This window comes from Telmatherina bonti (genome assembly GCF_933228915.1).
Source record: "Telmatherina bonti genome assembly, chromosome: 7".
Taxonomy (NCBI): domain Eukaryota; kingdom Metazoa; phylum Chordata; class Actinopteri; order Atheriniformes; family Telmatherinidae; genus Telmatherina; species Telmatherina bonti.
Genome location: NC_136625.1, coordinates 36,223,065 through 36,277,969, shown reverse-complemented (window position 1 = coordinate 36,277,969; position 54,905 = coordinate 36,223,065). Strand labels below are relative to the sequence as shown.

At 41.7% G+C, this 54,905-nt stretch overlaps 3 protein-coding genes across 3 annotated transcripts; 1 reads left to right on the top strand and 2 right to left on the bottom strand.

The window, feature by feature from the left end:
• Positions 1-4,243: 4,243 nt before the first annotated feature.
• Positions 4,244-18,989, bottom strand: mtf2 (metal response element binding transcription factor 2; the record flags this gene model as incomplete). The annotated part of the gene is made up of 15 exons (XM_079243897.1): positions 4,244-4,619; positions 4,842-4,943; positions 5,820-5,878; positions 6,047-6,164; positions 8,299-8,469; positions 8,595-8,662; positions 9,941-10,064; positions 11,811-11,879; positions 11,999-12,094; positions 12,176-12,351; positions 12,438-12,538; positions 13,976-14,086; positions 17,005-17,082; positions 17,270-17,475; positions 18,961-18,989. The coding sequence occupies 15 exons, from the start codon at positions 18,987-18,989 to the stop codon at positions 4,244-4,246; spliced, it is 1,884 nt and encodes a 627-aa protein (XP_079100023.1).
• Positions 18,990-23,251: 4,262 nt separating this feature from the next.
• dipk1aa (divergent protein kinase domain 1Aa) lies at positions 23,252-36,246 on the top strand (the record flags this gene model as incomplete). The annotated part of the gene is made up of 6 exons (XM_079243082.1): positions 23,252-23,305; positions 29,196-29,330; positions 32,800-32,907; positions 32,981-33,157; positions 35,360-35,491; positions 35,566-36,246. 6 exons carry the CDS (start codon positions 23,252-23,254, stop codon positions 36,244-36,246), a joined length of 1,287 nt encoding a protein of 428 aa, XP_079099208.1.
• Positions 36,247-46,258: 10,012 nt separating this feature from the next.
• rpl5a (ribosomal protein L5a) lies at positions 46,259-52,551 on the bottom strand. The gene is made up of 8 exons (XM_079244227.1): positions 52,473-52,551; positions 52,108-52,177; positions 51,160-51,275; positions 50,946-51,080; positions 50,671-50,873; positions 48,680-48,857; positions 46,523-46,611; positions 46,259-46,404 (listed from the first exon to the last, which is right to left on the bottom strand). The coding sequence occupies exons 1-8, from the start codon at positions 52,473-52,475 to the stop codon at positions 46,302-46,304; spliced, it is 897 nt and encodes a 298-aa protein (XP_079100353.1). The 5' UTR covers positions 52,476-52,551; the 3' UTR covers positions 46,259-46,301.
• Positions 52,552-54,905: the final 2,354 nt, after the last annotated feature.

Genomic DNA, 54,905 nt, shown 5'->3' with positions numbered 1-54,905 from the left:
GTCCTACTCCTATCACATTTAAAAATATCCTAAAAAAACCATATAATACAAGCATACAGGACAGAATTTGTTTTATGTATAATGTATGTACAGCTGTGCTCATATGTCTTCATCCCCTTTCATTACAGAAAAGCTGAATTTACAACAGTCACTCAAATAACTGGAGACTTAAAAAAGGAATAATAACTAAAAATGTGTAAAAATGTAATCTAGTAATATAAGACACTGTTTTTTCATTTAATTGAGTTGAAGAAAGAAAAAACAAACAAACAAACAAACAAATATGTCCTGGACAAATGAGAGACTTTTCTGTTGAACAGTGGGACAAAATACCTGTCAACAGGTGCAGAAGTCTGAAAACACCTGACTGGAGCGGAAACATTAAAGGATTCTTCAACTAAATATTAGTTTATGACTGATGGAATATGTAATAAATTATCTTATTTGTTTGCTTTAAATAAATATTTCTATTGAACCAGAATTAGAAAATAATGTCATGATTTTCATCAAATTTTTATTCATTATGACTTTAGTCAATTTCAGCTTATTTTGCAGGCAGCTGTTTTTTCCTTCTTTAATGAATAAATATGAGCACAACTGCATGTGCACGTGCCTGTCGATCTGTATATGTGCATTCTTCATGTGTGCACAATTATACATGTACATATGTTTATACATCTATGTACATGTAAATGTGACTGTACATAACTATAAATATGAGAAATTTAACTTAATTTGTGGAAATTATCACAAAAAGTTAAAGTGGGAAATTATCCATCTATAAAGTCAACAACGTAAGACATATGGCATGCTATGCTATGACAATGTTTTTTTTTTCCTCTTTTCATTGAGTATCATGGAGAAAATCAAACAACCATTTATTAGTGTGTTATGTTTCTTTTTTTTTTTAAATAAAAGGAGAAGATATTACAAGAAATGTTCTTTTTCCTGCTCCTTTCCGAGCACGGTGCTCTGTTTGTTTTGTTTTTGGACTGAAAAGTCTTGTTTTGTATGACCATGAAATATACTGATTAACCCTGCATGTGTTTGGAGGAAACAGACCTCCACGCATGCAGAGACAACATGCAAACTGCACAGAAAGGTGGTCACTGTTCAAGCCCCCCCCGAGCCAAGGCTCAGAGGCCGCGGTGGTACCCGCCATGCCACTGTGCAGCTGATGTTTCCCCAGGTTGGTCCTGGAATGATGAGAGGAAAAGTACAATGGAGCTTCAGGAATGCAGGACCTGCAGCATTGTAGTTCCTCTCTGAAAAGGACTGTCTGCTGAGAACGGCTCAGTGTGGAGGAAAAAACCTGCACCGTGCATCATCCTGCTGGAAGTTTCCATCAGAAGATGCTCCACTGTGCTTAGAAAGGGATGGACATGGTCAGCAGCAGGACTCAGGTAGGCTGTGGAGGTTAAACCATGTCACCCCACCAGCAGCAGCCTGAAGCGTTGATCCTGACGGCAGGATGGATCCATGTCTTCATGATGTTTCCAGCAGATTCTGATCCTACCATGTGGATGTGGAGCTGAACTGGAGACTCATCAGACCAGCAACGTTTCTCCATCTTCTATTGTCCAGTTCTGGTGAGTCTGTGGGAATTGTAGCCTCAGTTTCCTGTTCTTACTGACAGGAGGGAACCCGCTGTGGTCTTCTGCTGCTGGAGAACATCTGCTTCCAGGCTGGACGTGTTGTGTGTTCAGAGATGATGTTCTGCAGATCTTGGTTGGAACCAGTGCTGACTGGATTTCCTGTTGTCTTTCTATCATCTCGAACCAGTCTGTCCAGTCTCCTCTGACACCAACCAGACCTTCTGGTCCAGACAGCTGCTGCTCGCTGGATGTTTTCTCTTCTTCAGACCTTCTCTGGAAACACAGGAGATGTGACCAACATGTGTCTCCACTGATGCAGTTTGAACTTCAGCAAGTCGTCTTCACCGTGTCTACATGACTAGTAGGGCTGTGACGAGATGCTTTTGTCCCAATTCCATTCAGATTTTTTTGGGTGCCTATTCTGTTTAAATTGCAATTCTCACAATTCTTTGACATTGCTCCTTTTAGTTGCTTAAAAACAAAATAAATGTATAAAAACTTTTTTTTTGTACATCATTTTTCTTGATTTCGATTAGGAAAAAAACAACACAGCAGCCAGACCGTCATTCTGCTGCTATGATGCCCAAGAACACAAGTAAAAAGATCAACAAAAAACTATAAAAATGCAAAATTTTAAATTGGATTATTTTATTTGAAAATAAAAAATTGATTTAACAAAAAATTTGATTTTAAAATTGTGAAGCAAAAAAAAAAAAAAAAATCCAGATTTTGACTAGATGCATCAAGTCTCTGCCCTCATGTAAAATGTTGGAGCTGTTAAACGATCCGCTAGCTCTTTCACTGTTTTCTTTTTCCTGTCTGTAAAGCATCTTGAGGTGGCATTACTGTGATTTGACGCTATATGAATAAAGTTGAATTGAATTGTGTAAAATGTTGCAGCTGTTAAACAATCCGCTGTCTTGCTTTCATTTCTTCCACCTTAAAGTTCCTTGTATGTGCAGTGATCTGCAGACAGAAAACAAGTTTACCTCTGTGGTCATAAACCAACAAAACAGCTCCGATTTTCAGCTTTTATTCATATTTTAACAAAAACAGGTTCACAAGTAACACGTCAACCCATATAATGTATAAAAATGTATCAAGAAGAATCTCGAAGGACAAAGAAAACGTTCCATGTAAGTTCTTTGGCTACAGAGGTCAGATGGAGGCCAGTGGCAGCAACATGTTCAGTCCTCCTGCTCCAACATCCACATACTTTCAGGTGCTACCGTCTCCAACAGGCTTGAATCCCTGGTTAGCTGGATCATATGAAGCATTTTTAATTCAGGTGTTGCATCTGAAAGCTGCAGGATGGTAGATGCTGAGGACCGAGTCATCCTGATGCAGGCTGAGACACTGAGCAGGGAGGAGCTCCCTACAACGCAGGCCAGTCTGGATGAAAAACGTCTGTTCAGCCTGACAACGAGCACAAACATCTCCAAAAAGAGATAACCAAACCCAGGGAATGTGGACCTGTTGCCGTAACGTACAGCTTTATGTTTCTGGACCTTTCCAGTGGTTGTTTCTGACAAAGTGGAGAAATTTAGCTTCATACAAAACAAGGTGGTAGAAAATCATGGCAAATGGAGAACAGACATTCAAACACTGCACAACACAAACTGAACAAACTCGTCCCAGTCTACATGGCACACGACGCAGCGGAGGTTTATCCTGAGTAAGCCAAAAGGTGGACTTGCTGTAAAAACAAAAAAACCTTTTATTTGGTGCCCGTCGCCCAAAGTCAAGACGAACACAGAAGCGTCGCAACAATGCTTCTCATGTTTACACAAGCGAGTTGCACATGCAGCAGTAAACAATGACAGCCGGGCTTTAACATTCATCCTTTAACTAAGACGCAACTTTTCAAATCAGAATGTTTAAAAGAAACTAAATTCCTGGGAGGAAATAAAAGATTTACCAGGTTAGAAAGCCGTCTTGGCAAAAGCTTTAACAGGTTTAAAACGCAGGTGATGGCCGAATAAACAGCTCGATATGTGCAAGCAAATCCAAAATGAAACCACAGAATAGGGGAGGAAATAATAACTGTAGTTTGGTTTTATATAAAATAAGCATCTGCAGCAGCCTGATGCTCCCAGACGAGGCTGAAGCAGCGCTGAAGGCGACGCTGCCGAAGGCAACAAGAGGTACTCGTAGCGGGGATAAGAGAGAGGGGGGGACGTGGTGTAAAAGGACGTTTTTATTCATCACATTCTGTAAAAAAAGAGATTTGTTTGGGTTTTTTTCACTTCCCAGTTATTAAGAAACGTCCCCACTTTCTCTTATCCTGGAAGATTCACCGTTCATCACCGGACCCATCGTGTGCGGTCAGGGATAAAACAAACAAGTCTGGAAAGAAAAAAGCGCAACACCGGGTTAAAATAAAGCACATCACTGCTGAAAGCCTACAGGTTCAGTCAGCAGGGCAATTATTTACAGCTAGATAGGCCCAGGTTTCTGGGACACAGCGGCGGTTTGATGACGCCGCCTCCCCTCCATCCTTCGCTTCACTAATGAAACATGAGATAGTGGCGCGCGCTGAACCAGAAGGCTTCACAGAGAGCTGAACAGGCAGAAAGGGCTCGTCTAAACTACACAAGGCATGGAAATCAGTTAATGCTGTAAATACAGGTCACCAGCGCGGGACGGGCTTACGAGGCAGTGACTCCTTCCCACTCCACCAGGTACTGCACCTTGCCATCCAGGGTGACCCGTCGGGCCAGGACTTTGTATTTCTCGCCGCAGGCCAGACGCCCCGCGGCCCCGAAGTAATTGCTAATAGAGTTTTTGAGATGCGTGAGCTGACTGCTGGGGTCCATGCCGTGGACTATGTCTGCAGAGTGGAGTCCCGGGAGGGCGCTTAGCATCTCCGTGGCTGAGGGGGTCGTGTCTGGAAGGCTGGGGGGCGGGATCTCTGGGTTGGGGGGCTGCAGGGCCCGCCGTGGCCGCCCGCGTTTTCTTTTTAAAGGTGGAGCGGAAGCAGGCCTGTTGCAGGCGGATGTTTGCATCTTACTGGAACTACAGAGGCTGGCAGGAAGGAAAAAAAACAACAAAACAGTTCATTTTCTCAACATGAACAACTTTACAAAAATAAGAACTGATGATTAAAATAGTTTCTAACCAGTTCAAACACTCAGAGTTTATAAAAAAAAACATTCAAAGGCAGCAAACGTTTCTATCAGGTGTTGTAAAAACATGGAAACTTTCTCCCCGTTTCGCTGCATTCATGCCAACACGCTTCTGCTTCACCTGGACTGTCTTGAAATGCTAGTTGAGGTAGTTTCTGAGGTGCTGAGGGCGCCGATGGACTCCATGTCGGACGTTCGGGGGAACAGCAGAGATCTGTCACTTCTGGTGTGGAAAAGGGAAGAAAAGCGTCGCTTAGAGACCACAAAGCGTTACGGGAAGGAATGAGAAACAAGAATTAGTTGTAGCTGTTGTGTAAAACAGGACTGGCTGGGTTTTTCTGTAAAACGTTACGACCTGCAACATCCAGCTGTGACAAGACGATTTAAATATCTAACACAGAATAACTCAGGTTTATAGAGAGGAGCAGCCGTGTGGAAGACATGAACCACTTTATGGCTTCATAACAGGGAAACGGAGGAAAACACGGAGCTCTGGCGGCGATTCGTCTCAAACGTGTCAAAGAGAAGCAACAAAACCGATGTTAAAGCGTTTGGAGTGTCAGATCCTCCCTCCGCCGACCTTCATGGGGGAAAATGTCTCAAAATGACAGTTTTACTACATTTTCATCTCAAATCATAAAGTTTTAAAATGAAAATGTAATGTTAGGATTTTTATCAGGAGAAAACTGGTGACATTTAAGGTTTTTACTGGATTCATCCTAATTCAACTGGTTTCCAGTAGCGAGCGGATGCAGGAAACTTTTACTGATATTTGCAGATATTATATCATAAATGGGCAAAAGTCTGCAAAGCTTTAAAATGCAACAAAAACTTCAAATCAATTCTGAAAAATAGTGATTAATGGAAAAAAGCAGGAAAAATACTGTGGAACTATGATTTTATAGCTTCATTTTGTTGTACTGGGACATTTTTTGTACACAAATGATCCCCTGGAGGCGTTAAATTGAAGAAACAAGGATTAACTTACAATAAGCCTATTTTACTTCTTCAACACTCCATCCTGCCGCCGGTCAATAATCCAACATGTGGAAGCTGCCAGTGGAACACACATTAAAACATCCAGCAGCTGCTCACTTACTTGATGGAGGTGAAGTGATCCAGTGCATGGGGGTCCAGCGAGAGGGGCTTGGCTGTTTCCTGCCAGAGGAGGTTAAAATAATCCACATTTTAATGTTTAACTGTTACAGAAACATGACCACTCATGCGCATACTTGTTTCAAAACAAAGCGGTTACACCCAACTCACACCTGCTAAAGTAAACATACAAAGAAAGGACAACACACACACACACACACACACACGCACCTGGGACAAGAGCTCAGTGGAGCGTCGCGGTTTAGCCAGAGACTCCAGAGAACGCACTTCTTGTTTGCTCTTTTTCTTCTTCTTCTTCTTCTTTGCACCGTTGTTCAGAGAGCTGGAACTTACGGAGCAAAAGTAACATTTTACAACCGTTTCACACGAGATGATGAAGAATGAATCAGTTCAACAGGTACGTGTTACAAGATGAGAGAATGAAAACTGATTTTACTCGCTGCGTTTAGGTTTTACAACTTATGGAAATTAGTACAAATGATGAGCTGGTGGGAAGGGCGGGGGGGTGATGCCAGGTGGAATAACCATGATGGCAGGTGGAAACCGCCCAGCAACCTGCTTACATTTCTGGTTACTAAAAAGTGGAAAACCAGTCACTGTTCTTCCCAAATCATCTGGAAGCATGTTGCAATGTCTGAAACATGACAGCAGGTTGGAGATTTCCCCAAAAAATCCTTTTAGGATGCCAGATCCATCCTACCTCATGACTGATCTATCCTCATTTTGCTATATTCATCTCTCCTCGTGCCAAATCCATCCTTCTTTATGCCAGATCCATCCTACCTCATGCTATATCATCCTCATTATGCTATATCCATCCTACCTCATGCAATATCATCCTCATTATGCTATATCCATCCTACCTCATGCTACATCATCCAAATTTATGCCAGGTTAATCCTACTGCATGACAGGTCCATCCTCATTATGCTATATCCATCCTACCTCATACCATATCATCCTCTTAATATATTCATCGTACCTCATGCCAAATCAAATCAAAGACACTTTATTCATCCCCAAGAGGAAATTCAAGGTTCAAGGTCCATCCTCATTATGCTATATATATTCTACCTTGTGCCAAATTCATCCTTCTTTATGCCAGATCCACCCTACCTCAGGCTAGATTTATCCAAATTTATGCCAGGTTCATCCTACCGCATGCAACGTCACGCCAAATCATGCTATATCATCCTCATTATGTTAATCCATCCTACCTCATGCTATATCATCCATCCCACCTCATGCTATACCATCCTCATTATGCTATATCCATCCTACCTCATGCTATATCATCCATCCTACCTCATGCCATATCATCCTCATTATGCTATATCCATCCTACCTCATGCTATATCATCCTCATTATGCTATATCCATCCTACCTTATGCTATGCTATATCATCCATCCTACCTCATGCTATATCATCCTCATTATGCTATATCCATCCTACCTCATGCCATATCATCCTCATTATGCTATATCCATCCTACCTCATGCTATATCATCCATCCTACCTCATGCCATATCATCCTCATTATGCTATATCCATCCTACCTCATGCTATATCACCCATCCTACCTCATGCCATATCATCTTCATTATGCTATATCCATCCTACCTCATGCCATATCATCTTCATTATGCTATATCCATCCTACCTCATGCTTTATCATCTTCATTATGCTATATCCATCCTACTTCATGCCATATCATCCTCATTATGCTATATCCATCCTACCTCATGCCATATCATCTTCATTATGCTATATCCATCCTACCTCATGCCATATCATCCTCATTATGCTATATCCATCCTACCTCATGCTTTATCATCTTCATTATGCTATATCCATCCTACTTCATGCCATATCATCCTCATTATGCTATATCCATCCTACCTCATGCCATATCATCTTCATTATGCTATATCCATCCTACCTCATGCTATATCATCCTCATTATGCTATATCCATCCTACCTCATGCTTTATCATCCTCATTATGCTATATCCATCCTACCTCATGCCATATCATCCTCATTATGCTATATCCATCCTACCTCATGCCATATCATCTTCATTATGCTATATCCATCCTACCTCATGCCATATCATCCTCATTATGCTATATCCATCCTACCTCATGCCATATCATCTTCATTATGCTATATCCATCCTACCTCATGCCATATCATCCTCATTATGCTATATCCATCCTACCTCATGCGATATCATCCTCATTATGCTATATCCATCCTACCTCATGCCATATCATCCTCATTATGCTATATCCATCCTACCTCATGCCATATCATCTTCATTATGCTATATCCATCCTACCTCATGCCATATCATCCTCATTATGCTATATCCATCCTACCTCATGCCATATCATCCTCATTATGCTATATCCATCCTACCTCATGCCATATCATCCTCATTATGCTATATCCATCCTACCTCATGTCAGACATGGCTTTAGTGGACTTGCATCCCTTGATGGTGATTTTGTGCACCGTCTTCTCCACCGCTCTGCTGGCTGGCTCGTCACAGTTGGGGGCAGCAGGAGGAAAACGGATCCTCAAGCCGAACAAATGCTTCTTTTTCTTCACTTCCTTCCCAGACATGAACCTGGATGAGGCAAGAGAAGAAGAGAAGGTTACGAGTGAGTGAGAAAAGCAGAAAGAGAGTGTCCGAATGCTGGGAATGATGTCAGAACTGAGGTCAGGAGTATTAACAGTGAGAAAGGAACTTACAAACACTTGTTGTTGTTTAGGGCCTTTCGAACATGTTCATATCGCTCAGATACCGGCGTGTTGGCGAGCTGCAGACACAGGAACAGAGCTGATCAGTTGGAAAAGCAACATCACTCGACTGCAATATCTGTCTACAGAGAGCGATTTAAACAGCTATTAAAACTGCAGAAGAAGAAAGTGAGTTTGTCCTGGAAGTCACCGATTAACAACGTGGCATTTAACTCTTTCTCCGCCATTGACGAGATATTCCGTCATTCACGTTACAACGCTTCCCCGCCGATGAGATCTTTCCCGTGTTTTCGCGTTTAAAATGTGGGCGGGGCTGCGGCTGATTTAGTAAATAAACACAAATAACTGGTATCATATAGCAACACAGTAAACGACACTATCACACTTATGATTGACAATGCCGGCTCCACAGAAAACATACTCCGCTACAGAGGACCTCAAAATGATCATGGACTCCGGCAACTTGATCTTTGATTTGTCAGAGGAGACTGACAGTGACAGTGAAGATGAAGATGAGAGAGAGATTGGATGCCGTGATGAGGGAGAAATTGGACGCCGAAACGAGAAAGAAGTCTGGGTAGGTGAGAAACGACACAACGGGGGACACGGACATGGAAGATACAACGATCACAGCCAGACCGAAGTAACTTTTAGGGGACGTGACAGGAAAAGACGAGCGTCAGGTATGGGACAAGACGAAGCGCACCTACTCGTCGTCGTGACGACAGTGGCTGTTCAGGTGATGACACGGAGTGGAGGGCCTCAAGGCAGAGATCTCAATCTGGGCTGCCAAATGCCAGAGGCTCAAGAAGTAAGACATTGTTTTCTTTAGCATTTGAATAAATCAATGTATTCTATTATTTCTGCTGATTTTCTCCTTGATTTGAATTATGTGGCTGAAACAGTGATGCGTCTAATTTATATATTTTTAAGGAATTAGGGAGTCATTTTGTGCTTCATGCACACACCTTCATCATGAAAAACATATATGATCAAGACAGCCTTCAAGAGGCAATCAATAAATGTTTATGAAAAAAAGTTTTTTTCTGAGATTGTTTTTCAAAATGTTTTTTTTTTTTTTTACAAAAATGACCAATATTCAACAGTTGATAACTCAAGAATGAATAAAGATAGAAAAATAGTTTCTTCATTATTTGAAAGGTCAGATTCTCTTCTTTCTTTTGATAAATGCAGTGTTAACATACTTCAAAAACAACATTTTCAGCCGGCCTTCAAAGATTGCTGGATATTATCAAAATGCCTGGCGCTGGCTAGCAACTAATTCACAGTTGTCTGACAGGGAAAGAGTTACTGTTAAAGCAAGGGAAGGATCTCACCTCTCCAAGCTGCAGCAGCTCCCAGTTCTTATTGATGTAAGCCATTAAATCCATCTCCGAGTCAAAATACTTCTTGTTGTGAATCACAGTCAAGTTGTACAGGCTGAGGTGGGTGACGTCCTTCCTGAAATGTTTTCACAGAAAAACTATGCAAGTCTGCTTCCAGAAACAGTTTTCTACTCATGAACTTGGATGAAGTTGCAGCTCTCAACCCTAAAAGCTCCAGAGATCCAACTTCAAACCAATTCTTTATCCCAGACCATGCAGACTTTTATAACCGCAGCTGAAACAAAGTGCTGCGCAGCATTAAAAATATTACAAATTAGGGGTGGGAAAATCAAAAAATCAGGAATTTTTGTTTCAAAATTTTAATATATAGATTTTTTTTTTTGTTTAAAAAAAAAAATTCCAATGAAATAAAATAAATCTACAATAAATTTTTTTGTCATTTTTATTTATCTTTTTACTCGTCTTCTTTGGCATTATAGCAGCAGAATGATGGTCTGGCTTATTGTGTTGTTTTCTCCTAACTGAAATCAAGAAAAATTACGAACAAAATAACTTTTTTTTTTTTTTTTTTTAAATCTACGAAAATCAGCAATATCGAAGAATTTTGAGAATCGCAATTTAAATCAAATCCGCACCAAAAACAACAAAAAAAAAAAAAAAAAAAAAAAAACAGAATCGAATCGGGATAAAAGCATATTGTCACAGCCCTATTAAAAATATATGGATAATTATATGGATTAACATAAAAAAAATCCAACATAAACACCAATTAAATGAACTGTTACTGAAGGCTGAAAGCCTCAGCTGACCTCCTGAATGACATTACCGTGGCTGTTCACGTGCTCGTAGAATCATGGGGTTTGGTCTCCCCAATAAGCAGGAATCGATATCCTCACAGTTCACACAACTGTTCTGCTGAACCAATCGGTGTGTGTGTGTCACGTTATGGACAGAGAAAAGTCTGGTCCTGCAGCTCAGTGTTTAATCTTTAAACCTAATGACTAAGTTCATGAAACCCACTTTACGTGGTAAAGAAGTGGTGCTAAATAGTTACATCCATGTTGTTTAAGTTTCACTAAAATCTGTAGAAATCACAACATGAAAACAGGAGTCATATGTGATCAATGCTCTAAGCAGGTAAAACAGATCTGTGTTGTCTCTGCTTATTTTCCACCGTATGGCTGAAGCTTCAAAGCCACACTTCTACGTTTTTTTTTAACCAAATGAGTATTTTACCTTCATATAAACACATCCCACCCTGCATAATGCTGTGAGGCCATTTTACTGAGACTTAGTAAGTAATTAGTCTAATTAATTACCAACTTTGTATTTAATCTCAATTGCATTTTATTCACATATTTGCCCAAAAAAATTACTCTTTTTTTTTTTAAAATTTAAATGGACTTTAGTGCGTGACTTAATAACAGACACCAAATAATCGACACAGATATGAATATTCTAACTCAGGCTCTATTAATGTCTGGAATAATACTTTTTATTTGATTTCTAGTGTAAACAACAGAAAAAGGTGTCAAATAATCCTGGCCAAAACTGAGCAGACCTAAAATAAAAGAGTCATTTTAAGTTATTTAACTAACTAAATATAACTAATGTTATATAAACTAAGCGGCTGTTCTGTTCCCTCGCAGTCCCTCCACACGTCTGTTTATCACTAGAAACAAAGTTTCTGATAATATCCATATAGAAATAGTCTGATGGACGTGTGCAACGGTGTGTGTGTGTTTGACAGACAGTCCAACTACACGATCTGTAATCGTGCAGCGAATGCTTGTCTGCAACGTTCTGTCGGGCTCAAACGTGTATTGTGATCCAGGCATGAGGTGGTTTCAGACAGACTTACCAGCTGAGAGGCAGTCTGTCCAGGTACTCCGGTCCACCGTTGCAAACTGAACAGATAAACACATAAAACCTGAAGACAAAAAGGAAAAAGAAACACCTCATCAGCTGCTTTACTGAACCCTGCGTGAGAACAGAGGCCCCCCAGCAGCTCACGTCGGCCACCAGGCTGGAGAAGCAGCGTGTTTGTACCTATCTCCGTAGAGCATGGGCATCTGGAGGCAGTGGAGACAGGATTCATGGAACCACTGCTGGCACGTGTTGCACTGCATCATCTTCAGGTACCAGCTGCAGTGGAGGGATGGGAACCAGTTAGCTGCGTCAGGATGTTTGGCGGGACTTTTGGGACAAATGAACCTTTGCACTCACTCTCCAGGACCGCCACAGTAGCAGTAACACTGCTGGATGTTTGCTTTGTGACCCTGGTACCACACCAGCTCCTCCAGCGCGTACGGGAAGGACAGATGAAGACCCACATGCTCCTCCTGCTGCTCCTGCTTCAGAAAGCTTTTAGCAGACGTCCGCCGCTTGTACGTACTCCCCCTCTGTAAGCACCAAAGAAGCAGGCTTTCCTCAAACCAGGCTTCAATCTCCTGCAGAAGCTCAGTTAGCAGCAGAGCAAAAGCTGTACCTTACGTATGGAAGTGAGTTCGCATTCGGAGCACAGCCACTTGTCATCAGAGTCGATGACGGCAGCGTCGATGATGGGGGTGTGACACAGCTGGTGGTAACCTGAGGAAAAAGCAACACATTCACACGTAGACAGCAGATCTCAGACTTCTTAGGTCTAAGACGGTCTCAGGGTCTGACAGAAGCACCTCCATGATGGGCGTTAAAAGGTACGATGCGTGCGGAGAGGTGAAGGTGGGCTTATAGAGACGGAGGTACGGTCAGACGGCCCCACAGTGAGCGGACTGCTGTGGTCACGCGGTGCAGACACCGGTGTACGTCACCAGCTCTGCAGCTGCAGACGGATTTAGTTTTCTGTTAAACCTCCAGAAATGCAACCGATCGCTCAGATCGACGAATTATAAAATATGTAGAGAATGTTGTACTGGAATGTTTTGTCACAACATTAAAGTTCATTTTCTTTCTGTCTGGGACGGAAGGCTTAACGGTGACCCACGGCGACGTACAGCATCACCTCACACCAAGACTCACGTTTCTTTCTTAGTTTGGTTATTTGTCTCATCTTAATGATCATTTTTAGTAACAACATTTAAACTGGTCAAACCAATGAAATGGACTCTTCTCGTCCCCAATTAACAGGTTCGATTCTGGAATAAAACAGCTAAAGTTGCTTTTTCTTTTATTCCTAAAAACTCTCAGGTCTCACGAGTCTGTTGCTAACGTGGTTGCTATAGACGCCGGCATGCGCGTGACACGCTCATGTTTTAACCTGCGAGTGGACCCAGATGCAGGTATGACTGCACCGCAGGTAGCTGCCTCCACACAGAGTACATGCTAGGGGCGGGAAAATCGAATCGAAAAATTGAAAATCCGGATTTTTTTGCTTCACAATTTTAAAAATTATTTTGTTTAAAAAAAAAAAAAAAAAAAAAAAATCAATTCCCCCCCCCCCCCCCAAACAAATAAATATAATCCATTACAAAATTTTGGTCATTTTTATTTTTACTTGTCATCTTGGGCATTATAGCAGCAGAATGATGGTCTGGCTACGTTTTGTTTTTCCAAATTGAAATCAAGAAAAATGACGAGCAAAAGAAAAAGTTTTATACATTTTTTTTGCTTTTAATCTATAAAAAAATTATCAATATGGAAGAATTGTGAGAATCGCAATTTAAATCAAATCGGCACCCAAAAAAAAATCGGAATCGAATCGGGACAGAAGCGTATCGTCACAGCCCTACTACATGTGTACCGTTTTTGTTAACGTTTAACGGCGTTACTGTCCCAAACGGTGCTCTAGCACAGAGGATTCTCACGTCGTACAGAGATGTCCATTCAGAGACACCGCAGAGAAAAAAAAAACGGTGGCACAAATATAGCCGCTGCCATGACAACGAGATGCAAACGCCTCATTCTGACAGAATAAAACACCAGTTTAGTAAAGTGATTAAAAACCAATAGAAAGAGCTGGAATTGTGTGTTAGGATATGTGTTACACACGTTGACATGTTAATTAGGATTAATTACAGTAATTTCTACCTTGTCCACATTTATCACAAATAACAATTTCGTTTGGTTCCTCTGAAATTTCATCCTGGCAAATGGAGCACACGATGTCATCGTCCTCATCCTCCTCCTCGTCTTCACCTCCTGAAAAATGCAAGAATTCGGAGTGAAATCTCACCAGCCAATCGCAAAAAGTGATCGATCATGAGGCTAAAAATAATCAATAAATATGGCAACATAAAGAAAACAGGGTTTATTCCAGACGGAACTTTGCAGAAATCACACACAGTGATCACGCCGTTTGTCATCTGCACATCGCCGTCTCACGTCTCAGGAGATGAAATACCGGCTGCTCCTGATGGGACATCAACAGTAACTGCAGCTCTGATTGGCTGCCATTACTGAGAACGTGTTCGTTTAGGTGATGATGCTTGAATCGTTGAACATCGAGGGGAGTTTTAAGGATTTATATCGGATGCCTTAAATGTTTTATTTAAACCAGAAAATCTTTAAAAAGGACACGATGAAAACATGACGACCACCAGATAAAATGCAGAGTAATGATCGGATCCTTCTCCGTTACGTTTCATTTTTAACATGCAGATTTTCCTTTCTGAAGGTTTGGGGAGTGAATGAAGCCCTTTCGGGGCCCCTTTCCACTGCTTTTCCTTTGTGGGGCTGTGACGGTGCTGATACAGTGGACTGTTAACTGTCACTGACAAAAAGAGGAAGATAAGTCAAACAGACTAAAGAAGACCAGATTAATCCATGAACTGATGCAGAAATGACAGTTTGTCAGTACAGACGTCCAAAACTGCACAAGTATTCACCGTTCACTTTTTCAGGTCGCCAGTTCCACAACTTCTTAACACCTTATCAGCCAATCACATTGCAGCAACTCTGAACATCTAGTCCAGCAAACAAACCATACCATTTTTATTTCGAAAGCACTTTAAAAACAACAAACAGCCGACCAAAGTGCTGTAAAGTGAATAAAAAGAAAGTAATAAAATGGTAAAATAAAGAGATTAAAAAGTTAAAACTCCATGATAACGATGTGCTGAAGGTCAAACTCAGCAAAACGAAGAAGAAAGAAGATTTAAGTGACTCTGAACGTGTCACGTTGTTGCTCTGAGTGTTTACTGGGATTTTCACACACAAACATCTCCTGTGTTTCCAGAGATGATCTGAAGAAGAGAAAACATCCAGTGAACAGCAGCTGTCTGGACCAGAAGGTCTGGTTGATGTCAGAGGAGACTGGACAGACTGGTTGGAGATGATGGAAAGACAACAGGGAGTCCAGTAAGAACTGGTTCCAACCAAGATACACAGAACATCATGTCTGAACACACCACACGTCCAGCCTGGAAGCAGATGGTCTCCAGCAGCAGAAGACCACAGCGGGTTCCCTCCTGTCAGTAAGAACAGGAAACTGAGGCTACAATTCACACAGACTCACCAGAACTGCTGGAAACATCATGACAACATGGATCCATCCTGAGTCCTGCTGCTGACCATGTCCATCTCTTTCTGAGCACAGTGTAGCATCTTCTGATGGAAACTTCCAGCAGGATGATGCACCATGTCACAAAGCTCACATCATCTCCACCATGACGATGAGTTCACTGTCCTCCAACGGCTCCACAGTCACCAGATCTACATCCAATGGAGCAGCTTTGGGATGTGGTGGAAAGTAGGTCTGGACGATTAATCAGATTTGAATCTCAACTACGATCTGGGTTTTCAACGATGATAAAAATAAAAGGGTGTGATTATTTTTCTCTCTGCAGTTTCCTCTCCTGCTGTCTTCAGCTGCTAATCGAGCGTCTCTGGCGTTGCAGCGCTGTGCTGTAAACTCCTCCCACAGCCGCTTTGCTTTCATTCAGACACTGTTGCCAACTTGGCGACTTTCTCTCTAAATCTGGAGACTTTTATTGTTAAAAGCGACAAATCTAGCAGCTTTTACTGGAGTTATTAGAGACTTTTCTGGTGTTTTGGCGACTGACTTGAAGGCACATATTGTTCTGCAGTTACTGTAAGGAAGGAGCAGCGGGAGCCTCTCCCGTCCTAAAGCACTCCCAGGCGGCCAGTCTCAGTCGGCTCCGGCTGCAGGTCCATGTAGAATAACTGCAGTAGGTTGTGGAAGTTCACCTAAACATAGTTTATACCATTGTCAGTGACAACTGGCTGCATTAGTTTCCTATACATAGTTCGGCCAGTTAAACACTGTAATATCCCTCCGTTACGGGGCGTTACCATAGCAACGCGTTAACCAGCTGGTTCAGATCAGCCGTCTTTTAACAGGTGAATGAGAGAAACGCGCTGCATTATGCATAAAACGTACATCCAGGCCAACGTAAAATCGTTCCTATAATTTAGTATATTTAGCAAATGTTGTTAAAAAGAAATACAAATTTGTTATAAAATGTTTCCTGTGTGGGACCATGAAGGTAAAAGCAGATTAAACAACTCATAACCGTGCATTAAAAGGTTATAATGCCCGAAGCAGAGTCAAGAAGACCACGACGCGCAGCGTTGTTTAATCCCTACTTATATTTATCTATTCAGTTTACATCAGTATTTGCACTTTGTCAAGAAAAAGCTTCATGTTATTTATTTTCTACAATATGTGGAAACCTAAAGACATTTTTTTAAGTGTCACAGTTTAACGTTAAAAAAAAAAATCATGTTGTTAAAGATAAAAGGAAAATCGTGTTAAATAATCGAGATCTCAATTTCAGTCAAAATAATCGTGATTATAATTTTTGCCATAATCGAGCAGTGCTAGTGGAACGGGAGATTCTCATCATGACGTGCAGCATCTGTGTAATGCTTCATGTCAACATGGAGCGAAATCTCATTTCAAGCACCTTGATGAATCTGTGATGCCAAGAATCAAGGCAGTTCTGAAGGAAAAAGGGGTCCAACCCAGTACTAGCAATATGAACCTGATAAGTCAATGATGATTCAATATTTTTCTCTCCGAAAGATCAAAAGCATAAAATTAAGAGCTTAACTTAAAAATGTAAATCAAATAAACTTTGAGACTAGAAGAAACTCACCTGTTTGTATATCTTTCCACAGAACCCAAGACTTTGACTGATCCTCAAAGACCACAAAGCATCGCTGCTTGACCTGATCTATCTGGGTGGAAAAAGGAAACAAAAGATGCAACAATTCTGAAAAGCTGCCCAACCAGGTTACAACGGGTGAAAAGTAGAAAGCAAACATGACAAGAAAAACAAAAGCTAACTGATCAGGAAATCATGCAAACAAAGAAAAGTGACCAATTAAATACAAGAACCCGCTGCAGAGCCTCCCTCACACCAACCTTTGTGACTGTCCCCAAGTAGAACAGTCCATCCGACCACCGGGCCAGCACATCCTGTCCCTCTGTAAACCTGGCAGACATGTCGTCTTCTCCATATTCCTCCCTTACAGAGAGGCTGCTTGGTGAAAGGGACACAGCCTCCTGCTGCCGCTGGGGGGGAGATCTGAGATGAACAGACAGGTGATCCACAACCCCTGAGTCTCTGAAAAAGAGGGGGGGGGGGGCAGCACAAAAAGAAAAGACTTGAATATAATGACTGGTGATGTATGCATAGCCAAGCGTCTTATGAATACGAGGTGTGTCCAGATGCTTCTGCTGCTTAGAGATGTTGCATTATTCCCAATATGAATGATCTGTGCAAGAACAAAAAAATAAAAATGTTAAAAAATAAAAATTTAAGATAAGTTTTCTGCAGCCTGATGGCAAAAATGCAATGCAATAAAAGGCTCTGAACAGATTTCACAATTTTTTCATGATATTGTGATTCCACTGAGAAATATTTGCATTTTAGCATTAAAACACTGTCTTGGATCTACAAAAAGATGATGAATGGGGGATTGTGTAGTTGCAAAGTAGCTTAGAAAACAATGGAGGGGGAATGCATGCCATTTCACCCCCACTGCACTCACACAACAGGTGATTGTAGCCAGGGAGAGTGCTAATTGGTCATTAACCAGAAGCTCACATGCTGACTAGTTTCATTAGCTTCCCAAATACTAACTAATAGTAGTGGGAAAATTTAATAGAAAAATTGGAAATCTGGATTTTTTTCTTCACAATTTAAATTTTTTATTTCTTTTTGTTAAATAAATCAGGGTTTTTTTTTCCAAATAAATAAAATCAATGCACTATAAACATTTTATTTTTTCATTTTTATTGATCTTTTTACTTGTCTTCTTGGGCATCATAGCAGCAGAATGATGGTCTGGCTACTGGGTTGTTTTTCCCTCATTGAAATAAAGAAAAATGACGGGCAAAAAAAAAAGTTTTATACATTTTTTTAATCTACAAAAATCAGCAATATTGGAGAATTGTAAGAAACGCAATTTAAATCGAATCACACCCAAAAAATCGAAACCAATCGGCGTATCGTCGCAGCCCTAGAAGCTAGAGTTAGAGAAGATTAATAAAAGCTGACAGTTGTCCAGTTAGTTTTAACTGTCTTAACTTACACCGTTTTTATTTTCTCTTTTGCAGCAAAATATTGAATCAAAGTGGAAACGTGTGTTTTTCCCCACAGCTTGTGTCCGACTGTGTGTGTGTGTGTGTGTGTGTGGGGGGGGGGGGGGGGGGGGGTCCCTTTGTTCGGTTAATCACTCTGCAGAATACGGTCTCTGGAGAGGGTCTGCTCAGTTTGAGACTGTTGTTTAAGGTAATTATTACTTTTATATAGATACATCAAAGTAACAGAATGCAAACCATGTAGTTAGAGCTGCAGATCCGCATGCAAACCTGAACCCCCACCCCCCTCAACCAGGACGCTGGCCGTCCGACCCACACCCCCCTCCCGACGGGGAGGAAAACATGACAACAATACCTCATTCGGTCCCCTCCGCTTCTACAAACTGACTCTAGAGACAAAATATCTGGAAGGGAGGGACGTCGTTTGTCCTCCGGTTGATGCTTTCTTTTCAGATGTGTGTCCGACAACTCGCGCGGCTCTCAACGTCTTCAGAAAATAACAAACGGCTCATTTTCCCCCTGCACGTTCGCCATTTTGGTTTCCCGCTGATGGCCGGGGAGTGCATTGTGGGAAGCGCTAAAAACACCGCTAAGCTGCTGCTAGTCGACGCTACCTTCACAGGTTTTTTTTTAAACATTTGAAATAGTAGGCAGGGCATGTAATAACACGGTGCCTCCGCCTTTTAAAGAACCATTATATCCTGTTTTGTTTCTCCCCCAAGTTTCACCCCCTTTTTAAGATATTTCTGACTGAATGAAAAGAGAAAATAAGACTTATTTAACTTTTTAATTAACAAATAATTATTTTAGGTATTTATGAATGTATATTTAAGTGGTTTAACAATTCACGGAACATGTTTCTGTGAAGTTTAAAGACCAATTTACAGGTAAAGGATAGACTGTATACGGTCTATGGTTTAAAGTCCATATTTGTGACCGGAAGTTGAAATTAATGTGAAAGGTATGAGAGGGAAATTATCGTGAAAATGTTAACTTTTTCCTAAATAAAAAATTATTTAGGTATGTATATTTAAGTGGTTTAACAATTCACAGAACATGTTTCTGTAAATTTTAACAACTAGTTTACAAGTTAAAGGTCCATATTTGTGACCGGAAGTTTTAATTAATGTGAAAGGTATGAGAAGGTAATGATCGTGAAAATGTTTCTTTTTTTTCTAACTCTAAAATTCAATAGCCATACATAATATTATTATAATACTATTATATTATTATTATTATTATTATTATTATTATTATTATTATTATTATTATATTCACAAGTACAAAAAAATATTGTCTGGCACAACTTGTTTTTGCTTTGAAACTATTTCAACATAAAAGAGTGGAATTTTAGAAGGGGCGTGTCCGTATTTTGATTGGCACACCATGTGGCTAATGCAAGAAATGTAATAGGAGGGGCAGACTGTCAAAAAACAGGATACTTTAACTGGTCTGGTCTTAAACCAGTATTAGAGCCACTGAAGGGAAAAATAAATAAATAAAATTCTCTAAATTCTGACTTTAATCTCAGAATTCTGAGATTTTTTAAAACCTAAAGTTACACATTTTTGAGTGAATAAGTGCGAGTCTGTGAGTATATATATATATATATATATATATATATATATATATATATATATATATATATAAAAATATATATATATATATAAAAATATATATATATATATATATGTGTGTGTGCCTAGAATGTACCTTTTGCATATTTGGATTTTAAGTAGAGCTACAATATGCAAAAGCAAGAAAGGGGAATGTGACAAAATGCACTTTAAAAAAGTAATTTATTGAAAACAACAATTAAACGGAAATAGGCTATTTATCAGCAGATCAAAAGTTTAAGACCACAGGCTATAAATGCCAAGATCTGCTCAGCAATTTTTCAACTGGCCTTGAGATTTTGATCAGGACTGTATATATATATATATATATATATATATATATATATATATATATATATATATATATATATATATATATATATATATATATATAGCTTAGAAAAATCAAGGGAAGACTTAAACAACACAACACAACACAAAGTCTCTTATCTGATGTTTTGGCCACTTTTGAATGCTGACGGTGCTTTCACTCTAGTGGTAGCATGAGACTCCAACCCACACAAGTGGCTCAGGTAGTGCAGCTCATCCAGGATGGCACATCAATGCCAGCTGTGGCAAGAAGATTTGCTGTGTCTGTCAGCGTAGTGTCCAGAGCATGGAGGCGCTACCAGGAGACAGGCCAGTACATCAGGAGATGTGGAGGAGGCCGTGGGAGGGCAACAACCCAGCAGCAGGACTGCTACCTCCTTCTTTGTGCAAGGAGGAACAGGAGGAGCACTGCCAGAGCCCTGCAGAATGAGCTCCAGCAGGCCACAAATGTGCATGTGTCTGCTCAAACAGTCAGAAACAGACTCCATGAGGGTGGTATGAGGGCCCGATGTCCACAGGTGGAGGTTGTGCTTCCAGCCCAACACCGTGCAGGACGTTTGGCCAGAGAACACCAAGATTGGCAAATTCACCACTGGCGCCCTGAGCTCTTCACAGATGGAAGCAGGTTCACACTGAGCACATGTGACAGACGTGACAGAGTCTGGAGACGCCGTGGAGAACGTTCTGCTGCCTGCAACATCCTCCAGCAGGACCGGTTTGGCAGTGGGTCAGTAATGGTGTAGGGGGGCATTTCTTTGGAGGGCCGCACAGCCCTCCATGTGCTCGCCAGAGGTAGCCTGACTGCCATTAGGTACAGAGATGAGATCCTCAGACCCCTTGTGGGACCATATGCTGGTGCGGTTGGCCCTGGGTTCCTCCTAATGAAATGAAATTAAAAGAAATGAAATGAAATGAAAAATACTTTATTAATCCCCAAAAGGAAATTCAATACTGTAGTATATGATAATAATTAATTTGAGGAGGTCTTGTTCTGGAGGCTGATGGCTGCTGGCAGGAATGATCTTCTGTATCTTTCAGTCTTACAGCGGACCTGAAGAAGCCTCTCACTGAACACACTTTGTTGTTTCATCACTGTGTTGTGGAGAGGGTGTGAAGAATCCTCCATCATCTTCATCAGCTTGTGCAGCATTCTTCTTTGGACAATCAGCTCCAGAGTTACTCCAAGCACAGAAGCAGCTTTCTTGATCAGTTTGTTGATTCTCTTGCAATGCAAGACAATGCTAGACCTCATGTGGCTGGAGTGAGTCAGCAGTTCCTGCAACACGAAGGCATTGATGTTATGGACTGAATCCCCAGACCTGAATCCAGCTGAGCACATCTGGGACATCATGTCTCCACCAACGCCAAGTTGCACCACAGACTGTCCAGGAGTTGGCGGATGCTTTAGTCCAGGTCTGGGAGGAGATCCCTCAGGAGAACATCCACCGCCTCATCAGGAGCATGCCCAGGCGTTGCAGGGAGGTCATACAGGCACACGGAGGCCACACACACTACTGAGCCTCATTTTGACTTGTTTAAAGGACATTACATCAAAGTTGGATCAGCCTGTAGTGTGTTTTTCCACTTTCATTTTGAGTATAATTCCAAATCCAGACCTCCATGGGTTGATACATTTGATTTTCATTCATTTTTGTGAAATTTTGTCGTCAGCACATTCAACTGTGGAAAGAACGAAGCATTTAATTAAATATTTTATTCATTCAGATCTACAACGTGTTATTTTAGCGTTCCCCTTAAATTCTGAGCAGTCTATAGATACATATATAATACAGGACTGTGCCTGCTACTAACAAGGAACAAGATTTGGAGAGATGCCGAGATTCAAAAACAGCAAATACAGAATTCTGAGAAAAAGTCAGAATTCTGAGAATTTGTTTTTGGTGGTCCCAATACTCATTAAAATTCTTCCTGACCATGGTATAAATATATATAGGAATATAGTATATAATATGCAACATCAATATGCAAGGCAAGTGTATTTGCATAGAACATTTCATGTACAAAAAAATTCAAAGTACTTTACTTAAAAAATAAAAAGCATTACAAATGTTGTAAAGACAGCGCAAATAGCAAAAATCACAATAAAATAGTGAATGGGAAAAAAAACTTAACAGCAAAATCAGTTAAAAGTCACTGTGCAAATTTCATCCATATAAAGTTTTTAACCTGGATTTAAAAGTGTCTGTGTATGGTGAAACTTTAATCTTCACTATCTTGACTATAATATAATTCTTATAGTTTATTGAAAAAGCTGTCACTTCTGCAACAACTTAAAAAAGCTTAAACATTCACAGAAAGTTTTGCACAAAGGTTCGTAAAGTTATCACTTAAAATTTACTCACTTCATTGACCGGAAGTTGCATTTATTTTGGAAAGAAAAAACGGAAGTTGTCTTTTTCGTGGTAATGAATTGATCATTTTGTAAACGCTTTAACGCTCAGTAAGTATGGATTATTATCGTAAACGAAGTCCAGGTTGAAAATGATAATTTGTGGCTCAACTTTATTCGCTTTGACACATTTTTCTTAGTTTTATTTGCGACGTGAAAAGCACGCATGCGCCCTGACATGTGCTTGATCCCCCCTCCAGCCTGGGGTTTGTTGGTTTTCTTGAAAACCAACCGCTGCAGCAGAGGTGCAGAAAGTGTAATATCAGGCTGATTCAGGCGGACTAGACAGGTTTTCAGGACGGAGCAGTGGATGATAGCAGCGCTGAAACCAGGAAAACATGGCTCCATCTTTTTTTCTGCCTCTCATTTCATTCTGAAGACGTGAATTTTGGATGATCTCCGACAGCCAGCTTGGCGTATTGACATGATCTATTTCAGTGATGGCGAAGGGTCTGTTTCCACGGGCCTGGGTGAAAAAGTCCTTCTACTTTCAGGTAAGACTTGTGTGAGATTGCTGATTTGCTGGGAGAAACTGGTTGCATTGGACTGAAACGATCCTGCTGGCGTGAAGCTGTCACATCAGGAGGATGACAGCTGGGCAGGAAACATGTCCAGCTTCTCATGGATGTTCATGCTTTTTCTAAATACCTGATGAACGTGAAGGAGGTGGAGACGGAAGGCTTGGCTGCTGACAGAGCAAAGTGCAGGCCTGCTTGTCACAGTGTCCTAACATGAAGGCTGAAAACTGGTGCTCCATGCCACAACCTACAAACTAATCAGTCTGTTCAGATCAGAGGTCTTACAAGTGGAAGTTGGGCCTCCCTAAGGGGCTCCACATAGTTCCCAGGGAGGCTCATGGAATGGAAATGAGGAAATGTTACATTTATCATCAAAATAACAGCTTGAATGTCTGAAATGTGGTCACACAAACTGGGTTTTCTCGGCGTGTCTGGGGAAGTAAGAATAACACACATCTCATGAGATCTGTCTGACCTTTGCTTAAAAAGAAAGAGAAATTTTCTTTTGTAATGTCCAGTTGTTTCATTCAGCTGCGACTGGGCACCAGATCAGTTCCCATACCAGTTGCTTCCTCCCAGCGACAGGAAGCCTTTGCAAAGCGATGAGGGCTGCATCGGCTCTGGGGGAGAGGAAAGCCAACACAACTGGTCCCTGCAACATTTCCTCAGACTTGACGCGTAAAACAAATGTTTGTTTCATTAAGAAACTCGTCTAATCAGCTGGATTTTTCTTGATTTTGATATGAAGCTCCAACAGTCTTCCTGATAACACATGGAGCGAGAAAATGAGCGTACGTTTTGTAACCTTTAGATGTTTTGTCATTTGTATCTCTACTGGTCAAAGTCTGGATTAGCTCTATAGTCTGAAAAGACAAGCCGTCATGACAAACAAGTATGTTTTACTAATCAGAAAATACTTTTAAGACCTGTAAAACTTGATTTTCAGACTTGCAGAATAAACTTGTACTTGTAGCTTTACATTATGTGCATACATGTCACATTTTCAGATGTAGAAATAAAAGCTGCAGAATACATAAACATGTATTATTATACATGAACAGCAGTTGTTTGTGGATGTTCAGCAGCAGCTCGACGGTCCAAAGGTCTGTTCTGAGTTAAAGTCCTCGAGGCTGGCTGGATATGTTTATTTTCCCTCCCCCACCTGTGCACCGCCCACACAGCTGCAAACTGGACTAAAATTTGCTTCACTGATACTCTGAAGCTCAACGAGCCATGTGAAGCTTGACTTGTGTAAGAATTTAATGAGCCAGCGCTCGTCACCCATCTTCTTTTCACCCAGCTGGTTGTGTGAATTTCAGGAGTGGGAGGAGACTACTGGGAACCATCAAAACCAGCAGATGTGATGCTGCAGGTCTGTCCTGGACTATGAGAAGTGAATAGTTAATGGGGGGGTAACTGAATCTAACTGCAGTCAGGTGGTGAGCTTTAAGTTTGCATTGTGGTTTTAGTGCTGTTTAATTTGCATTAAATGCATTTATTCAGCTGTTTGATGCTTTTATATCAGAAATAGCTGAGATTGTCTAATTATTTCTCGTTAAAGGAGACGCCACGCATCCGCGTGAGGACGGGGCAGAGTGAAGGACCGCAGGGTTTAATGAAGGATTAAACTCTTTGCTGTTTTGGTTTCACTTCCTCACGCACATTCATTCCCGCGTGACCAGACCGTCTGCATGGTCATGTGACTCCAAGTCCTGCTTTTATCCTGATCTGTGTTCTCATGCGATCGGATCAGTCTGCATGCTGTGCAGAAAACGTTCCCAAAGTCTCTTATCTGTTGTTACAAAAACAAACTGAGCAGCTCTGCAGACGGGAACAAATCTCCAGCTCTGACTGGAAATAATAAGCTGTGGCTCTGAGACACTTCTAGAAGGAAGCAACTTCTATCTTTTGTATTTCCCACAAACCCTAACCTTTGTCATTAATGTCTGGATGTCAGACCTTGGACAAGCTGGCTTGAACCTTAAATTTCCCCTCAGGGAAGAATAAAGTATCTTTGATTCATAAAGTTTATTTCTAAACCACATTTACAGTCATGTACATTAAAAACAGTTCAATCCTTACATGACAGAGAAGATGAACACTTTAATAAATCTGGGAAAGAAATGCATCAATAGCAGAAGAAAAGAATGAATGAAGTCTTCGTAGGTTTCAAATTAAAAACAAACTTGGATTCGTCGTGATGAAGATCTTTCATGTGGTTTAAAGGGGTCAGAGATGTGCGACGGATCTGGTCCAGTCAGGTAAAGGTTGCTGATAAAACCTTAAACCAGGGGTTACCAACGCCGGCCCTCAAGGACTACCATCCTGCAGGTTTTAGTGTTTCCCTGCTGCAACACACTTGACCCAAATCAATGGCTCATTAACAGGCAGGTTCAGAAGATGACAAGCCAACTTTATGAATAAAGCACTGTCCGAAAGCTACTGCTGAACAAAGTGATTGTTACGACCCCAGATGTCCCGGGGAACAAGAGGTAGCAATATTACATTCAGAAAAAAAACCCAGGTAGCAAACAAAAGTAGATTTATTTCTAGACCCACAGGTCCCAACAAACAGCCAAGAGTGAAGGCAGGCACTCTTGGTGTTTTACCAAACCAACGAAATATAAACCAGAGCGTTCCAACGGCAGCGAAACCCAACAACAGTGACTGAACACAAAAGATCACAACGCTCAAAGTCAAAACTCGGTCGCAGGCGGCGTCAGAGTGGCAAGCTGTGGCACCAAGTCCAAACCAAACACAGCTGCCACGACTGAAGCTTGATGCTGGCGCTCTGCAGAGGGAATCCATGTGTATCCGATCCCCACGATGATCATGGAGTTATAGCGTGGTGAGATCTCAGGCCACCGGCCGTAACAGTGCTGAACATTACATACATAGTGAAAGACGCCTCGTGTTACCACCAATATTTGGGACTAAATCACCAGCCAGATTCTTTTCCTCTGTTGTGCCACGATGGTGGAATGATCTCCCAAGCTCACCAAACCAGATGGTTGCAGATAACCTCTTGTTATTTCCACCTATCTGCTGGAACATATGCTACGTCGCTACATGATGCTCTTGCATTATTCTCTGCTCTCCTTCATCACGAGGATGACCACAAACAGAAAAAACTCTTTCCATGTTCTTTTCTGCAAAGGACGATATTCAGGCTGGGACGATATGCGATTTAAATTTCTCACAATTCTTCGATACTGCTGATTTTAGTAGATTAAAAACAACAAAAAAAATGTATAAAACTTTTTTTTGCTCGTCATTTTTCTTGATTTCAATCAGGAATCAACCCAGTAGCCAGACCATCATTCTGCTGCTATAATGCCCAAGAACGCAAGTAGATAGATCAGTTAAAAAAAAACAAAAATGACAAAAATTTTATAATGGATAATCTTTATTTGTCGAGTTTTTTTTTATTTTTATTTTTATTTTTTTTAACAAAAAAATCCATTTTAAAACTGTGAAGCAAAAAATTCCCGATACTCGATTTTTCGATTTTCCCCCCAGAAGATATTCTGACAATTTTCTCCGACTAAAGTATTATTCTAGGTGTCTCCACTCGTCTCAGTAGTAAAGCAGGATTATTACATGTTGACATTTAGTCTACATCAGGAAACATGAGGCATTAATCTTATTCCTGATTATCTGTGTACATGTGTCCATGTATGTGTGAATTTTATTTCTGATGTGTGTGTTGAGTTCAAACAGTAAAGTTAAGTTTACACGGCATATATCAAAGATAAAATATATGTAAATAACTAAAATGAATCTTTCATGTCATTCATGTAATGAATTAATCATCTTGTCTGTCAATAACACTTAAAACTCTTACATGTTGTTCAGACACAGTTTTAAAGCTAGAACAGACTGCTGTGGTGTTTAAATCTTCACCAAATTTCCCTCTGGCTATGAAGCACAACTGCAGTATGAGATGGAAATTTAATTGAATTTATTATTTATTTTTTCTTCCAAAGGAAAATTACATTGCTGCAGTCACTGCGGAAAAAATCATACAAATAGAAACTGAAAAATACAATTTTATTATGGATACTTAGACAGTAGAGGTGTATAACTGCAGTCCCAAAAGAGTTGAAGCTCTGTGTAAAATGTCAATAAAAGCAGAATGTAATCATTTATAAATATTTTATTCCCAACAGACCAGAAAGAAGCTGTAAGATGTTGAAATTGAGACATTTTACCATTTTATGGAAACTATAAAAGCTGACTGGGAATCTGATCTGTAAACTGTTGAAACAAGGGAAACTAAAGGCTGGAAAAGTAAATAAAAACTGGACGAGCATTTAACTAATAATTAGGAAACTAGGCGACAGGTCAGTAAAAAAGCAGGGTATTACAGAAGCATTTCAGAGAGGCAGAGTCTCTCAGATGGAAAGGAGATTCACCAATGTGAGTCAAACTGTGGAACAACTTTATTTACAGTTGTGTTCATATTTATTCATCCCCTTTCATTAAAGAAGGAAAAAAACAGCTGCCTGTAAAATAAGCTGAAACTGACTAAAGTAATAATAAATAAAAATTTAATGAAAATCATGACATTATTTTCTAATTCTGGTTCAATCGAAATATTTTTTTTAAAAAGCAAACAAATAAGATAATTTATTACATATTCCATCAGTTATAAAGTAATATTTAGTTGAAGAATCCTTTAATGTTTCCGCTCCAGTCAGGTGTTTTCTGTTCCTCTCAGTCAGACTTCTGCACCTGTTGACAGGTATTTTGTCCCACTGTTCAACAGAAAAGTCTCTCATTTGTCCAGGACACATTTGTTTTTTGTTTTTTTTCTTTCTTCAACTCAATTAAAAGAAAAAACAGTGTCTTATATTACTAAATTGTATTTTTTCAAATTTTTAGTTATTCTTCCTTTTTTAAGTCTCCAGTTATTTGAGTGACTGTTGTAAATTCAGCTTTTCTTTAATGAAACGGGATGAAGACATATGAGCACAGCTGTAAATGTTCCTGGATGTAATTCTAGAAAGACTTCCATCATATAAGTTTACAGTGTCAACAATTAGGAGGAATCTCTGTATGCTGGGGACATACCTGAAGGTCTAAACTAGATGCTGGTGATCTGGGGGCCTTCGGGGAACTCTGCATAAAAAAACAAACAGGATTCAGGAAAATTCAAGAACTTTATTTGTCATCTGAAAATTGGATGAAAAAGTGAAATTCCTACTGGAAAACATGGACGACGTGTCCTGCAGACTAGAATCAGAAGACACGAGATGTCATTGGATTCAAAATGAGCTCATATTCAGCGTGAAATGGCACAATGTCTCAGTCTCAGCATGTGATGTGTTGAATAACATGAGTAGGGGAGATTTGTAAATCATTGCATACATGGTTAATAGATCTCCCTGTCACAGTTCAAGCTCTGACCATTTTATTTGTAAACATTATCCACCGTTCCACCCAGCCTTCACCATCATCATCATCATCACCATGGAGATTAAGTCCCTGCCTGGATTTCTACAAACAACAGGCCGTGTGTTAGGAGAGGTGCTGTAAGCCAAGTGACGGTGAATCCTGTGACTCAAGCAGACAGTTAGATTTACTTTAAGCGTCCATAACCAACACGGCGTTTCACTCTGGACCTCCGCTCTCCAACCACCTCATAACCTAATTACCTAAACATTGTTGCACACAATAACTAACTGTCAGTGCCTCGTCATGGGACACCTCATGCTGTTTCCATAGTAACCCATAATGTCATCAGGGTGGGATGTCTCCTTCAGTGCCTGTTAGGTGAATTTAGTCAGCGTGGCTTTGTTCCTGCTCAGATTTCCATGATCCAGATGTGTTTTTTGTCTGTTTCTCCTCTGACACTCCATCACAGGCTCGGATCTCTTTTGTGAGGGTGAAGTACCTGTTCCTTACATGGCTGACTGTGTTGGTGGGCAGCTGGGTGCTCTATGTGCAATACTCCGCCTACACAGAACTGTGCAGAGGACACGAGTGCAAGAAAGCTATTGTGAGTGTTTTTCAATAATGTCAGAATAACTAAATGTGTTGACCCTTAAAACTCTGCCAGATCACCAGCGCCCCCATGTGGGGTGAACTGTGATGGATAGCTCACCTTTTAGGTCAGGGCTGTTCAAGGTCGGCCCTCGAGGGCCACTGTCCTGCAGGTTTTCTGTGAATCCGTTTCAACACACCAGCCTCAAGTTAAATGGATCCAACAGCCAATGAACTTCTGCACAATGACTCTTTAATTCGATTCAGGTGTGTTTGAGCAAAGATGCATAAAAAACCTGCAGGATTGTGGCCATGAGGACTGGAGCTGGACACCCCTGTTTTAGGTGATCTATGGAAGCTATCAAGACATTTATTTCCCATCCAGGAGGTCTAAAATCCTGCCACTAAAGATCTCTATCACTATTGTGTTTCTACGAGACCAGAAGCCTCCGTTACGAAGCAGGATTATGATACCCTGGATATGATTCTGTTACCTGGTTTAATTTACCCACACATTAGCAATTAGCATTAGCAACCTGTTATCAGCCTGGTAATTCAACCCAGGCCAAAAGCAACACTGTTGCCGCAGCAACAGCCAGAAAGGAGGAAAGTTGCAGACGTATATTAGTAGGATTATGCAATAATAATTCATTGGACATTATAAACGTGCTTAATTTCGCTTCATTCTGGCTCAGATGTTTCAGGCAGAGCTTCCTCAGTTGCTTTTCTTTTATATTTTCCATTCAGCTTGTTTGAGGCGCATTGCCCTGCCTGAGCGCTTTTTGTGTCGGAATATTAATTCCTCACCATGACTACAGTAGTAGTTGTGTGTTCCATAAATTCATGGTTGTGCGACTCTACCATTGTTTTAGATGTACCCCTAGTGAAGCTAAATGGACTAGAGAAGTAGGACGCCAGTGAAAAAGCTTTAGTTCTTCATACTGTCTCGACTGAACCAACAGAATTGATCTGATATCGTTTTTAGCCCATTAGTAAATAAAAGTAGCATCCGATGAAAAGCTGTAGCTCTTGTATAGGATGTCATCGGCCACATCAAAAGGTTGCATTTATCCCTGAAAACTCCGTAAGCGCTCCTTTCGACACCAACATCGACAGAATGGGGGCTCATTTTCCAAGACATTAGCTCCGTTTACATGATGTTTTCATTCATTCATTCATTTTCCTAACCGCTTAATCCAAATCAGGGTCGCGGGGAAGCTGGAGCCTATCCCAGCAGTCTCTGGGCGAAAGGCAGGGTACACCCTGGACAGCTCGCCAGTCCATCACAGGGCCACATGATATTTTTTAATTCGGAATTAATTATTCGGAGTTAAATAATTTGGAATTAACGTATTCTCCTACGCGTTTACATGAAACTCTGAATGAAGGTTTACATGAAACACGTTGACACTTAATTCCTCTTTAGAGCGGCGGGTTGGGAAGGGTTCTGATTGGACAGATGGTGCGCGTGTCAAAAAAAAAAAAAAAAAGTTTTATTATGACGATATGTATTTGTCCCAATTCGATTCCGATTTTTTTGGGTGCCGATTTGATTTAAATTGCAATTCTTTTAATTCTTCTATATTGCTTATTTTTGTGGATTTAAAAAAAAAAAAAAAAAAAACGTATAAAAATTTCTTTGCTCGTCATTTTTCTTGATTTCAGTGAGGAAAAAACAACCCAGCAGCCAGAGCATCGTTCTGCTGCTATAAAGCCCAAGAAGACAAGTTAAAAGATCAATAAAAACAATAAAAATGACAAATTTTATAATGAATTATTTTTTTTATTTGAAAAACAGTTGGTTTTTAACAAAAAAATTGATTTTAAAATTGTGAAGCAAAAAAATCCCAATATTTGATTTTTTTATTCAAATTCCCCATCCCTAATAATAAATAAACAACAGAAAAATACCGACATAAAGCTGGAGGGAAAAGTATAGATATGTCAGTCGTTTCTGTTTGTGTGTTCGTTTCAGTATTTTCTCTCCTGAAAGATGTGAGATTCATGTCATCATCAGATGACAAAAGTCTTGGTCACTGTTCATCTCTCTGTTATTTCTGTTGGCCTTTATGCTGCTGCATCTATTTATCTGCTTTTAGCTCCATGATCTGACAACTGAGGCTGTCCTGCAGTAATGTCTGGATGTTGACTGGGATTAAAGGGGTTCAGCTTCTACATGCAGTTTTATACAACAAAAGAAAACAAGATGAGCAAAAATAAATAAATAAACGGCTTGAAGTTTTAACCCTTTATATTATATACTGTTGTAGGTTGCGTGGCCAGAGTGGCTAACAGATGGCAGTCAGCAGACGTCCTCCAACAAGTTGAGACTTTATTGTGCAATGGTGCATGTTGTCTTAAAATACATAGAAACCCACAATGGAAAATTATCATCACACACATTACATTTTAGCCACTAAACATAACTGAAATCGAATAAGCCTAAAGTAAGCTAACATGCACCCTGCTACATCAATATCGGCTCTCGCGGACAAACAAAATGCCCGCCTTAAATACCCTCACACCTGAATCCCAACATCCCCAGCATCTTCCACCTTTCAGGTACGCGCACTAAATAATGTCTTAGTCATTCTTTCCCCGCTGCCACAGAAAACTCTCCAAACTGTTTCCCCATCCCCAAACATCTGGTACAATACATCTCCTATAAAAGACAAACCAATTCCTGTAACACAATACAACTCCCCCCCTTCCCATACTTGGTACCATCCAGTGACATCACCAGTTGGGTAAAACCCTCTAAATGCAGGACATGAGCAGCTCTTCCTCCTTTTGGTCCTAGAACATAAGTATGATAAGTAAATCAAGAATACTAACATTTCATTAACACAGCAAAGAGAATATTAAACCAAATTATTTCTGTTGGTTGTATATTTTAACTTTGCTCAAACACAAAACACAAACAAACCCAGAATAGTTGGTGTCTGCTTCCCACTGAGAGGATAAAGAAGAGTATCAGTAACTCAAACACAAAACGGTTAGCTGTTTTTGTGTTAACGGTGACAAGTGGTGGCACCTTACCCACTTTGTCACATATACCCTTATATATACCCTTTTATATTCATGAATGAGGAAGGTATTTTTGTAAATAAACCACTACAGTGGATGTTAGTGAGTCGTTTAATATGTTTCCACTCACTGGAAGTGTAATAAATGCATGATATAATTGAACTTAATGTAACCATGCAAGTTTGCCTTTGTGAAAAATAGGAAAAGAACATTATAGAGCTATATTTTATAGAAGATTTACATGATATAATTCTGATTATATGTTATTTTATAAATATTTTATGGAATACATTAAAACAAATCATGATAGATTGTAAATATCACTAATAAACTAAAAAATGTTTTTAGCATATGTCTGTGGAGGTAAAGTTCTGTATTTAAAAAAAAATGTTTTTTATTAATTCATGCATGAAAGGGTTAATGCCCAGGAAAGCTAAACGTCTTTGTTATTTCCAAAGTGTGATAAATACAGGAGGGGGATCATCGACGGCTCAGCCTGCAGTAGTCTGTGTGACAAGGAAACGCTCTACATGGGGAGATGTCTGTCAACGCTGCCGAACAACCAGGTAGGAGGCAGCGCTCTTTTCTGTTCGCCTTCGGTCACGTCTGGCGTTACACGTCCGTTTATGCGTTTCCCAGGTGTACACAGGAGGCTGGGGGGATCACAGTGGCATCATCCGCTGTAAGCTGGGGGAGGTCGTCCACTATGAGCTGGGTGAGGAGCCGGAGCCCCGGAGAGAAGCCCCCGTCTTCGACAAGCCGACCAGAGGCACCTCGGTGGAGAAGTTTAAGGAGATGGTCTTCAATCACATCAAGGTTAATAAAACCGAGGCAGAAAAGTTTAAAACCCCAATTTGAAATAAGTTTAAACGCTGTGGAAAAAGTAAAATAAAAACAAGATTTACTAGTCTGACAGACCCAGTCGGGGCCCATGTGACATGAAACAAAATGTACATAAAAGCCAGATAGTTGTACCACAGTGTCCAGTGTGTTGCTACTGGTACCACTGGCTGAGAGATGATAGAAATGTAGTTTCACAGTGTATTATTCACAATTTTCACAGTGTTGCGGTGGGGAAGGGGACCCCTGGAACACTCTGGGCCCGGGAACCTGTGCACTTTTAATCCAGCCCTGCTGATGATCCCATATTTTATAACTAGCCGAACATAAACAACATATCAGATGTTTAAACTGAGACGTTTTACTGTTTCATGGAACATATGAGCTGATTTAGAATCTGATCCAGCAACACGTCTGTAAAAAGCTGTTCCAGGATGATGTTTAGCATCGTTAGCATCTCCTGGAAACATCTGGGAAGTGAGGAGAGCAGCTGCTGGAGTTTTAGGAGAAGAATGTCGTCCCGTTCTGGTCCTGATGCAGGATTCCAGCTGCTTCCATGATGCTCCAGATGTTTTGTACTGGTGAAACTGGACTGCAGCAGACCAGTTCTCCTGTTCCACCATCAGGATGTGGTTCAGCATGGTGGAACCTGCAAGGTCTTCCCTGAAAGAGACGTTGTCTGGATGGGAGCAGATGTTTCAGCATTGATGGAGCTTCCCAGATGTGGAAGCTGCCCACGCCATCGGCACTAATGCAACCCCATCCCATCAGAGATGCAGGCTGATAACAAGCTGGATGCTCCCTCTCCTCTTTAGTCTGCAGGACACGCCGTCCATGCTGTCCACAAACTATTCCACATCTTCATCCAGGTTTCCACTCAGAACATTTTAAATGAGCTTTGGTCCAGAGAAGACGGCGTGTTTCTGGATCCTCTTCACATATGATGGAGCTTTAACCTGCATGTGGGGATTTCAGCCTGAACTGTGTGGTTTCTGGAGTCTTCCTGAGTCCATGTACTGGTTTCCAGTTGAAAATCATCCATCCATCAGTTTTCTTCACCTCTGAGTCCAGTTCAGGTTCTCGTGAAGCTGGAGTCTATCCCAGCGGGGTACATCCTGGTCACCAGTCCATCACATGCTGTAACGAATCATATCTGCTTAAATGCAGACGATCCCCCACATCCAGTTTCGTCCCATGCGTACAGAGATTCCTCCTAATTCTCTGAATCTTTTGATGAGATTATACACTGTAGACAATATTTTTAATCTCATTTAGTCTCAAATTGGTGAAGACTTGTCCATATTTCCATCTGACAGACTCTGCTACTGTGTTCTCCTTTTACACCCAGTCATCTCTCTGAACTGTTGTAAACAAACTTAACCTAAATAAACCCACCGTTGTTTTTAATTTGGACTAATTACTTTCCCAGTCTCCTGTTTCAACTTTTTGCAGACGTGTTGCTGCCACTGGATTCAAAATGAGCTCATATTTTAACATCTGTCTCAGGGGCTCCGCCAGGAATTTTGGGCCCTATGAAAGACAACAGCAGAGACCTCACCACTTGATCCCAAATTTTAGATTTTTGTTTTTGCTTCAAGCTAAAAAAAAAAACAAAAAAAACTTTTCATGGGAATAATAAAGATCTAGGGCTGTGTTTAACCATTTATGGGGCAAGTGACTATTTTTGTTTACTTTCACAATCAGCATGAAACTATTTTTGTTGTTAATGCAACAGCAGAATGGAGGTTCATACCAGAAGGACACTTTTAGGTTAAAATGTCTCATTTGAAGGTATTTTATTGATTCCCCTTATAAAGGGTTAAATCACAGTGCATACTTCTAACTAGGTTATTTTAATATGAATGGTTTATCAGTATATATTACTGCTATATTTTATTACAACCTTTGAAAAAGTATTTATTATTTTTAATGAAGGTTTAATGATTTCCTTATATAGTTTGTACATCTTTTTGGGCCCTATCAAGTCATGGGGCCCTGAATCTTCCTAACTTTTCTACCCCTATATCCTCTGATCTGTCTGTTGTGTTGTTTATCTCCTATTGGGAATAAAATATGACTTTATGGGATTTGATAATCACTGCGATCCAACTCTTATTTTCTAAATGGGGTTTATGAGTTGTGACAAACTGAAGCCTGAATTGTCTGATTGTCCTCCAGTCCAAACTTGGAGAGCAGGCGAACCTTCCCAACCTCGTCGCCCAGTTGCTGTCTGTCGCCGATGGCAACAGAGATGGACGCGTGTCACTGCCAGAAGCCCGCTCCACATGGGCGCTCCTGCAGATGGATGAGGTATCTTCCTCTCTGGTGGTTTTCAGGAATGTTTTCTGTCGGCAGTGAAACAGATTTCTTCTCTCTTCAACAAGGTTCTGTTCGGCCTGCTGCTCCAGGACCGTGGACACACTCCTCGTTTCCTCGGCTACTGCGGAGACCTCTACATGACGGAGCGCATCCCCTACGGACCCCTGTATGGCTTCTCGCTGCCTTGGCCTCTTGTGTCCTGGGTGCCCAGTGGCGTGCAGCGCACCATGGACCAGTGGTTCACACCTTCCTGGCCTCGCAAAGCTAAGATCTCCATGGGCCTGCTGGAACTGGTGGAGGACATCTTCCACGGGACCTACGGCAGCTTCCTGCTCTGCGACCTTGCAGCCACGCAGTTCGGCTACACCGACCGCCACGAGCTCCGCCTGACCAACGCCCAGGCGGTGGTTCCCGAGGACGAGTTCAGACGCAGCATGCGAGGGCTGAAGTGCGACACGGATGCCGATTGCGTGTACGGCGCGGACTGCCACGCTTCGTGTAACCTGTCAGAGAAACGGTGCGGGGAGGAGCCGACCCAGCCCAACCTGGCGAAGGCGTGCGGCACACTGAAGGATTACCTCCTGCGTGGCGCCCCGTCGGAGATCAGGGAGGAACTGGAGAGGCAGCTGTACGCCTGCATGGCTCTCAGAGGTGATGCTGGACAGATGGACATCGAGCACTCGCTTATCCTCAACAACCTGAAGGCTCTGCTGTGGAGACAGATCTCACACACCAAGGACTCGTGACGATGAGAGGATGCTCCTCCGGAATCAGGCCAGTCGGTTCTGCAGCCAGAACTGAGTCAAACAGATGCTGTGATTTATGAGTAGCATATTTTATAAAGTAACTTTTATCAACTCCTGATGGTCAAAGTGATGGACCTACCTCGTCCATTCTGTTTCTGAAGCTTTGGAAAACATGTCAGTATTTTATTAAGACCGAACAATCGCATGTTGCCTTCAGGCAAACTCAGAAAGGGTTCATGAAAAACATTGTAATGTTCACCGCAGTCGAATGTTGTGGAAAAACAACGTGCTGCTGTTGGTCCAACTTGCCGTTTCAGACACAAAGCGTGCCGATGTTTGCAGGCTGTGATGGTTTAATGACGACTTTATTCCATTCAGAACAACCAGGGCTCTCATTTATCAACTCCACTGATTTGTACACAGGATTATTTCCACATGGCGACGTGGAAACTAAAACTATGGCTGCACAACGTTCAGAAAACACGCGAAATACTGCAGAAAGTTGCGGTAATGTGATTTCTGGTGAATATTTGATGTTTTCTCCTGCAGAGTTCCACTGGCAAAGCTCTGATGCAGATGTCTGTTGAACTTTTTAACTTTTTCTTGGCAAAAGTAGCGTTGTTTCCGCTAATGCTAGAAGTCATGGTATATCTGGGTCTGAACAGCAGATATACCAAGCGGCAACCTCCGGTGGTTAAAAGTGAAGCCTATGTGGAAGTGCATAAAACTGCAGTTCCCCCTTCATCCACTAGGGGCTGCAAAACAGAGCAAATCCCCATAGACTCCCATGTTAAAAAGACCAACTTCACAGCAGAAATAAACATGTTTACAGCAGAAATAAACATGTTTACAGCAGGAATAAACATGTTTACAGCCTGGTACAAAAAACCATTTTCAGTTTAATAGGTCAGGTTTACCTTCATGACAACTGTGGGGGGAGTGACTTTTTTTCTAACTCGCCCGTTTAAAAGTAATTTAATCTCGAAGTTCGGCATATTTAGGGGCGTGTCCTTTTGATTGACAGGTACCCGATCTCCCGCTTCAAGTAAGAAGAACGTAGAACAACCGCGGTTTTTAGCCGGTTAACAACGTGACTTAGCTTTAGCCCGCTTACCTCCGTTAGCTGGTTAGCTCCTGTTATCTCCGGGTTATCTCGGTTAGCTCTTAGCTACAGAAAGCTCAGAGTTCGCTCGATGTCAATCATCCGCCATGACGCTCACGGCTGCCCTCTCAGCTCCACCTCTTTGCCCATATTTTAATTTTCCGGGCGAGACGACGCGCATGGCGCTGCCAAGATGGTGAACCGCCCACTGAGCTTCAATTCAGCTCTTCAGAAACCTACGGGTGACGTCATGGAGGCTCCGCCCATCTCTTTAGATACAGTCTATGGTTTCGTCTGGCTGGAAACGGTGAAAGCTAGGGCTGCGATCGCCAATAATTACCTGATTCGATTAGATTTTCATTTAGTCTTATTTAAAATAAATTATTTACACATATTTATGTAACACAAATTTTGCTTAAATATGAACTAATTGGCTGCCAAAGACGTCTGTTGACGTATTTCTGTAGACGGAAAGCCAATTTGGCCAGTCCTGCTCATCAAAATGCTCCTAGTATGTACTCAGAGGCTCCTAACATGCTGTGAATGCACTCCGAGTGCACACCCCACAGACACCCCGACGGGTGCACCCAGCAAAACCACGCCTCCACATCTACAGCAACCCGCTACCCTGAAAGTTGAGCCAAGATGCTGGAAACCGCCAGCAGCACACGCTGTTTGTTAAAGGCATTGTCAGAAAACTATTTCTATAAAACTGTCAGTTTTTCTGACCATCAGAATCCGATATCTGGAACTAATCACGTTACTGTTGTAAGTCGATCTACATGCACTTCAAATGACCCTTGTCTTCATTCACCAGTCCATAATGGGATTCTTGTGAGGGGTGATAAGGTGCTAAATGGTTTTTAGGTGAATGTAATGCTGTTGTGAATGAAGAACATCTAACTATGGCATCATCTCTGCAGGAGAAGCTGATTTACTATATACAGGTGCCTTGTCAGAGCTGTGAACCACCAAAAACCACTTTATTCTCCTTATTTCGGAGGTTTCTGATTGTTTTCCAGCTTTTCATTTAGAATTTGCTCCATCGGATGTCCAGGAACAGCGACAGACAACCTGCAAAGATCTCGCAGAGCATCTGTAAGTCATGCGACAGCTGGGTCACTGTTGTTTAACTTAGTTAAGTTTGAGTCGATTCAGATTGAGGATTGGTTCTTTTTAAACCCAAGTATTCAGCCTGGGTTGCAGAAATACTCGTAGCTGAAAGGTTTGCAGCCTTGAGTTCTTCAGCATCAACAATGTGTTGCTCTTCTTGCTCTTTCAACCATCACAATGCTCATTCTGTGTATTCTTCATGCAGCAGGCATCCATATCTGTAGTTAACACACACACAACACACACAGCAACATTACAAAAGTCTCGTCTCTTCCTTTAAAGATCCACATAAAGGGACTGTTTACCGTAGTTACAGTTGCAATGTGTATATCGAGCTGGAAAAACTCGTGTTCAAGGGAAATATTCGATATGTTTTGCAGCCCCGACTGAAGCGTAGCAATGTGCTGGAATGTAAGGACGTGTCCAGAGTCTGTAGAGCATCAGGGAAACTGGCGTTGCAGCAACATAAACATCCACATCTTATTTATCGCCCCAAGAAAAGATTTATTTAGTCGGTACTTCTGTTTGAAACAGAAGAAATGTTGATAAAACATACAAAATGACCTGTACAGCCTGACTTTGCTGGAGGATGCTGTAAACGGGTCAGACTTGGAGCAGCAGTGGTCTTCCTGCATTCATGCTGCGACTTTCAGGGCTTGTGTTGCAGGAAGATGCAAACTGCGTAAGAACTGATCAGAGGTTTGTCACCGACATGAGGTGGGACACGCATTTCCCAACCATCACTGAGCTGGTTATGTTGTCTGTGTTGGGCTGGAATCAGACAGGAAGGAGCTCCATCTGAGAAGATTAGTCTCCAAAAGAGGGACGTAAAGTTTGAGGACGATACAGTGTCATATGGAATACAGCTGGGCCTCGGAAATTCCACGTAAGTTGGATTTTTACCCTTAAATAGCCCCTAAATCACTAAAAAACTGCTGGCGGTAAGATCCTCCTTCTCGGCACCATCGCCTTTCTGGTCTTTGGTCTGAAAAAGCAGGATAATGGAAAACCTACACCGACTCTGATCCTCCATCCAAAGCATCGGCAGCCTCTCCGTCTCTATTTTTTACGTACATAAACAGTATTTAATGAGCGTCGTAAAGTTGAAACAACGTCACCTGAGGCCCGGCTGGATGTTAACCGATGTCTGCAGTGGTAGAATTCGGACTGGATTCAGGATCCAGATTCGATATAAAACAATCTCATGTGATGATTTAGAGCCACACTGCTGAACTGTGTCAGATTGTCTCCTAGCAACGGCTGATTCAGCATCCTGTCTTTTCTCTGAGCTCTCTCCAGCCAGTAAAAGTCACTCGGATGTGGACGCTTGTTTTATACTCTGTCTCCTCCTCTGATAACGTCCTCTTTTGTGTCTTTGATGAGTCTGCCATGCTGCGAGTTAGAAAGAGCCCGTTACTCACATGTGGCATGTCACCTTTAAACGAAACTTAGCTGCAACACGATGCTGCAGGCTGGAATCCAAACCTGTGACGTGCGGTTTCAGCCTCAGGACGGCGTAGGACAGCGACGACTTCAGGCATGTACCTAACCATATTTTTAGCGTTTATTTTCATGAAAAAAGGTCAAAATTGTCTTCTGCTTTTCTGGTCCTCCCCAGAAGGCAGCAGATCAGGGTTAAACAGAGCGGCCATGAACAGCGGGACGATGCTGATCGTAGGACGGCCTGCCCATGTTTGATAAATACACACATTTCTGAAGTTTTGTTTCCGTTCAGATGAAATTTCAAACATTTTCTCCAGAAGGTTGATAAATGAGGGTCCTGCATGACGAACCGGTGACCAAGCTCCACTTCAAGTGTCATTTTAACCTCATTTTTTTGTCAAGACGAAGCACAACGAAGCCAGAAATCCACCAGAAGGACCAAAACCAACAGTGCACTACTTTCCTTCTCTTCTTTTTACTGCGGTCCCTGAATGCAACGCGGTGCCAAATGACACAAACATGTAAAAAACTGAATTATTTCCTACAACAGCTGCACTTGGCAGGGATTTTGGTTTTTTTTTTTTTGGTAGAAAATATTTAAAGAAAAACAAGATTATTAAAGAAATTTAACAAGTTCAGATTAGTGACAGTTTCCAAGAAAACTTTTTAAAGTACAAAAGCAAACTTCTACTTCACCTAATGTGTTCTTATATATTATGTTTCAGAGGTTATGTTAGGAGAATACAGATGTTTATGGAAGGAATCCCAGTCAGCTCTGTTGCTGCTGGGAGGAACTGTATGAAGACGTTGTCCCTTGATGCTGGAAGATGAAGGAAGCGACTGAGCTGATGACTTGCTGATCGCCGCAGTGGAAAACAGATCATTTCTCTGCTCGCTTTGGAATTCCAGGATGATGGTCCGACTTTCACACATCCGTAAGAGGATTGGCTTCATGATGGACAGTGAAGTCCTCCTGACTGTGCATCGGTGTTTCATCACTTTACTGGGCATTTAAAACCCATCACGCCACTGCTGACACAATGAAATAGATGTTCTTCACGTTGTGAATGTTAGCTACCTGTAAATCTCACTGAGACAATGATCTGCACTACTGTATGACTGTAATTATCTGGATTTTACATCAGAGTGCTACAGATTAAATTAATTCATGAATGTTTACTCCACAATCACATTCAATGCTGTACAAAGTATTTTCCATCAGCCTGTTTCATACGTTGAGCTGGCAACTGGACTTGTTTAAACACGTAAATGTAGACAGATATGACCTCCACAAGCATGTCTGGCTTCTGGTCGCTGCTGCCATTTTGATAATGTAAAGAAAAAAAATGTTTACTGGATGAAACTGAATGAAGAAACCAGCATGACTTTGCACAATTAAATGGTGCACCACCTGACTGGAAACGTGTGCAATCCTTTTAAAAACTGACATCTAACAGGATTAAACTATGTTTATATATATATATATATATATGTTTATATATATATATATATAATATATATATATATATATATATATAATATATATATATATATATATTATATATATAGGCCTCACTATATATATATTAAAAAAAACTATATAAAAAAAATATAAAATATAAAAAAAAAACCAAAAAAAAACCCAACTCAAATTGACTAAAGTAATAATAAATAAAAATTCGATAAAAATCATGACATTATTTTCTAATTCTGGTTCAATAGAAATATTTTTTTAAAAAGCAAACAAATCAGATCATTTATTACATATTCCATCAGTCATAAAGTAATATTTAGTTGAAGAATCCTTTAATGTTTCCGCTCCAGTCAGGTGTTTTCTGTTCCTCTCAGTCAGACTTCTGCACCTGTTGACAGGTATTTTGTCCCACTGTTCAACAGAAAAGTCTCTCATTTGTCCAGGACACATTTGTTTTTTTTGTTTTTTTTTTCTTTCTTCAACTCAGTTAAAAGAAAAAACAGTGTCTTATATTACTAAATTGTATTTTTTCAAATTTTTAGTTATTGTTCCTTTTTTAAGTCTCCAGTTATTTGAGTGACTGTTGTAAATTCAGGTTTTCTTTAATGAAAGGGGATGAAGACATGTGAACACAACTGTATATATATATATCAGTATCAGTCAAAGGTTTCCTATTTGATGTAATGGGAAAGTGTGTCCAAAACTTTGACTGGTAATGTATATCCATTTTTTTACGGGGAAGCTGGAGTCTATCCCAGTAATCACTGGGAAAGAGGGAGGTACAACCTGGACAGGTCCCCAGTCCATCGCAGGGCCCAAAACAAACACAAAAGCCAGGCGACAGCCTGAGCTCAGGCTGAAGAAACTCTTAAACCAGGAGTGTCCATCTTTGGTCCTCGAGGGCCACAATCCTGCAGGCTTTCCATGTTTCCCTGTTCCAACACACTTGACTGTGCAGAGCCTCATTGGCTGTTGGATCTGATTAATAAAAAAAACCTGTGGGACGTCGGCCCTCAAGGACTGATGTTGCGGCTAACTGTCCAACAACATTATCTTCTTCAGCTGCTTATTTTCATCGTTACTTCAAATAAATTACAACGAACAAACAATACGCAGAGTAGGCCACTATACAATAGCATCTAATTGTGGTCAACAAAAAGTTTACTCCCGAGCTCACCCCACTTCTGCATCCTTACAGCCAAGCCATGTGCTCAGGTGAGTGCAACTATTTCTAACGTGTGCATTCACACCCAAAGTGACACACCCTCCACCCAAGTGCCAATCAAGTCTGCACACATCAGCATATTCTCAGACATTAATGACTTATAATATGGCTCCTACACTGACCTTGGACACGCCAGTCTTAAAGAGCACACCCAGCGAGGTGATCAGGACGGCACCGGCAAACACTCACACTCACTTTCAACACAACACAAAGTGGTGGTGGGGCCGTCGGAGTATCTCACCCCGCTTCTCACCTGATACCTGCTGGGACAGGATCCAGCCCTCTACAGCTGAGGGGCAGGTTTTTCATAATCTATGTTCCAACACACCTGGATTTAAATAGATCCAACAGCCAATGAAGTTCTGCACAGTGACTGATTAGTTTGAGTCAGGTGTGCTGGAGCAGGGATACATGGAAAACCTGTGGCCTCCTTTTTCCACAGGTCTTCCTGAATACAAGCTGCTGTACATGTTGATCTGGTTTTCCTGTCCTCTCCACCCCTACCAGTCGAGGCAGATGGCTGCCCTCCCTGAGCCGGGTTCTGCTGGAGGTTTTTTCTTCCCACTGTCGCCTCATGTGGGTTGCATGGTGGCATAGTGGTTAGCACAGCACAGCAAGAAGGTCACTGGTTCAATCCTTGACTGGGGCGAGGTTTGGACAGTGGCCTTTCTATGTGGAGTTTGTGTGTTCTCTCTGGGTATTCTGTCCACCATCCAAAGACATGCATGTTAGGCTGATGGTTATTCTAAATTGCCCATAGGAGTGTGAGTTGTTATGTGGCCCTGCGATGGACTGGCAAGCCAGGGTGTACCTGCCTTTCACCCAAAGACTGCTGGGATAGTTTTCCCTGTGACCCTTCATTGGATTAAGCAGTATAGATAATGAATGAACGAATGTAGCCTCATGCAGCTCAGGATGGGGGACTGGATCCAAATCATGATACGATGCAATCAATTGGTTTCTATTAGCTAGTGTCTGTAAAGTCCTGAGACAACATTGTTGTTGAAGTGGTGCTGTACCAATAGAATTGAATTGAACTGGCCCTTCACACACTGCTCTGCATGCAGTGTGTGTATCCTTAAAGGACCATCCTTCCACCTTTCCAACAGTTTACATAACAATGCCAGAAGTTCAAACTCAGGACATTTTCTGAGCCTTTTGAACAAACACCCCCCTTCATATACGATCTTCTATATCTCCTTGTGGAACTAACTAAAGCAGGTGTTGCTACTACCATGGAGAGGACGAGCCAAACATTCATTGTCTGAGCCCGCTTAATCCAAGTAAGGATGGAGCCTATCCCAGCAGCCTTTGGGCGAGAGGCAGGGTACACCCTGGACAGGTCACCAGTCCATCACTGGGCTAACACATACAGACAAACAACCATTTATACGCACACCTAGGGGCAATTTAGAGTAACCAATTAACCTAAGATGCATGTCTTTGGATGGTGGGAGGAAGCTGGAGAACCCAGAGAGAATACACAGGGCAAACACGCAAACTCCACACAGAAAGACCCCCAGTTGAGCCTCCCCCTGAGCCAAAGATCAAACCAGTGACCTTCTTGCTGTGAGGCGACAGTGCTAACCACCACACCACTGTGCAGCCAATGCAGGATGAACAAAATATGACACACAACTATGAGGATACGTAATGTTGACTGTAGCAGCTGGACAGACGGGATCTACAGCCATCAGGATTTGTAGAGGAGATCCAAAACATTCTCCGGGAATGAATCTTCTTGTCCTGATTGTCTGCATGTGATTTCCTCATATCCTGCAGTGTTTGGCATCCATTCCAGCCAGTGCTCATGTGATGATGGAACCACCGTTTCCCAGTTTCCCGATGATCCTGCATCCCGGCCGCTCGGCACCTCAGTCTGCTGCAACCCCTTAGTTGTGGGGTTTTGGGTTCATGAAGCAGTTTTATGGAAATGAAATGTGGTTGGAGCTCAGATCAGTGTGGAAGTGTGTAGATTCACTGCTCTGAAAATTCACACACCGAGTTTAAACATCTGGAAACAACTGCACACCTGCTTGTCTGGACCTATAAAACTTGTTTATCATGGATCAGCCTGAAGTTTTGGGTTTCATCCCCCCCTGGTTTACTGTCAGATAAAAGCCCATAAATGAAGAGAAAGGATGAAAAGATTTGAAAAGTAGGAGGTTCGGATCAGTGGATACTCAACGTGATTTCTGAAGGAATCTTTGTGGATGTAAAAAGCAAGAGGTGTGAATAAGAAGATTATGAACACCCTGAACTGAACTGGAACCCAACAACCACTAGCATCAGCTCTACGGGACGGGTTCCAGGTCCGGCCTCTCCACGATGGAACCACCAGCAGCTCTACAGGACGGGTTCCAGGTCCGGCCTCTCCACGATGCCACCATCGACAGCTCAGCGGGACGTGTTCCAAGTCCGGTCTCTCCACGATGGAACCACCAGCAGCTCTACGGGACGGGTTCCAGGTCCGGCCTCTCCACGATGCCACCATCGACAGCTCAGCGGGACGTGTTCCAGGTCCGGCCTCTCCACGATGCCACCATCGACAGCTCAGCGGGACGTGTTCCAAGTCCGGTCTCTCCACGATGGAACCAACGGCAGCTCAGCGGGACGGGTTCCAGGTCCGGCCTCTCCACGATGGAACCATCTGATTCAAATGAGTCCTTTTATTCAACAAATACATCTAATTGATCAATAAATCAGTTTCTCCAACAGGCTACAGAAAGAAACCAGATCATCTGTGCCCAGCAGGATTGTGTTCATTTGCTTTTCTGTTGCCATGGCAACATGTTTTCTCTGATGTATCGATTCATTTAGATTTGGTCGCCTTGCTGCATCTTCATGTAGCATTTTAAGTTTTTGGGGTTTTTTTTGTTTTTACATCATTCTAATAAATTATAAAAGTTATTTTTAGAAAATGTTCAAGACCTTCAAGGGTTTCTAACCACCAGCACTGAAATAAATTTTTTCATATTTGTTTTTATCATTTTGACTTATGTAAACACATTTTATATTAAAGTACAAAAAGAAAAGACTAAAGAAGGGTCCTGGTGTTCTGCATCATGTCCAGATGTTGGCTTCAGGAAACTGCGTTGCTGCAGATGAAGCTGCTGGATCAGACCAGACTCAGGTTGGCCTGCATGGACGTCGTCCCAGTAGGAAGCTGGATCAGCTGAAGACCACCAGTCCAACAGCATGAGTCACTGGGACCGTGTCCTCTAGTCTGACCAGTTCATGCATTTTCTGGTGAAGAGCAGTGAAATGGTTTGCCTGCAGTGAAGCATGGCAGCTGCAGCATCATGGTGTGGGCTGCAGGAGTACTTCCAGCACCAGGACACTGAAATATAAATTCTGATGTACTCCGACATTCAGAACCACGAAGCAGAACCCCCTCCCTTCGTTAATTGGCCAACACGACTGTTTCTCAATGTTCCAACACAGCAAGACGTCTTCCTCGCAGAGGAAGCTGAAGACGATGGAATCACCGTCTCCACACCTGATCATCTTCAGGTGGAGAAGCTCAGAAAAGCCTCCATTAGTTCTGTAGTGTTCGCATAAAAACTATAAAATAGAAACATTTAACAAACTACAGAGTATTTTTATATTGATAGATGGGATACAGATGAAATAACTGATGAAACAAGCTTGAATTTGTAATAAATTTATTGATGTGTGACGAGCGTTGCGTTCGGCCCCTAACCGTCCCCCGCCTCTTGTTCTTGTGCTCGTAAGAAGCTGGCCTTCTTCTGGGCGATGCGGTCCTTCCTCTGAGCCAGGGACAACTTGGCGCGGTTCCATCTGCCGGGAGACAAACAGCTCAGTTAGCATTCAGTTCACTAACTGGGAGAGCAGTTTCCAGTTCAGCGCTGGGATTTTTCCAGTCAGCACTGTGTTTATATGAGACGCAGAAGCCCACCTCTTCTTCTTGACGTCTTTTTTAGGTTTCTTTTCGTGAATGGGGTTCGCTCTGATGGCGGCGTGTGCTTTCTTATACATTTCCTCCACCTGAAAAACAGACATGAAATGATCAGCACAGTGCGAGAGTGTGTGTGTGTGTGTGTGTGTGTGTGTGTGTGTGTGTGTGTGCGCGCGCGATGTGTCGTATGGCTTCTCTCAGACCCGTCTTGAAAAGGACAGTAACATCAGCCAATGCAAATGAAGGACCAACAACATTGTGCTCAGCATTCTGTGGATCATCATGGAGAAGCAGTAAAAACCACACAACAGGGCTCCAGTACACCTTCAGCACTGGTTTTACTGGTGCGCCCAACTTCCCAACTTTTGGCTGGTGCGCCACAATTTTTCCTCATTTTTTCCCGCAGTTTAAAACATTTTGAGGATGGTTGTTACACGCAGACATTAATGGTTATTTAAGTTATTGTGAATGAAGAGGTTTGGAAAAATCGTCATCAGAAGCGTGAAAGTTAAGTTGGGAGGAAACAGAAGAAACATGGGGGGAAAAAAAAAAAAAAAAAAAGTTTAAAATGCAGCCTCAGAGAAATTCTCTTGATTCACATCAATGTCTTCTGACGACCAACTTGGCAGCTCGTCTTTGGCTCATTATACACCATGTGTGTAAATTAAATATATTTTTAACAATAAATAAAATGTATATATGTTAATTTCACTGCGTACCCTTACCTTATTTGTAAAATAGTTGCATTTCTACATTTATATTATAATTTCAGTGTTTTTATTTTTTTCACCGTAACAAGTTCCTACTCTGAATTGTTCAGAGAAAATGTTAAGTCTTTATGATTCTGACGTGTTGGGCTGCTCGTGCAGCCAGAAACATCCGGTCCGTCAACTAAACTTAGTCGCTACATTTAACGAGTTTTCAGACCCTTCTAGCGACTTTTCCCCATAAACTCTCTGCTGTTACAGGAGACTGAGGTAAAAGCAGGAATATTTTTATTTTCACTAAACAGTCGAGCTGTGACGATACGCTTTTGTCCCGATTCGATTCGATTCCGATTTGATTTAAATTGGGATTCTCACAATTCTTCGATATTGCTGATTTTTGTAGATTAAAAACAAAAAGTATAAAACTTATTTTTACTCGTCATTTTTCTTTATTTCTATTAGGAAAAAACAGTAGCCAGATAATAAAATGACAAATTGTATAGTAGATCTTTTTATTTAAGAAAAACAAAAAAATGATGTTAAAAATGTGAAGCAAAAAAATCCTGATTTTTAATTTTTTGATTTGTTTTTCCCACCCCGAATAAACAGCATTGCACCGATGAGATTATACTGGAATCACAGCCATAAAGGGGTGTGTGGTTCATCTTGCAGGGTCGCCACGTAGCATTTCTGCAGAGTTTTGGACGTTCTGTAGAGTAAAACTCTGCGTTTCGCTCCACATTGCAGCATTTTACCAGAAATAAACTGGACATGTAAATGCTGAAACTTCTGGTGAAACGTCTGAAAAAGCACCGCAGAGCAGAAACTTTAAAAAAACCTCAAACATCTCTAAACATAGGAAGTTTTATTTGTTGTGACGTTTCAGAGTGATGGAAACGCAGCCAGCTGAGTCTGATGGAGGCTGCTCTCCTTTCCTGGCGATGTTCATCAGCCAGTACGTTCTCTCCCAACGCCTCACCAGAAACAGATCTTTTGGTTTCGCTACTGCTGCGTAGCGCCACATTTGTTTTTTAAACCGCCAGGCCACCTCTGGACTTCTGGGACAGACTTGGTCCGTGTCGGCGACGTCACGCAGCACTCGGGACACGTTCAACCCTCACCCAGCTCGTCTGCTTCATCGTGCTCAGACGCGGTAAACAGAATTCCACCACGGTGCACGTTTTACAGCCGATTCTGCATCATCCCGTCTCCATTTCAAAGCAAAACACGACATTGTGCACAAATACGGATCAGAGCCAATCAGAGCTGCCGCTTCTGTTTGTCAGGTTAGAAGGAAAGTCGGAACACGTACGCAGATGATTAAAGTCCTTCAGTCGGACCTGAGAAACGCCGACGCTGCAGAGACAAAGTTACTCGCTGGCAGCCTGAGAAACAATACGAGCTTCAGAGCAGCGCCGCTTCTTTCTGAAGATAAAAACCACCGTCTCACCGTGTCGGGCGTGACTCCGTTCTTGATGAAGCGAGAGAACTGTTTTTTGTAGACCTCCTCATCCTCCTCCATCAGGTAAGACATGTAGTCGGCCACGTTCATGCCCAGGATGTGTTTTCGGTGCACCTCCGCGTTGAACTCCTTGCTCTCCGCGTCGTAACCAGGGAAACGCTTCATGCTGGAAACCACAAAATGGCAAAGAGATCAGAGCATGCAGCACCTCTCTCACACACACACACACACACACACACACACACACACACATCACAAAGAGGGTGTTTGGCTCATCCTGCTTCTCTCAGACCCGTCTTGAAAAGGACAGTAAACATCAGCCGATGCGATCGAAGGACCAACTACGTTTCGCTCAGCGTACCGTGGATCATCACCGAGAAGCAGAGGATGGCGAGCCAACACAAAGCTCGGCTGTGCAACATCGAGTCAGCGACACAAACACGGGCGTTAGTCATCAGAAATGTGTGCTTGTTGACGTGCTCAGAGCTTCACATCATGACTGACACGACTCCAGGTTCGGGAGGTGAATCGCCAGCGTTACGCTCCGACCCAGCAGCGCTGCAGCCAACAGTTTCCCTCCAGCACACACACGTGTAAAATCACCTCCAAAAGGTCTTAAACTGGATTGGTGAAATTCACTTTTTAATCTTTTCAAGCATTAAAACTTAATTATGTTACATCATAAACTCCAAGCTTGGAACGATTGTGTCCAGATAAACAGATTCACAACGTTGAACAAACAAACATTCTCCTTATCTATGAAGTCTGAGACCACTTTCAAGCCGTACGTTTACAGCGTTTAAACATTTAAATGATATAATAAGGTCTAAAACTTGGCAGATTTTGTCCAGTGAAAACAGGGAAACTTAGTTTCACGTGGCTTGTTACAAATGCAGCACTTAAAGACGCATTACGCAACTTCCTGACCATAAAACTCGGAGTCATGGACCTGTTTGATGACAGTGACATCCATCATGCCCAGCAGCGTCCTGAGGCTGAGAAAAATCGCACTACACTACAGTTCTACATCCAGGATGTGACGTTTCACTTCACCATATCATAAAGAACTGGCTGTTCTGAACACAACGTCGCTGATTCAGCAAAGAAACACGAAGATTAAAAGATAGAAAACAAAAGTCATGGTGAGATCGTCTTCTGCAGACTGGAGCTAACAGGTCAGGTAGGATGCAAGATGGAGGCTGGATTACCGTCGATGGGGTCCACATGACAGGAAAACGGAAAAAGTTCTGCAGTTCTGTGTTTAAATGGTTAAGTCACGCTGCTGCTGTCTTCCTCACTCCATGTGTTTACATGGGAGTTTAAATCCCAGTGGAAGTCAGAATAAAAGTTAATTCCACTTTAAACTGATGAAAAACGACCATGTAAACACGTAATCCCTAAATTTCTATTCGGAATTAAACAATTCCGATGTGTCTGGTTTATTCGCATTTTAATCCCAAACTATTTAATTCCTCTGTCATGTAAACCTTCATTCCGCTCTAATTCTGGTCGTTCTGAGCATGCTCGTTACCTTGTCCTGTCCTGCGTTGTTTTACCTCCCGTGTTCGGTGGTCTCTTTCTTCTCCTTCTCAGTTGCTGCAGAAAGTGAAGTAGTATGCTGGTGTTGAGCTGCTACTTCACATTTATAACAAAAATAGCAGCGAAACTGGAACTTATTATGTAGTTTTTACAAGTTACTGAAAAGACGAGAAGCAGGGAGCCAACTTTGTTTATATCAGGTAATGTCATACGTCACGTGCACCCTCTGTCCAATCAGAACCCTTCCCAACCCGCCGCTCTAAAGAGGAATTAAGTGTTTCATGTAAACCTTCATTCAGAATTATTTTCATGTAAACTCGTAGGAGAATAAATTAATCCAGAATGATTAATTCCTAATTAAAAACACCATGTAACCGTACCACTGCGGAGCAGCTCATCCCAACCAATCTGCATAACATGCGTGTTACTTCCACACAAACCTGTGGGGGATGGCCAGCCCGCCATCGACTGCTCCTTTCAGGGCTCCAAACACCTTGTTCCCTGTGGTGGTTCTGGCCAGACCTGCATCCAGGTAACACGTGAAGGCGCCTGGCTGTCCGTCCACATTCTCCACGTTAAATTCGTCCCCTGTCACCTCCACCTGGCCCTCGTACACGTTATCCATGCCGAACTTGTGCAGCAGCTGCAAAAACAGGATAAAAAAAAGACCTGATCTGTGATGTAATGATCTCAGACTAGTCAGCTGCGTGTTTACCCTGCGAGCCAGCAGGAGCCCGGTGCAGTAGGCCGCGGCGTAGTTAGTGAGGCCTACGGTGATCCCGTATTTGGGCAACTCATGGGAGTAAGCAGCACACACAATGTGGTCTCCTTCGATCTTCGCGTAGGCAATCTGGATGAAACAGAAGACGACATCAGGATGTTTTCTACCTGCAGCAGGCAGGATTTCACCACGTGTCTGAGGCACTGACCTGGCAGCAGATGTCTCTGTTGGACAACCTGACGATCATTCTGTATTTGGGAGTGTTGTACTTGTTCTTGTCCTGCAAGACGAGGCGTTTCCGGGCGAAGAAGTCCGTTTTCCCCTCTGAAAGCACATTATTCCATCAGTGGTTTCTAGGGCTGTGACAATATGCTTTTGTCCCTATTCGATTCAGATTTTTTTGGGAGCTGATTCCATTTAAAACTAGATTCTCACAATTCTTCAATATTACTGATTTTTTAAAGAATAAAAACAAAATGTACAATTTTTTTTTCGTCTTTTCCTCATTTTTCTTGATTCCAATTTAGAAAAAATAATCCAGTAGCCACAAGGGGTGGGAAAATCAAATTCAAAAATCAGGATTTTTTGCTTCACAATTTTAAAATTGATTTTTTTATTGAAACCCCTGTGTTTTTTTTTACTAATTGAAATCAAGAAAAATGACAAGAAAAAAAGTTATGTACACTTATTGTTTTTAATCTACAAAAATGGGCAATATGAAGAATTGTGAAAATCGCTATTTAAATCGAATAGGCATCCAAAAAAAAAAAAAATCAAAAATCGGAATCAAATCGGGACAAAAGCATATCAGCACAATAAAACTTTTTTTGGCTAGTCATTTTTCTTGATTTCAATTAGAAAAAACAACCCAGTAGCCAGACCATCATTCTGCTGGTATAATACCAAAGAAGACTAAGATCAACAATAAAATGACAAATTTTATAATGAAATACTTTTAATTTGAAAAAAGTAAAATAAAATTTAAAAAAATTCGATTTTAAAATTGAAGCAAAAGAAATCCCGATTTTTCGATTAGATTTTCCCACCCCTAGTGGCTTCTATCTAAAGATTTAAGCATTTTCAACACTAAATGATGAAATTGTTCTAATAAGCTTGAAGGATTTAGGCATTTTAAAAACTAAATGTTGAGATTTACCTCTCCTCCTCCTGAATTTGACTTCATATCTCTTGAAGTAGGCCTTGTTTTTCACCACTTTGACGAAACCCTGAAAGATTAAAATAAAAACAGTTTAACAGCAGCCGGACAGGCAGAGAAAAGGGTGGCATGTCATCTAGACTGTCTACAGAGCAGTGAAAGTTGCATTTGCTTCTCTTTTACAGCTCAGTGGAGGTTTCATCAGCCATGATGAGCCACGCTGGAAGGCAGCGGATCAGCCGGACTGCCGCTGAAATCCAGCGGCATCTCGGCCGTAAACCGCGGAAAACACACCTCTAACATCAAACTGATGTAGACACACTCGTGCAACCCGAAATAAACCAATATGGAGATTAAATTCTCACCATTTTAAGTGAACTATTCACTCCTGCAAAGCAGATGTGATGCGCGCCACTCGGAAATCTTCCTGCCCTTTCTTGCGAGTTGCGGCGGAACTGACGTAAATGACGTTACGCAGCAGACAGCGCCCCCTGCCGGCCCGGAGGAAACGCAACCTTTAAAAAAAAATTACATCTATAAAACATGCCACGTGTGGATCACAAAGAACTACAGAAAAATAGCTATAGAAAACTACAAATAATTGAGGGTGAAGTGATAAAATCACACGTTACATACAGACATAGTACACACTTAATCCAATGTGACAGTTACATCCACATATGCAGACATAGTCCACATACTTAGTTCATTCCTTCATTCCTTCATTCTCGAAACCGCTTAATCCAATTCTGGGTTGTGGGGAAGCTGGAGCCTATCCCAGCAGTCTTATGGCAAAAGGCAGGGTACACCCTGGACAGCTTGCCAGTCCATTGCAGGGCCACACAACCACTCACACCTTGGGGCAATTTAGAGTAACCTAGTAACCAATCAACCTAATGTAGCCGGAGAGGCTAATAAGCAGGGGCTTCAATGAAGAGGCCACAACAGTCAACTTGGGTCGTACCACGTCTGTTTTATTTTATAACTAAAACTCAGATAAAAGCAGATAAGCAGCAACAAGATGACAGAATGTCATGCTCAGACTGGGAGGCCAACCACTCACCATGAGGGGAGCTGGGAGTATACCAACTCAAACATAGGGGTCTACATAAACAACTCAAATGAAAACCACCACACCAATAGCTATATACAACACATCACCCTCAAAAGTGAACTCCCAGTGTCCAAACTAGGCCGGTGGATGGTGGACCACACCAGCCTAAAAATGTATCACAACTAAAACAAAACGGCAGCCAGTGTTGTGCCTAAAAAACCAAACACATAAAACGTGATTAAACAAATGTGGCAGACCCAAAATTACAATAAAATACAAATACCTCAGGGTCTTACACTCCTACAGTACCCTAACAATTAAAATACTAAAACTTATAAAACAATCAAACTCCCAAAGTCTCTTACCAGAGGTACAGAGGATCAAAAGGTCAGGAGAGAGCGCACACAGGGTTTTTAAAGACTGGAGTCCTGCAGTTGCACCTGCTGCCAATTAGTCCTTCCTCCAGTTACTCCCTGATTGGTCTGCAGCTTCTGCAGGATCCCAGTGGCCCACTGCTACACTAACATCATGTTTCTGGATAGTGGGAGGAAGCCAGAGTACCCAGAGAGCACCCATGCATATATGAGGAGAACATGCAAACTCCACGCAGAAAGACCACAGTCCAAACCTCACCCCCGCTGAGGATTGAACCAGTGACCTTCTTGCTGTGAGGCCACAGTGTAAACCACCATGCCACTGTGCAGCTTGCAATTACAGATTCAGTCAGTAAAAATAAATACTAAAATTCAAAAATTTAATTTATTAATTAATGCTTCTTTTACATAAACCTGTTTATTTCACAGCAAGGCCCTTCTGTGTCTGTGCATCCTTTCTGTGGGCCTTGTTGTTATGCAGAAAGGCCACATATTTTTACATCAGTGTCAGATAATCGCAAACATGGAGGTGGTTGAGGAGATTATGATTCTGTTTAGTCTCAGAAAGAGACAAGGTGGTGGTCTGTATATTCATCCATCATGCTCTTGTTTCTATTGTTGGTCAAACTTCACTATACGGCGTCCAGTTTCTGGAGTTTTTATTCAGTTTGCTTCGGCTGAGACGCATCCACAAGGACCCTGAACACAGGCCATATTATGCAGACGAGGGACGCAGAAGACGACTCTGTAGTGTAGAGAATAAATGGGCCTTTACAAGTACAAATACCTGTTAAACTGTGTATACTCCTACTCAAGAACCAATTAGAGAGAGGTGGGAAGAGGTCCACAGTCAAAATTTACATGATGTGGAAAAGGACCAGTTTGACTAACAAAGCCAGCACCACTGGTTCAGTTTTCTTAAGGTGAGTCTGTTTATCCACACTCAAAGGTTGGATTCATTTTTGATTGAGTTTTGATTCAGAGTTAAGTCCACTGAAGACATGGACACTGAATACGCGTCTCTTTTATTAGTTAACAGTAAAAATATTTTATTTATCTGTATCAAATTAAATCAAACTTTCTTTACGAAGCACTTTTGGTCCTGTTCCAATTCAAAGTGCTTTGCAACATAAAAACACACGCATGCGCACACACACACACACACACACACACACACACACACACACACACACACACACACACACACACACACACACACACATACACAACCCCACCTTCCTGTAACCCTCGTTCTACGAAAAAAACTCAGTTCAGGTTTCTATCTCTGTATCTGGTTTGACACTGCTGCGAGGAAACGATATCTGGGGGATCCGTCCACATCAGGAACCCCAAGAATGACCACCGGAGAG

Bases quoted from the DNA above. Each gene is read 5' to 3' on its own strand.
- rpl5a (XM_079244227.1), bottom strand. The intron at 51,276-52,107 runs GTAAATCTCAAC...ATGTGCTTTCAG, and splicing joins CAAATTCAGGAGGAGGAGAG to AGGGGAAAACGGACTTCTTC. The intron at 46,405-46,522 runs GTGGGCTTCTGC...GTCTCCCGGCAG, and splicing joins AAAGACGTCAAGAAGAAGAG to ATGGAACCGCGCCAAGTTGT.